The sequence below is a fragment of the Typha latifolia genome, chromosome 9, assembly GCF_019914945.1.
Source record: "Typha latifolia isolate L0001 chromosome 9, TyphaL0001v2, whole genome shotgun sequence".
Taxonomy (NCBI): domain Eukaryota; kingdom Viridiplantae; phylum Streptophyta; class Magnoliopsida; order Poales; family Typhaceae; genus Typha; species Typha latifolia.
Window position 1 is genome coordinate 7511639 of NC_133094.1, and position 72089 is coordinate 7583727.

Here is a 72089-nt window from a genome sequence, read left to right on the forward strand (position 1 = left end):
ACCGATGTAGCCTCAAGAAGTCTCCTTCAATAATGCTTCTTCAACCACCCTCAAGATAGAGCATCACAATCCTTATATATGATCTTCAAGATAGAGCCAAATCCAAGTCTTATACGTACTCACGAAAGTCCAATTTTATCAAACTTCGTTAGTGCATTCGAACGCGGCCCGGGTGCGTTCAAACGACATGACTTGAACTCAGGTGCGTTCGAACGGGCCTGAGTGCGTTCGAACGCGACAACTTAAATTCTTCAGATTGCGTTCGAACGCGTTTGTGAACGCAACTCTCGGTCTGTGTGAACGCAGTACCCGCGTTTGAACGCGTTTGTGAACGCAGTACCCGCATTCGAACGCGTTTGTGAACGCGGCTCTCTGTCTGTGTGAACGCAGTACCCACGTTCGAACGCGTTTTTGAACGCGGTGTGAACTCGACGACTTTTCTCCAATAATCTTGCAATTCTTCAGATCAGAGATATTCTAGACTTGTGTAAAGCTCATATACATGAGAAAATACACTTAGAATATTTTGTACACAATTGCCAACAAATAAAAACCTAACAATCTCATCCTCAAAGTGCCAATCTTTCTCATCGACGAAGTGCACCGGTGCCACACGCCTCTCGGGTTCCACCACCGCCGGTCTTGGGTTTTGCAACGGAGGTAGGGAATGATGTGTAGGCATAAGTAAAAGGGGATCATTGACACTCACATGACGCACCTGGACCTATTGGGTATTAAGTTCGATGAGGTCCTACCGCTAGTCTTTCTTGAAACTCCGATCGTTGTCGAGTAGATGATGAATCAAATTGGTTCATGACATATTCCTTGAAATCATTATGATCTTTTTGAAGTGAGTCAACTCTATGCATCAATGTGTGGAACATGCCCCTAAGTTCATCCATATTCACACTCATGGACGTTGGTTGACTCGGTTCTGCCATGGTTGCTCCAAAGGAATCGGCCTCATGGTTAGTGTCATCGAGGAATGAGTCTTCCCTTATCGGTGTGCTCTTCATAAGTCTCCTTGTTGATGTCATCTTCTTTGTTTCAACCATTAATGGAGGTCTAATGTTCACCTACTCTGATACCACTTGTTAAGCTCTGATATCAAATTGATAGGCTCTAATACAAATGATAAGCTCTGATACCACTTGATAAGATCTGGAACCAAAGATAGGCTACGCTACGATTCCTTCAAAATCTAAATGTATTATAAGAATCAGTCCACGCAACCGTGCGAAAATTTTTTTTAGATATTCTTCGGTAGTCAAAAAATTACGAAACCAATTAGGTTAGATCCATAATATCCTGATCTACAACTTTTGTATTTGTGCTCTTCATAGAATCGAACTATAGCAGGGACAAAAACATAGAATAACGTGGGTGATGGTGGTGGTGATGGGGGAGTGAATGTTAGGATTATGGATGAGTATGGAGATGAAGGTGGATGGTGGATGTGATTAAGCGAAGTAGACGAAGGGAACGAAGTGGTCGAGATCTCAAAAAAAGGGGTGGCTCAACAATCAAGGGAGATTAGAAGTTAGGAGAAACCTTGCCAACGGTAGAGGTGGAAAGATGGTGAAGAGGGAGGAGGGAGATTAGGGTAGATAGATGATAGAGAGGCAAGAAATTAATAATCCAATTGCATAATGAAGTTGGCTGCCATCCACATATTTATAGAGGCTAGCCAATAAGTCCTAAAACAATATGAAACCCTAATTCTAGAGGATTCCCGTCGATCGCGTTCAAATGCGCTCGATCATGTTTGAACGCACTAAAAGACGTTCTTTATATGTGCAAACGCAATGCAGACGTTTGAACGAGGGCGTTTGAACTCGCCCGACCGCGTTCGAACGCACAATATATGTTCTCTGTATTTGCGAACCTGATGCAGGCATTCGCAAGGGCATTCGAACACGATCCCTCCTGCGTTTGAACGCGATCTACAGAAATTTTATTTTAATGAAAATAAACTCCTAATGTAATAAGAAAAGATCCTAACTAAGTGTATCATACCTTAAGCAAGATGGTTCAGAGAACAACCATACGCAGATGTCGCACATGTTTTCATAGATTGGTTGATTATTAGCTTGTATGGTGAACTTCACATCATGCATATTTTTATGGTTTCCAGCATAACTCTTTGCATAGAATTAAAAAGAATTTCTTGGTGTAGATGGACATTGCAATGGAAGTTGCTATTGAGTAGATGCAAGTTACAACATTTAGTGTGACGATTGTCAGATTTGTTTCTCTTCTGCAGTTTAGAAAATGGCATCGATTGAATAAGAAACCTATTATATATCAACAAGTGGGGAGAGAAATCATATCAATAGACTATTACATAGTAGAGATGTGGTAAGCATAGATATGATTCGATTAAAGAGGTCTACCTTCTTTAACTTGTGCAGAATTTTAAGGAGATGTCTCTTGAGGGATTCTCAATTGAGAACCAGGTGTTTATATTCTTACATATTATTGGGTATAATGTTCGTAACAGGGTTATTAGGCACAATTTTATTTGATCTGGTGAAACTATAAGCAGATACTTTAATGCAGTTTTAGTTGTCATTGGTGAGCTTCATCAGGATTATGTGACACCTCTACCTCTCACAGTTTAGCCATATATTTTGCTGATCGACAAAAATATATGCCATTCTTTAAGGTATATCAAATATTTTAATGCAAATCTATATAGATATAATATTATTAGACCATTTAATCATGATGCCATATATGTATAAGGATTGCTTAGGAGAATAGATAGAACACATATACATGCATTTGTACCTACGAGCATGGTTGCACAATTTTGAGAAAGAAAGGTTTTCTTGACACAAAATATTCTTGCGGCAGTATACTTCAATTAAAATTCACTTATGTTCTTGTCGGGTGGGAAGGGTTAGCTCATAATGCATTAGTGTTACAAGATGCACTAGGCAGGCCAAATGGCTTAAAAGTACCTTTAGGTACTTTTTGAACAAAGCAACTTATTTGCTTTTGTTACAAGATGCACTAGGCAGGCCAAATGGCTTAAAAGTACCTTTAGGTACTTTTCGAACAAAGCAACATATCAAAATTCACTTATTGTTTTTCTTTTCGAACAAAGCAACTTTTCGAGTAACCCTACAGACTTGAACTCGAGGAGAGCAAAGGGAGAAAACCCATGAGTGGATTGAATTGAGAGATAAAATGGCTCAGAAGATGTGGATGAATAAAGCAAATAGAAAAGATACAAATATATAGATTGTATTTCTGAACATCTTTGATTTACTTTGATGTAAGTTGTTTGTACTTTTTTATTTCTTTCATGTGAATATTTGAGTTTTTATGACTTGGAACAATTGTACTCTTTTGTTTCTTTCATGTGAAACTTTAATTTACAATTCTCATGTTTATGTTGTTTATTAGTCTTTTTTTATCACATCTATTTGTGAGAAAACTTTGTTCTTATTAATCTATAATGGTTATCCTTCTAAATTTAGCTAGCCCATTTCTCCACTAATGTAGATTCAAATGTGATTATTTCTTTCTTTCTTTGTGTAAATGTGATTATCCACTAATGTATATGATTGGCATCTTGCAATCCTTAATTTCTTTCTTTGTATATATCATGAATTTTGATATGCAGACAAGTGATGGTTATAAGAAAGTCTCACACAATCTTCGTTGGACTTCTAGCATGAATTATTTCTTTCTTGACTTCATGGTCGGTCAAGCTAAAGATAATCTAAAATATGAGACTGGATTTAAAACTACTGCAATTATAGCTGCAGCAAGAGAAATACACTACAAATTTGATAAGCCTGTGGTAATAAGCAACATTCAATACCATTTAAGGCATTTGGTGAATGCGTGGAAATGTATTAAGAAACTTAAGGAGTTAAGTGGTGTAGGATGGGATAAGAAGGAGAAAAAAATTAGTTATGGGAAAAGAGGAGTACAAAACATATGCACAGGTATATATAACTTTAAAATTTACTTTTTTCTTTGTGATGCTTATGTTTATGTAATATCTTAATGTGCAGGCAAACAGTAACGATGAACCTTTTATCAACAAGCCTATTGAAAATTATGATTTGTTAGCTATTGTTTGCAACAATAATTATGCCACTAGCTATTTTGTTAAGCAACTAATAAATCCACTTGGTGGAGGATTGGGGAGCAGTAGTATTCCAATTAATGACAAACCTACTGGATGCCATTCAAGGCCTAGTGAAAATTATGATGAAGAATCATCTAGCATTGGAAATGAACTAATACAATCCAACTCCTTTGAAAAAGGCAAGAATTTGAAGAGATCTAGAGATGCTAAAATAGAGGTAATGGAAAATGTTGCAACTCAAATTGCAAAAGTTGCTATGGCTCTTGATAGCTAAAAATCAAGGCATTTTACTGATGATCTCTACATTGAAGTAATGAAGTGATACGATCACGCCTGTGGCTATGGAGCTCTGATACCAGCTTGATACGATCTCGCCTTTTTGGTGAAGAGTTGATCTCTTCTAATTCTTGATCTGGACTAGATCTGGCACGGAACTTTGAAATAAGATCCCGAAATATGCCACCATAGGATCGACGTGAAAATGTTGTAGCCCCAGAAAAGAGCTTTCCAACAAATCTAGTTGCAGGCGAATCGGATGTGGGGATTTCACGATATCGTCCGATTTGTGGACAAAGGTCAGATGGTCTATTTTGGATCCGTGGATGGAGGCACGTGATCGATCCTAGGAAATGGTGGTTGAAGGTGGACCGGCGTTAATGTGGTGGCATCGGTGAAAAGTGATGGTGGAAGGGTTGTGGTTGATGGAAGGATTAGGGCAAGTGTTAGATAGATTGGACGAAGGGGGAGAAGAGGGCCACCTCTAAGGGACTAGGGTGATTAGCCGGACGAGGGAGGTTAGAAGCGGCGTCGCCGGGGATTGAGAGAACGGGAGTGAAGAAGACGAAGGAGGCAAGCCAAAACTCAATCTCAATAATCAATAATCAATTTGGTTGCCTACCACATCCTTTTATAGGCTAACCAACAACTCAAATTAACCCTAAAAACACAATTTTCGTCGACCGCGTTCGAACTCGCTCGACCGCATTCGAACGCACCGAGTTCGCTCTTCTAGATTTGTGAACGCGATGCAGGCGTTCGAACGCACGATCGAACGCGCCTGTCGGTATTTGCGAACGCGATGCAGGCATTCACAGTGCGTTCGAACGCGGTGCGTTCGAATGCACAGTACATTCTCTTCACCACGTTCACAACCCCGTTCACAAACCGCGTTCGAACTCACTCCACCCGCGTTCGAACGCGACTTAAAGAAAACTTATTTTAATGGAAATTAAACACTAAAACATGAAATAAAAACACTCCTAAAGTGAATCCATGCTCGAGACGACGTTGGTGAAGTCCGAATCGTATCAATCCACCACGCTTCTGCAACCTTTTCCTCAAGGTTTGAAGTTTGGAAAGTGATCCCTGATATCTGACTCTAGCTCCCAGGTAGACTCGTCAGTAGATTTGCCCAGCCACTCAATTAGCACTTCAGTCTCTAATCTGGTCCCATGGCGTCTTCTCCTACGGCCTAATACTCGGACCGGTTCAGTGGGGCCATCCTCCTCCATTAGTTCGGGTAAGGCCGAACCCACCACATGGTTAGGCCCGATCTGGGCCTTCAATGCTGATACATGGAAGACCGGATGTATCCTGGTTCCTTCAGGTAGGTCCAACCGGTAAGCTACTGGACCGATTCGTTGTAGCACTCGGTACGGACCGTAGTACTTGTAACCCAACTTTTTGTTCAAAATTGGTCTCAATGTGGATTGCCGATACGGTTGAGCTCGAACGAACACCAATTGATCCACCTCAAATTCTCGCTCATGTCGGCCTTTGTCATGAGTTTGCTTCATGCGGTTTTGGGCTGTGGCTAGGTGAGTCTTGAGCAGTCTCAATGTTTCATCTCGATCAGCAAGCTCCAAGTCAAGCTCTGTCCTATCCGCCGCCGCAAGTCTATCATAGGCACGCAAGACAAGGGGAGTGCGCCCATAAACCGCCTCAAAGGGGGTCATGCTGATGCTAGAGTGATGAGCAGTATTGTATGACCACTCAGCCCATGGAAGGAATTTGACCCAATCCTTTGGTCGTTCCGCCACAAAGCATCGCAATTATTGCTCCAGTCCGCGATTCACCACCTCGGTTTGGCCATCCGTCTCGGGGTGATAAGCTGAACTCAGGTTGATTTGAGTCCCTTGCAATCTGAAGAACTTGGACCAAAACTCACTGATGAAGATGCGATCCCGGTCTGACACGATCGTCCTAGGCATCCCATGCAAGCGTGCCACTTCCCGAACAAAAATTTCAGCAACCCTTTTTGCTGAAAACGGGTGAGACAATGTTATGAAATGAGCATATTTGCTCAGTCTATCCACCACAACAAACACCACCGATTGTCCTCGAACCTCCGGCAGCCCCTCGATGAAGTCCATGGAGATATCCTCCCAAATACGCTCTGGTATAGGTAGTGGTTGTAGCAGCCCGTTAGGCTTGAGTGCCTCCGATTTGACTCGTTGGCAGATTTGACATTCACGCACATACTTCTTCACGTCCGTCTTCATCGCTGTCCATGTACAGTTTTGGGCCAGCCGCTTGTAGGTACGTAATACCCCTTCATGCCCTGCTATAGGAGTATCATGGAAGTGTGCCATCAATAGTCTCCGTAGCTCTTCATTTTGGGGTACCTTGATTCGCCCGCACTCTAGTACTAACCCATCGCGCTCCTCGTGCTCGGGGTGGCTTGAGGGGTTCTCTCTCAACTCCTCCATGAGTTGGACCAGCTCACTATCCTCTGCACTAGCTCTCCGTAGATCTGAAAAGAAAGGAAAGGTGGGCGCCGAGAAAGAAGCGAGCTCCCTTGCGACCCCTTAATTTGGAAGTTCAAGCAGCGGTTGGTTTCCATCTAGTAGCACTCTCTTGTCATTTCTCCAAAACATCAGTGTGAGGTTTGAGAAATCAAATGTTACGGGCCCCAAGCTTTGAAGCCATTGAGTCCCCAAAATAATGTCGGCACCTTGCAAGGCCAACGGATAAAGGTCCAATGTGAAAGTTTGGCCTTGCACCTTCAATTCCACACCTCCACAAATAAAATCTGCTCGCAATGTGGTGCCATCTCCAATCGTCACATCGAACCCTTCCGTGGGTTCCGACTCGAGCCCAATCTTCCTAAGGAGCCTCTTGTCAATGAAGTTGTGGGTGGACCCGGTGTCAATCAAGATTCTCACTGTGGTTTTCTTGACTACCCCGTTCACCCGCAAGGTCTTTGGCGCAGCTATCCCCGAATAGGCGTGGAGGGAGATTTTGGCTATCATGTCCTCCACGGGTTGCTCCTCAACTTCTTCTCCCTGATGTCCAGCCACATCTGCACCTTCAGTTACAAACTCGTCCTCCGCTTCCTCCAATCCATCGATTAGCATCACCGATCCCATCGGTTTAGCGCAGCGATGCCCGGGTACAAACTTCTCATCACAACGGAAGCATAGGCCCTTGGCTCTTCTTTCTTCTATTTGGGCTAGTGTGAGTGCTCGTCCCGGACCTCTAGGTGCATACTTCACATCTTGGGATGGCTTCAAGGGTGCTCGAGGAGGTACCACTAAAGCAGCAACCCTTGGTACTCCGATAGTATTTCCCGCCGCTATGTTTGGTTGAGCTTGATTGCGGCTTCCTTGGCTTGTCCAACTCTACTTCAGGTGTATCTTCATGGCCCTATGTTTGTCTTCCATAAGCATCGCATCTTCGAAGGCCTCCTTTAAGGTTCTAGGCCCTAAAGCCCTCACATCGGCTTGTATGTCACCCCGCAGCCCGGAGATGAAGGTCTTTGCGGTTCTTTGATCCGTCCATGGTGGATGACATCGGCTACTAATCATCTCAAATTCTTCTTGATATGACCCAACCGTGGTCTTTTGCACCGTCTTTGAGAGGAGAGCATCAAAGTCTTCATATCCCGATGCTCCAAATCGCCGTGTGATATCGGCGCAAAATTCAGCCCAAGTTTCGATAGCCTCAGTGGCATTGGCTACTCGAAACCAATGAAGTGCCGCATCCTCAAGGTGGAAGCTCGCAAGCGTCACCTTGTACTCTTCCGCCGTTCCTTGGTATGCAAAGAATTGCTCCGCCCTATACAACCAATCGATCGGGTCGCCACCTTTGAACTTGGGGAATTCGAGACGCACGACTTGTCCACGGATGCCATTGTCTCGTCCGGATCATGTCCTTGTCTAACCGGGGGAGGATGCACCATGAAGGGTTGATGATCCCTCCTTCGGTTTTGATTAACTTGCCGTGGTTCCGGATCGTATTGACCCGCCCACGGATCTTGATCTCCAAGGCGGTCTCCATAGTGGTTCACTCGTCGGATGGGTTCACCTGCAACTGGACCTGGTGTAACCATCCTTGCTTGCCTCTGCCCATAGGGTGGTGGTAGCAGGGGCTCTTGTGGTTGCAAAGGCTGAACCGGTGGCGGTGGGTTCAAGGGGGTGGACTCGCGTCGTGGGGTCGATGGTGCTTTCCCGTTCACCATTGCTTCCCTTGTCGCCCGTAGTTCCCGCATCATCTCCATCATCATCTAGTTGTTGATGGCCATTTGCTCTAAAAGAGACCCCAACATGGCTTGAACGCTAGGTTCTTCCGTATTCTGATTAGATCGGGCGGTTCCACGGGTGAAAGTCCCTGCAATCGTTTCTCCCTCCTCTATTGGGAGAATCTCTTCTTCATCATCTCGCCGTGCAGCCATGGATCTAGTTGTCATCATTGGAAGCGCTTGTATGAGGAACGGTGGCTCTGATACCAGATTGATACGATCATGCCTCTGGCTATGGAGCTCTGATACCAGCTTGATACGATCACGCCTCTGCCTATGGAGCTCTGATGCCAGCTTGATACGATCACGCCTCTGGCTATGGAGCTCTGATACCAGCTTGATACGATCTCGCCTTTTTGGTGAAGGGTCGATCTCTTCCAATTCTTGATCTGGACTAGATCTGGCATTGAACTTTGAAATAAGATCCCGAAATATGCCGCCGTCGGATCGATGTGAAACTTTGATATGTTGTAGCCCTAGGAAAGAGATTTCCAACAAATCTAGTTTCAGGTGAATCGGATGTGGGGATCTCGAGATATCGTCCGATTTGTGTAGAAAGGTCAGATAGTCTGTTTTGGATCCGTGGATGGAGGCACGTGATCCTAGGAAATGGTGGTTGAAGGTGGACCGGCGTTAATGTGGTGGCACCGGTGAAAAGTGATGGTGGAAGGGTTGTGGTTGATGGAAGGATTAGGGCAAGTGTTAGATAGATTGGAAGAAGGGGGAGAAGAGGGCCACCCCTAAGGGACTAGGGTGATTAGACGGACGAGGGATGTTAGAAGCGGCGTCGCCGGGGATTGAGAGAACGGTAGCGAAGAAGACGAAGGAGACAAGGCAAAACTCAATCTCAATAATCAATAATCAATTTGGTTGCCTACGACATCCTTTTATAGGCTAACCAACAACTCAAATTAACCCTAAAAACATAATTTTTGTCGACCGCGTTCGAACTCGCCCGATCGCATTCGAACGCACCGAGTTCGCTCTTCTGGATTTGCGAACGCGATGCAGGCGTTCGAACACGCGATCGAACGCGCATGTTGGTATTTGCGAACGCGATGCAGGCGTTTACAGTGCGTTCGAACGCACAGTACATTCTCTTCACCACGTTCACAACCCCGTTCACAAACCGCATTCGAACTCACTCCACCCGCGTTCGAACGCGACTTATAGAAAACTTATTTTAATGGAAATTAAACACTAAAACATGAAATAAAAACACTCCTAAAGTGAATCCATGCTCAAGACGACGTCGGTGAAGTCCGAATCGTTTCATGAAGCTAGAATAGGAAGGATATAACCATGACGATTTGGCATCTATCTATGACTATTTGTTTGAAAAGGATACACAAGCTAGAGGGTTTTTAACCAAGTTAGTGAAACATAGGAAGTTATGTGTAACACCCAAACCCTAAACACGTGCATGACACGAGCCTACATGGCACATGCATGGCACCTGACCATTTGGTTAGTTACTGACAATCAAATAAACATATACCAACATCATAATTTTATCCACAACATCTAAACTAAGAATAACTCAAGTCTAACTATCAACAGTATACAAATAACCCTTGTTGGGCCCCACACAGGCCACAACACATCATCAAGAGCTTTTCACAACCACATATACATAACAGTGGTATATACATAATTATAAAAGTACAAAGTCACTTGCTAAAATGTAAGACAAGGATGCATACATATTTTGGAGGATGTCCACTAATACATCAGATAAGATAACTCATCTAGCATATAACACTAACCACACTCTACTCCTCACTCACCGGTCAGGCATTTAAGAGAGTATTCTGCTCCACTCGTTCACCTGGGTTGTTGGAAAGGAGAAAATAAAGAGAGTTATAAGCTAAAGGCTCAGTGAATAGACCTTACCCCGAATCAGTGAAGCCAAACAAAGAGTAAATAATGTACTGGATAATATGAATTAGAAAGATCATCATGTTATAAATGAGAGTATGAATGTAACCTCAATAATATATAATTGAAATATAGATAACATGTTATAACTGATAAAAGTATATAATCCTCGACAATAAGTAAACAAATCTCCATGTCATAGTATCATCATAACTCTCTCAAATATGACACATGATACATGCCGTCTATGACCATATTATGATAATAAATGCAACCATATATGATGTAAATTGACCATTTGATAATAAGGTATTCAGATGAAAATAAAATCATATGTAGTTCTCAACATCTCAGTCATCAATATCATCTCTATATGTCATCATCATACTAGACCACTGTGCACAGTCAACACCTGGTACCCGTTCTCAACACCATGCTTAGAGGCTCAGAGCATACTTTGTCATCCGCAAGGAGTATCTCAAATATAATCATACCCTGCCATCCGCTAAGTGTATCAACATCCATCCAGATCGGGCACCCTTCTAGCTAATAGAAATCTCGTGAAGATAACTCGCCACATATGCCCTAGCGAACGGCATGTGTCCGAATGTCTGATGCGCATACAAACTAACGACCTCGGACGTAAGGCTAACAGGATCGCGACTATGTCGAGCAGTCAATCATCCACCAAGCGCATCCTAACCCTCGCGCCCACTTGGGTATCCTCACACTTTCTATCAACTATCCTATCAATCACATTTCATGCTTTTCTTCTAAATGACAGATCATATGCATATATCCAGTACGATAACAAGTCAAATGCATAACATGAATTTAAGTGGAGTAGGAATTAAGAGAAAAATAATGCAATATAGTCTCCGATCATGTAGTCAACACATGTATACTCATGGTAATCTATTACATGCATACTCATGCTACAGATCAACTGGACATAACATTATAATAGTATAATCATCTCTCATGATCTCTATATATCACCAATGTGCTCATATCCCAGATCAACCTAATCAGATGCATAATAAAATATGCTCGACTGTAATATCTCTAGATAAAGTCATATAATCATGTTGGAAGCCAAAACATGTATATACATAAGATATAATATATCATAATTTGATAAAGGCGTCTAAGGGATAAGACTACCCACCACCACTGCAGTTACCAAACAACCACTCGTTCACGTTGCTACGATAATGATCAAGCCTCGATAGCTAAGTCCACGGGGTCTTGAACAGGGGGGTCGGAATCTGAAATTATTTAAGTAGTATGATCTTAGTCGTTTATCTGATTAAAATCCGTTCATGTAATATATGATGATTTAGAAGGTTTTAGAATTTCTGCTTATCTTTATAACTAGTTAGATTAAGGTGCAGCTGAGGAAGAAGAAGAAGAAAGGAAGAAGGAAGAAGAAGAAGAAGAGAAGAGAAAAAGAGGAGGGAGGTGCAGACCTGGGCCGGCGGGGAGGGCACTGGCCGCTGCTGGCCAGCCACGAGCAAGAGAGAGAGAGAGAGAGAGAGAGAGAGAGAGAGAGAGAGAGAGAGAGGGGAGTGAGAGGTCTCACCGGCGGCGGTGGTGGCTCTAGGGAAGGTGTCGGTATAGAGAGAGTAGAGTGAGAGGGTGGTCGAAAGGGAGAGAGAGAGAGAGAGAGTGAGAGAGGGGTAGCAACGGCGCCAAGGCCCGCCGAATCTAGCTGGCCGCAGCCGGTTGGCTGCGGCAGCGGCCGCGGGCGCATGGCGCCCCACCACGCAAGCTGCGTGAGCAGCTTGCATGGGCACGAAGCCGACCATAGTGTGGCCGATCGCATCGTGCCCATAAATTTTGTTTTATTTTTACCTTACTTGGGTTATTACATTATGGCTTGATAAGTATCTTTTTAATATTAAGGGCACTAAAGTTGATCACTTCAGGTTGATATGACTCTGTCAGATTGGATCAATTCGCAGCATATTGTGTTCATTGGGATAAGCCTATTTATCTAGTTTGATTTCTTGCATTTTTTGGCAGCTACCCTGTTAATTGAGCAATAAACTCAAGTATCTGCTAAATATGGACTCAACTTGTTAATTGGTTAATTGAGTCTAGTTAAGTTGATTAATTGATTTAATCAAGTTTTGAGATCTATTGTGAACTCGAGTTCGACTTAGGTTAGTCTAGTGGTATTGGTTGATCGAGTCCTTATCTAGGTCAGTATAGGGTTAGCCTCTACAAATATATGGAGGAAACCCTAATTTGATCTTTATCTGATAATTGCATTAGTATTGTTGCTCTATCTCCCTCCTTGCTCTAGCTGTCGGCACCCTCTCCCACCTTTTTCCTTCCACTATTTAAGTCCTTAGTCGGCCTCCTCTAACTCCTAAACCCCCTCTTCTGCAGTAACTTCTCCCCTTTCACTCTAAAAGATGAGTTCTCTTGGCACCTAACTATCCATTAAAGGGCTAACAAGCCAAGATTCATCCCGAACTTTGGCTACTATTTAGTCAATATCTCGAGATCTAGTCATCCAAAATTGAGATCTTGGATCCATTAAAAAGCTCTCTTTAAGCGTGACAACATATCCAAATTTCAGTAGGATCCAACGGTTAGATCGACCATAATAACATTTAAAAGTTCCGTACAAAACTCTATCTAAAACCGTTACGAATTGGATTAGAGCGGTTCGTAACAATGTAAAATAGACTTTTGAGTTATTTTCAAGTGTTATACTTTGTTCTTGAGACTATGAATCTTTATTTTAATACTTATCATATTATATTAGTTTGTAATGTACTTTATTCAACACAAGGCATGAGTTGTAAGAATCTATTTTCTTCAACTATGACGAGATTTTGTTTTCTTTTTTTTATTAGGACATTGCTTATTTTAAGATAGTTTTATTTGAATTCAGTGTTCTGCTATGTTCGTAATGACAATTTTATTTGAATTTTAGTGTTTTGTTATGTTTGTAATGACATATTTTTATTTGAATTTCATTGTTTTGCTATGTCTGTAATAACTCATATTAGTAGAGTTTTAAATCTCCAAAAGAATTTAAAGCTATTTTATTTTGCACTCTTATTTATTTTTAGAGTATAATGTTACTGCATTCTTACACAATAGAAAATTCTCAAAAAATTATATAATTATAATGTCAAAATAGTATTATGAAATATGACCAACCAAACACTTGATTATCAAATACATTATTATAAAATATAATAAACTAAACATGTGTTTAACAAATACAGTATTATAAAATATAATCAACAAAATGGTTTCTCTAAATGTAACATCTAGAGAAACATATATTACTTAATATATATGTATTTCTAAATACAAGAAACCAAACAGCCCCCTAATCTGTTTCCAATGAGACTAGATGCTATTAGGCTGAGACCAGCAATGTTCCTTATAGATACCACCAATATAGATAGAATTTTGATTAACTACAATGGCCACAACAAAAATCAGCGCCAAAATCAGAAGCTCCTATCCCTATCCTATCCCCAATCCTTTTCTCTTCCCAGACCAACTTCCACAGAACTACCACCTGCTTATAAAATGTAGAACTTGGGACACGGTTCCGTAATGTAAGAAGGCAACTGTAAATATAGCAATTCCAACAATTTTGTCTTGCTTGAAATAAGATAATACAGAGTTTAACCATCAATTTCACAGTTTACTTGTAAACAAGTACTAAGAGCAAAGAGATGAATTTAAAGAGAATATGAACATTATGCCCAATTATATTATTGGGTACATAATTTTGATATCCCAAAAATTGCTCTCAGCTGGAACATGTGAAAGATTAAAGGCTAAGAATCCATTGTTGCCATCATAATTGAATTCTTCCTCCTTGGTACCCACCACACAATGTTTTGGGCTCAAGCTAGAATATGCTCCAAACTGGCCAGGACCTCTACATTTGATCTTTATCATACATCCAGAAGAATCAAAATCGCTACTAAGATCATCAATAGCTCCGCCGGAATTGAACATATTAATTAGTCCAATTGGTGCGAACTGAATGTTTTGATTGTAGTCCTGACAAGCCATTAGTTACTCTACTAAGAAAAGTACATTCTGAAGATATTATAAATGAGTAGCCAATTGGTGAACAAATTTGATAAAATTTGCAGGAAGAAATGTTAACCTTGATTGGTGATATGGTGTAGACTTCAAATTGCAAAGTGTACAACGAAATAGCTAGACTCCCAAACTTCGATATTCTTGTAAGAGATCCTGCAGTTAATGACAGTAAACAGACTTATAAGCTGAGTTTGCTAGTGATTAGTCACCATAGTTATACTTGAATTTATATTAAAAATTATGATGTTTGCGAGCACTATGGTTCTATTCATGGGCTTTGTAGGTAGTACATACCAGATAGATGCACTGAAACTAGCTACTTATGATGAATTTTAACGCTAGTAATTGAAATTTGACAAAATAGACAATAAGTTTGAACGACAATTCTCACATTATAGTTTAAGAACCAAGAAAATCGAGAGAGATCTCCAAGACTATGTTTTACACTGAAGTACATAAGATCTTGGTTGTTAATTACCTGAATTAAAAGCATATACTGCACAATCCCCATTCCAGTTCTCACCAGCAAGGTTCCCAAGATATTCAATATTTGATGGAGACACATGACCTGAGATGCACAATGAACTAGAAGCAGAAACAGGAACGTCTTTCAATGGCCAGCCAACTCCCACTTGGTTAAATTCTTCTCTTGGTGGCCAAAAACCAGATCCTTGGCAGTTGAATATACAGATTACTCCACAAATCTTGTTCAAGTTCCATATCTTCAGAAGGCTGAAGAGTAGATTATTAGAACTTATGTGAAAGTTCAAACGTATTGTGCGAAATGAAGTCGGGGTCCTTACCTTCTTCCATCCATTACTGGATCATCAAACAAACAGTCCCGAGTTGGACGGCCGGCAAACCTTGCTCTTAAAATTGATCCGTCAGGGAGTACGATCCGTTTGAGGATCTCAAAGTTATGTTGCCCTGGTTTGTCACTATCTCAAAAATAAAGGAGAAGTTTGTTACTATCAGAATGTCAAATGTTTTCTTTTTCTTTTTAACTATAGATTACCTTACATAGACACCAGATCCTCCAACTGCTCTAGCTGCAGCATGGAAGTTGGCAGTGTCATGGTCACTCTAAAATTAAGCAAAAAACCAAAGATTATTTCATAATACAGTATAGAAAATAGATAAATGAACTACTCCTTGGTAGGAGTCTCACATGGAACATATCCCAGTCAGGTATTGCTATCTCGCCTAGTAGCAAGCTATTGAATGAGACTGAAGCAACATGTAAAGTCTGCAATCCTGGTTCTTTGGGCATAAAATCCTCTGAGGCTCTCACTACTGCACTTTTCTTGGAGCTGCAATTAACCAAATTTTTTAGAAGCACCAATGCATTTGTCTTCTCATCTAACATGACATTCACTGTGATTTTAATGAGAAAATTACCTGTAAATTGAGTCTGAGTTGTGACACATGCAGCAAATTAAGTTATTATCTCCAAAGTTCTTACTGATTGATTCTTCAAGTGCTTGTTGGTATTTCCTAGTCAATGAGACCCTTCCACCATGGCTAGCTCCAAGGGTTTCAAGTAGGGTCTGCACATCTACCTTAGCTCCATCTACACCGCTGGTGGAAAGATATTTATGCAAGTCATTGTAGAACTCGTCTATTTTGGCTGGACCTATTAAACCAACTCCATACTTTTCCAAGCTATCCATAGCTATATCCCAAAGATTTCTCCTCATACTGGGAGATACAACTGGATACTTGAGCTTCGGATCATACTTCTTCATTGCTTCTGATGTTGGAAGGACGCCCCCCCAATAACCAGCTAAAGCATGCCACATAAGGACATATCTGCAGCATGAAGTCATCTTTAAGTACAAATCTTCATCAAGGATGACTTTGAATTTACAACGAGGGATTCTTACTTCACTCCATATCGCTCTTTGATGAATTTGATCAACTCTCCAAGATACTTGCATGTATCTTTCTCCTTAAATTTGCAGTTCTCCTTAACATCAGTTAATCTGATGGCAAATCTGTAAATTGAACAAGACGTAGCAAGAAAAATTGCTCTCACATAATGATTAAAAGCATATGGATAATATAGAATTACCTGGTGGCATTGCATTGCAGAAAATAGAGAACTGTTTTATGGTAGAATCACTCACTGAGTTCCTTCAGTTAATGGTTGACCTTCCTTTTGAAACTCATTCTGTGTTTCCTGCCAACCATCATCAATAATCAAAAATTTTGCTGGTGTTCCTCCCTCTGCCAAGCTGTGACAAAGAGAAAACAAGGGAATCCACATTGATTTTCTTCAATTAATAAATTAGCACCTCTACAAAGGATGCATCTGCATAATTGCTTCCATGTAGACTGACAGATTACGTACCTATGAAGGCCTTTCTTGATTCCTTCAGGGTTGACATTAGTATAAAATGCATCCCAAGTGGACCATCCAAACCAGTTTAAAAAATCTGGGATCTATCATAGGAATAAACAACATAACAAAATCTTCAGAAGCTATACTAATTCGAAGGACAAGAAGGGGAAAATTTTAGCAACGCTAGTAAACTAGTTAATACCTTCTTGTTCTCAACATGACTGAAAGTTCCTTTCTGTTTGGCTAAAATCCTGTGCGAGAATTACAAAAAGGCTATGTTAAGAACATGAAAGAAGTACTATAAATGATAATGTTCATCCAAAATTATGAATTACACTAACTTGATAGATTCTCTAATAAGCTCGTATGGATTATCGCCTGAATTGATAAAAATAGCCTCAAGAACTTGTGAAGTTTGGACTTCTGGATCACCTGGATTTGTCAAAAAAAAAAAAAATAATACAGAGAAAGAACAAGTTATATAATCTACTGAAAGTCTTATTTTTATGGCAACCATCTGACTTTATCTTACCACTCTCCAAACTAAATTGGAGCTCGTTGGTGGAGCGCCCATGAAGGCTTGCACGAAAATCACCATCCAGGACTGGCAGTATTAGTATGTAAAAGATACTACTGTTATTAGCTGAATCTACTGTCTCATCCTCTACTATTGCATTTTCTTTTGCTTCCAGTAATAGCATCTGGGTTTCATATGGAATTTCACTGGTTGACTTTCCCCATCGTGGAATCATCCACCAGATCTTAAATCGATACAAACAGAGCCATCTGAATCCCCTGCAGAATAACCCAAGATAAAAGAAAAGAGGACCTTAATATCTTTGTTTCCTTGTATTCAAATAAAACAGTAGTTAATCATCAGAATTCAAATGCTAGTGTAGATACTTGAAAAGCGTAAAAGGATTCAAATATTTCATCCAATTTAAAGCCAATGAAAAGATATTATAATTCAAAAGAAATAGTAATGTAAACTAAGACAATCAAAATCGAAGACACAGATTATCCACCTTTGCTTATATAACTTTTTTGCCTGATTGATTCTCTTAGTAAAGAAAAGATCGTTATCAATAGTAGTGTATTTTCTGTTCTTGTCTTCGTTCAGAACAGATACATAATGTAAGAGACTCTTTTAACCCTTAATTAATCGGCAGATCACTGAAAAGACTAATGATGGAACAAAAGGTTACGCTCCTATCTTACTACATGGAAGAGTTCCCACTTTTGGTAATCTTGCATGTAGACTTCATCAATTAGAAAACATTGGAGACTCTGAAAGTGCTTCAATCAGTTACACTTCCACCTAGAGATTAAGAAAATTAATACTAAACCAACATTTTTCTGGCTAATAATTGTTAAACCATCCCTGTTCTCTGACTCCGTAAAGCATGAAAAAAAAAATCACTGATTCCTGAGCTCTAGGAATTCCATCAAGGCAAAAGGGCATCTGGCAATTAATTGGCATACGATATTATATCAATTGCCGCATTATTATCCAACAATCCAATGTTGGCTACTTGCATCAATTTGATTAAAATGTAGAGAACTCTAGAAGAGGGGATTTTAGGCGTGTCTAGGTTTTCCTCCGCCTGACCTTTAGCATGCCAACAAAATGTTATCGCACTAATGAATCAAAACAATTGAAACAGTTGATACTCGGCATTCAAACAAAACTACCAACTAAGATACTTAATTTACCTCATCAAACAACATTAATCTAACGGAGTTAAAAGAGGGGAATAAACAAACTTACTCCAAGACTCCAAGTGTGAATTCATGGTAGGAGCTCCGTGTCGCTGAGGAGGCGCCGACGAAGGCCGAGGCCGACACCAAGGGCTCCAGCGTAATGTTCGGCGGAACACTGGTGAGCACCGTCCGGTCCCGGATGACGAGTCTCCCGTCGTTAATGCACGGCGTGGCGTGGTCCGTCATTTCGATCCACCTTCTCTTTCTATTCTCTGTGCTAATTCTTGATGCCGGAGTCTGTATGTTATCCGACCATGGACGTAGAGTACATAAGTAGATTATCATGCGCGAGAAAACGGAATAGGGAAGAGACAAGTAGTCACAAGTCTGGAAGCAATACAATTGGGTCAAACATTGAATGCGCGAATCCCTATATTGCTGTCGAATAGGCGAGACAAGTCGGACGGAAAAAAAATAGCAGAGCATGTCAGGAAAATGCTTTCTCGCACATGGTCAGAGTATTATGCACGTAACAATGGATAGGGAAGAGAAAAGTAATCTTATGTTTGGAAGCAAGACAATCAGGTCAAACATTGAATCCCTGATGTTACTGTTGAATATTGACAAACTGTCATGTGCTAATTAAATTACATAGCACTTCTAGATTGTTTGTTCTTTTAAAAGGGAATTATCATTCATACATATCCAAATCAGACAAACTTATATAGGAAAGATTAGAATGAGAAATAGAGTCCTAACCCTTTATAAGCCATAGCACTTACGCACAAACACCAGCCCAGCAAACAAAACGCAAATATCAAAAGTAAAGAGAATACAAGCAGTTGTTCTGTTTGCTAAAACCACGCACATCTTAAAAAAACCTTCATCCTCGTATAGAATCATCAGAAAGCTCCACCCACTGTAGACATAGGTGTAGACATGATCAAATGGCCCAGCCCGCCCATGCTCGGCCCGACCCGGCCCGGTTTGGACCGGGCTAAGCCCGGCCCGGACCCGGTTTAGGCCCGACTCGGCCCGAGCCCGAACTACCCATGGGCGGCACGGGCCAGCCCTTTGCCCGCCCGACCTGGCCCGAAAGCCCGCCCGTTTAGCCCACAACTAAGCCCGCCCGTCTGCTACAGTGCTTTGCCCGTTTGCTACAGTATTTTACTATTGCTACAGTAAAAAATATTTTAGTATTATACCATTTTGCATTATTTTAAGCAGACTTTTAAAAAATTTTAATTTTTTTTAATTTTTTTTAAATAGAGGAATATAAATATTTAAAAAAAATAAACTAATAGTTAAAAAAATTCTAAAAATAGCTGAAATATGGGTTGGGCCGAGTGATTGGTGGGTTGGGCTGGCCCGGCCCGATCTCTCACGGGCCAACGGGCGGTAACGGGGCTAGACTATTCTAGCCCGGCCCGAACCCGGCCCGGCCCGAGTGATTAATGGGTCGGGCCGTGAACAAAGACTTAAGCCCGCTTGGCCCGAAAAGCCCGGCCCGAACCTGGCCCGGCCCGCCCGATTATCATGTCTACATAGGTGGCACAACAACGTTGATGACAAGCTCTCATCCCAAAAAAGAAAAAAAACTGAGACATCACAACATGAAAAGGATAGCCCATCTGACTCACTGGTGAGTTGGCAATGCGTCATCACCAAAGAATCATGACAGGGATGTTCAGATCATGACAGGCATTTATCTTGTTGCAAAGCTGTTACGATCACAATCGTCCGAACGTAGCGATTTTTAATTGTTACGAGTCTTTAGACCTGTGGTGACTAGTTGCTTTTAGAAAATGAGACTAAAAATAGAAAGAGATAGAGGGTAGCTTCGTTAGAGAGAAACTGGATCTCCAAGTTGACTAAAAAAGTCTTTTCGTAATATTTTTCATGCCCATAATTACATAAAATGACTCTTTTTGTAAAGATGGTTGGTTAGGTGCATGATCCTATTATAAAGGATATGGACGTTACACCACATATGGACTACTAGCACCACTCTCCTATTCCTATTATCAAGGAAGGAGTTACACATGATCTAAACACATGAACTAGAGTAATAAAATTTAGTAAGCAAGCTACTAAAAATAAGTTAGATATGGAACATGTAGTGGGCTCCACGATTTTGACTTAATAGCAGCCTTTGGCGAATCACTTGTAACATCTCATCTCTAGTTTGAAGAGCTTGATCAACGGCCTCATTCTTAGTTGTGCCAGGGACATATGCTAACAGATTTGGAAGGGTCATGCCATAGACAACTTCAAATGATGTGGATTGAATAGCACTGTGGAAGGAGGTGTTGTAAGTGTACTCGACCCAAGGCAGCCAAGTTGTCCATTCCTTAGGCTTATCTGAAGTAATACAATGGAGATACATCTCAAGGGTGCGGTTGACCACTTTCGTCTGCCCACTGATTTGAGGGTGATAGGCGGAACTAAAGTTAAAATCAGTGCCCTGCATGTGAAAAAGATTAGTCCAAAAAACACTTTTGAATGTAGAATCACGATCGCATACAATGCTCTCAGGCATGCTATGTAGCTTGAAGACATTCTCAAAAAAAATTTGCGTCATTCGGACAGCTATGTAAGGATACGATAATGGCATGAAATGAGCATACTTGGATAGTCTATCAACCACCGCGAAAATAACTATTTTTCCTTTTTGACTGTGGCAGACCATCCACAAAGTTCATTGTAGTATGGGCCCAAATGCTAGTAGGAATTGGGATTGGATGGAAAAGTCCCATAGGGGCAAGTGTTTGAGATTTATGACGTTGACAAATATCACACTCTCGAAAACTCTCGCATAGTGTTGCGCATCCCCTTCCAATAAAAAGTTGAGCAAACTCGTTGTAGGGTTTTTGGAAGCCTTCATGTGTGCTATCATGGAACTCCTTCACAATATGAGGAATGAGATCGGATGTAGGAAGCAAGTAAATCTAATCTTTAAAAAATATAATCCCATAAGCATGTCGCCAAGGACCCATGACTTCACCAGCATTGATAAGCTTGATCAAATTTTGCAATGTTGCATTAGAGGCGACCTCTTCTCATATTGGTTTTAACCAGCGAGGAACTGGTTGAGATATTGCATAGAGATCACCATGACCTTTTCTGTAACAACCTATCCCCAAAAAAAACAATAATAAAATATAAAAATATAAAAATATATTTATATATTTATATATATACATATATTGGGCACGACACGACCGGCCACGTTGTGGCCTACCTCGTGCCCAAGCTAAAGCCCAGAAGGTGAGAAAATTTTCTCACCTGCCATGGCAGGCTTTGGAGGCGTGCCAACTGGCCTCCCTCCCCACCGTCTCTCTCTCTCTCTCTCTCTCTCTCCATCCCCATCCTTAGACCGCTAGCCTGCTGCTTTCGCCGCCACCTCCATCGACGTCGGTGAGCGTCCTCCCTCCTCTCTCTCTTTCCCTTTCCCTCTCTCTTTCCATCTCTCTCTCTCTCCCTTTCTTCCTCTTTCTCTCTCGGGTTCGTCGGAATTGAGTTGTCGGACGGCCATTGGCTAGCCAGCAGCGGTCGAGCCCCTCCATGTCGTCCCAGCTCCTCCTCCCCTCAACCTTATCTTCTTCTTCCTCTCCTCCTTCTCTTCTTCTCTCGAGCAACCTTGGCTATAGTGGTGCTAGGCCCGACCCAGCACCCTAAGGCATTAAGGTGCTGGGCTCGAGCCTAGCACTATGGCAATGGAGTTTTTATTTTATTTTATTTATTTATTTCCTTTTAATCTATTTATTTATTTATAGTTAATATAACTAGATTATTTTAGACATTAATTACTTTAATTAATATATATATATATATATATTCGTTAACATGATTATTCTTAATAAACTAGTATAATTAATGATTATTTATGTTGTAAATTGTTGCATATAAATATTAGTGTTACTTAATATATATATGTTTTGTTAGATTAATAAATTGTTTCCTTAATTATAATCATGAGACTTATAGATATATACAAATATTCATAATGTATACATTTTAAGTCATTTTAATAATTTATTATATACTATTGTGTATAGAATAAGATACTAGTCTTTTTAGTAATTAATTAATTAATTAATTAATTTGTATAATTAAGTAAATACTATATAGTTTCTAATTGATCAAGATAGAGTAAGAATTATAAAATTAATTACAAATAGATCCTGTCTATACTTATATCTTATTTATAGTTATTTAGCTATTTATTTTATTTTATAATTATATATTTAGAATATTTTTAGATAAAAAGAAACAAACCTCTTCTCCTTATATTATAACGAGCATTTTATGATAATAGTATAATTATAGTATTTGAATCGTATTTATATTGTAGATCTAGTTATATAATCAAAAATAAAAGAAGTGATTCTAAACCTAATAAACCTTTATATTTTACTTGAATTAATTCTAGTTGGATAAATGATACAACTCGATCCATATTGGCTCCACTTGCGACATTGGGTTCATTAGGATGTGTCTATTTATCTAGTTGAGTTTTGTTAAAAGCAATCGTTCGCAAAAACAAAGAATGCAAATTGTGCGTTCGAATGCGGTCGTTTGAACGCCTATATACGTTTGCATCGAGAGAGAACTGAAATTCCGCGTTCGAATACGATCGAGCGCATTCGAACGCACTGCGACGAAAGTTGTGGGTTTGTTAGAGTTGTTTAACTTAGTTGATGAGTCCCTAGGGTGAGCCTTTATAAATATGTGGAGGAAACCCTAATTAGAGTTTATCTTGGATAATTAAAATTGGCTTTGGCCTTTATCTCCTTCTCAACTTTTCTCTAGCTATTGGCGTTCTCTCCCACCTCCTTTTTTCCACCGCCCAAGTCTTTGGTCTGCCTCTGATACGATTCGGACTTCACCGACGTCGTCTCGAGCATGGATTCACTTTAGGAGTGTTTTTATTTCATGTTTTAGTGTTTAATTTCCATTAAAATAAGTTTTCTGTAAGTCGCGTTCGAACGCGGGTGGAGTGAGTTCGAACGCGGTTTGTGAACGGGGTTGTGAACGTGGTGAAGAGAATGTATTGTGCATTCGAACGCGGTGCGTTCGAACGCACTGTGAACGCTTGCATCGCGTTCGCAAATACCGACAAGCGCGTTCGATTGCGCGTTCGAACGCCTGCATCGCGTTCGCAAATCCAGAAGGGCGAACTCGGTGCGTTCGAACACGGTTGGGCAAGTTCGAACGCGGTCGACGAAAAATTGTGTTTTTAGGGTTAATTTGAGTTGTTGGTTAGCCTATAAAAGGATGTGGTAGGCAACCAAATTATGATTGATTATTGAGATTGAGTTTTGCCTTGCCTCCTTCGTCTTCTTCGCTCCCGTTCTCTCAATCCCCGGCGACGCCGCTTCTAACCTCCCTCGTCCGGCTAATCACCCTAGTCCCTTAGGGGTGGCCATCTTCTCCCCTTTCGTCCAATCTATCCAACACTTGCCCTAATCCTTCCATCAACCACAACCCTTCCACCATCACTTTTCACCGGTGCCACCACATTAACGCCGGTCCACCTTCAACCACCACTACCTAGGATCACGTGCCTCCATCCACGGATCCAAAATAGACCATCTGATCTTTGTCTACAAATCGGACGATATCTCGAGATCCCCACATCCGATTCGCCTGCAACTAGATTTGTTGGAAAGCTCTTTTCTGGGGCTACAACATATCAAAGTTTCACGTCGATCCGACGGCGGCCTATTTCGGGATCTTATTTCAAAGTTCCGTGCCAGATCTATTCTAGATCAAGAATTGGAAGAGATCGATCCTTTACCAAAACGGCGAGATCGTATCAAGCTGGTATCAGAGCTCCATAGGCAGAGGCGTGATCGTATCAAGCTTGGTATCAGAGCTCCATAGCCAGAGGTGTGATCGTATCAAGCTGGTATCAGAGCCACTATTCCTCGGGAGAAACGATTGCAGGGACTTCCACCCGTGGAACCTCCCGATCTAATCAGAATACGGAAGAACCTAGCTTTCAAGCCGTGTTGGGGTCTCTTTCAGAGCAAATGGCTATCAACAACCAGATGATAATGGAGATGATGCGGGAACTACGGGCAACAAGGGAAGCAATGGTGAACGGGAAAGCACCATCGACCCCACGACGCGAGTCCACCCCCTTGAACCCACCGCCACCGGTTCAGCCTTTGCAACCACAAGAGCCGCTGCTACCACCACCCTATAGGCAGAGGCAAGCAAGGATGGTTACACCAGGTCCAGTTGCAGGTGAACCCATCCGACGGGTGAACCACTATGGAGACCGCTTTGGAGATCAAGATCCGTGGGCAGGTCAATACGATCCGGAACCACGGCAAGTTAATCAAAACTGAGGAGGGATCATCAACCCTTCATGGTGCATCCTCCCCCGGTTAGACAAGGACATGATCCGGAACGAGACAATGGCATCCGTGGACAAGTCGTGCGTCTCGAATTCCCCAAGTTCAAAGGTGGTGACCCGATCGATTGGTTATATAGGGCGGAGCAATTCTTTGCATATCAAGGAACGGCAGAAGAGTACAAGGTGACGCTTGCGAGCTTCCACCTTGAGGATGCGGCGCTTCATTGGTTTCGAGCAGTCAATGCCACTGAGGCTATCGAAACTTGGGCTGAATTTTGTGCCGATATCACATGGCGATTTGGAGCATCAGGATATGAAGACTTTGATGCTCTCCTCTCAAAGACGGTGCAAAAGACCATGGTTGGGTCATACCAAGAAGAATTTGAGAGTATTAGTAGCCGATGTCATCCACCATGGACGGATCAGCAACCTCGCAGCACCTTCATCTCCGGGCTGCGGGGTGACATACAAGCCGATGTGAGGGCTTTAAGGCCTAGAACCTTAAAGGAGGCCTTTGAAGATGCGGTGCTTATGGAAGACAAACATAGGGCCATGAAGATACACTGGAAATAGAGTTGGATGAGCCAAGGAAGCCGCAATCAAGCTCAACCAAACATAGCGGCGGGAAATACTATCGGAGTACCAAGGGTTGCTGCTACAGTGGTACCTCCTCAGCACCCTTGAAGCCATCCCAAGATGTGAAGTATGCACCTAGAGGTCCGGGACGAGCACTCACACCAGCCCAAGTAGAAGAAAGAAGAGCCAAGGGCCTATGCTTCCGTTGTTGTGATGAGAAGTTTGTACCCGGGCATCGCTGTGCTAAACTCATGGGATCGGTGATGCTAATCGATGGATTGGAGGAAGCGGAGGACGAGTTTGCAGCTGAAGGTGCAGATGTGGCTGGACATCAAGGAGAAGAAATTGAGGAGCAACCCGTGGAGGACATGATAGCCGAAATCTCCCTCCACGCCTATTCGGGGACAGCTACGCCAAAAACCTTACGGGTAAACGGGGTAGTCAAGAAAACCACAGTGAGAATCTTGATTGACACCAGGTCCACCCACAACTTCATTGACAATAGGCTCCTTAGGAAGATTGGGCTCGAGTCGGAACCCATGGAAGGGTTCGATGTGACGATCGGAGATGGCACCACATTGCGAGCAGATTTTATTTGTGGAGGTGTGGAATTGAAGGTGCAAGGCCAAACTTTCACATTGGACCTTTATCCGTTGGCCTTGCAAGGTGCCGATATTGTTTTGGGGACTCAATGGCTTCAAAGCTTGGGGCCCGTAACATTTGATTTCTCAAACCTCACACTGACATTTCGGAGGAATGGAAGAAGGGTGCTTTTGGATGGAAATCAACCGCGGCAAGGGCCAACATTGCAACCACTTGTGGGTTTTCCTTGTGCAGGGGACCGAGCTCTACTATTGCAAATGGCTGTTGTTGAACCAGAACATCCACCACCAAGGGAAGTAGCCTTTGACATGGAAGAGCTGCTGCAGGAGTTTCAGGATCTCTTCAAGGAACCCCGAGGACTACCGCCGAACCGTCGTCATGACCATCGCATCCAAATCATTCCAGGGGCTGAACCTGCGAATGTCCGACCCTATCGGTACCCGCATGTCCAGAAGGAAGAGATCAGTAAATTGGTGGAGGAAATGCTCGAGCAAGGGATTATTCAACCGAGTAGAAGTGCCTACTCATCGTCGGTGCTGCTGGTTCGGAAGAAAGACCGGAGTTGGCGGTTTTGCGTCGACTACCGAGCCTTGAATGCAATTACTGTCAAGGACCGATATCCAATACCGGTGATCGAGGAGTTGCTGGATGAGCTCACAGGGTCGGTCGGCCTACTTTAGCAAACTTGACTTAGGAGCGGGATACCATTAGATCCGAGTCGACCCTGAAGATGTACACAAAACGGCGTTTCGAACTCACGATGGCCACTATGAGTTCCGAGTCATACCGTTTGGGCTCACCAATGCACCGGCCACCTTCCAAGGGCTGATGAATGACCTCTTCCGCCCACTCTTGCGTTGGTACGTGCTCATCTTCTTTGATGATATTCTAGTATACAGCAGGAATTGGAGTGAGCACTTGCGGCACGTGCGGGAGGTATTAAATATCTTGCGACAAAACCAGCTAAAAGTTAAGATGAGCAAGTGTCTTTGGGGAGAGTCAAGAGTGGAGTACTTGGGGCATATAATCTCTGTAAAAGGAGTGGAAGCCGACCCAAGCAAGATCAAGAATATGGTGGATTGGCCGATTCCTACTAATCAGAGGGAATTGAGGGGATTCCTTGGATTGACAGGGTACTACCGGCGATTTGTTGCCAACTATGGCAAAATTGCTGCCCCGCTGACCTCCTTACTCAGAAAAGGTGGGTTTCAATGGACGGGCAAAGCAACGGAGGCCTTCGAAGCCTTGAAGACAGCTATGTCTACAGCTCTGGTTCTAGCACTACCAGATTTCGGCAAGCCCTTTGTGGTGGAGTGCGACGCTTCGGGTGAGGGCATTGGAGCAGTTTTGATGCAAGAGGGAAGACCCGTGGCATATATGAGCAAAGCATTGTCAAGTCGATCGCGACGCCTATCTACCTACGAGCGAAATGCTAGCGATTCTACACGCCGTCACCAAATGGCGACCCTACTTGATTGGCCAACGATTTACTATCCGCACGGACCAGCGTAGCTTAACCTACTTCATGGAGCAACGTGTGCACACCCCATCCCAACAATGGTGGGTCACGAAACTCCTTGGGTATGACTACAAATTAGTCTACAAAAAGGGGCTTGAAAATCGAGCCGCCGATGCTCTTTCGCGCCAACCGGACACAAGTGAGCTTGCCGCTCTTTCAGCACCAGCATTTCCTATATCTTCAGATATGTGGGGAACCAATGCAGAAGATCATACCATGGAGGAACTTAAGCCAGAGTTCAAAGATTGCTTCACAAACTTCAAACCTTGAGGACAAGGTTGCGAAAGCGTGGTGGATTGATACGATTCGGACTTCACCGACGTCGTCTCGAGCATGGATTCACTTTAGGAGTGTTTTTATTTCATGTTTTAGTGTTTAATTTCCATTAAAATAAGTTTTCTGTAAGTCGCGTTCGAACGCGGGTGGAGTGAGTTCGAACACGGTTTGTGAATGGGGTTGTGAACGTGGTGAAGAGAATGTACTTTGCATTCGAACGCGGTGCGTTCGAACGCACTGTGAACGCTTGCATCGCGTTCGCAAATACCGACAGGCGCGTTCAATTGCGCGTTCGAACGCCTGCATCGCGTTCGCAAATCCAGAAGAGCGAACTCGGTCGGGTGAGTTCGAACGCGGTCGACGAAAAATTGTGTTTTTAGGGTTAATTTGAGTTGTTGGTTAGCCTATAAAAGGATGTGGTAGGCAACCAAATTATGATTGATTATTGAGATTGAGTTTTGCCTTGCCTCCTTCGTCTTCTTCGCTCCCGTTCTCTCAATCCCCGGCGACGCTGCTTCTAACCTCCCTCGTCCGGCTAATCACCCTAGTCCCTTAGGGGTGGCCCTCTTCTCCCCCTTCGTCCAATCTATCAAACACTTGCCCTAATCCTTCCATCAACCACAACCCTTCCACCATCACTTTTCACCGGTGCCACCACATTAACGCCGGTCCACCTTCAACCACCACTACCTAGGATCACGTGCCTCCATCCACGGATCCAAAACAGACCATCTGACCTTTGTCTACAAATCGGATGATATCTCGAGATCCCCACATCCGATTCGCCTGCAACTAGATTTGTTGGAAAACTCTTTTCTGGGGCTACAACATATCAAAGTTTCACGTCGATCTGATGGCGGTCTATTTCGGGATCTTATTTCAAAGTTCCGTGCCAGATCTAGTCCAGATCAAGAATTGGAAGAGATCGATCCTTTACCAAAACGGTGAGATCGTATTAAGCTGGTATCAGAGCTCCATAGGCAGAGGCGTGATCGTATCAAGCTTGGTATCAAAGCTCCATAGCCAGAGGTGTGATCGTATCAGCCTCCTCCAGCTTCTAACCCCCCTCTTCTACAACAACTTCTCCCCTTTCACACCAAGGAGTTACCATAGTATCTATATAGCCATTGGAGGGCTATCAAGCTAGGATATAATTAACCTTCGACCACTATTTGATTGATATATTGAGATCTAACCGTCCAAATTTTATGATCTTGGATTCGTCGGAAAGTTCTCTCTAAGAGCGACAATATATCCAAAATTTAGGAGGATCCATTGGTTAAATTGTTCGCATATACCTTTGAAATTTATGAGCCTAACCGAGTCCAGAACCGTTGCGAATCGGATTAGGCCGGTTTGTAATAATAAACAACTATTTTCATGCTACTTAAATATTTTTAGATCCCGAACCCCTTATTTGAGATCCCGTGGACTTTACTAGTGATGATTGGCGGTAGATCGATGGAGGTGAGGGATATGTGTATTGGGTCTTCTAATTAGATGCGAGTAGTCTTATCTCTTAGACGTCTTTCTCAAAATAGGATATACTATATAATTATATCTATGCATATTTTGGCCTCCAGCATGATTATATGATCTTATCTAAAGATGATTTCGGTCGAGCATATTTTTATCATGCATTTGATTAGATTGATCTTGGATATGAGTATGCTGGTGATATGTAGATATGTCTAGTGATGAGTGTACTATTATGACTATATGTCAAAATGATAGACTAGCATGAGTATGCATATGATAGATGTATGATTGGAGATTGCATTGCGTCATATATTTCTTTTGACTTCCCTACCACCTATATTCCTAATATACATGACTTGTTTTGGTATTAGATAAAAATACATATGATATGTAATTTAGAAGAAAATGCATGAGTTCTCATAGATAGGATAGTTGGTAAAAAGCATGAGGATATTCAAGTAGGCGCGAGGGTTAGGGCGTGCCTAGAGATGATTAATCGCTTGACATAGCCACGATCCATGGCCTTATGTCCGAGGTCAGTAGTTTGTGTGCGCAGTAGATATTCAGACACATGTCATTTGCTAGGGTATATGTGGTGAGTTATCCTCATGTAGTTTCTATTAGCTAGTTGGGTACCTAGGTCTAGATGATGATGTACAACAGGAATGAAATAGAGCATTGGCGACATTTGAAGGATATGCTGAATTTGTTGAAGCAAAACCAGTTGAAGATTAAGAAGTCCAAGTTCCTATGGGAGTACCACAAGTGGAGTATTTAGGCCACATCATCACAGTGGAAGGAGTGGCAGCGGATCCTCAAAAGGTGGCATGTATGACAGCTTGGCCAATCGCTACTTCCACCACGGGATTGTGAGGATTTTTGGGGCTGACCAAGTATTATTGTCGCTTCATCGCCGAGTATGGCAAGATCGCTGCTCCTCTCACTTCTTTGCTGAGGAAGGACTCTTTTAGATGGACGAAGGAAGCCACTATAGCCTTTGAAAAATTGAAAACAACAATGACAACAACATCCATTCTAGTTCTACTAGACTTCACCAAAAATTTCATTGTGGAATGCGATGCATCCAGAGTTCCCAAAGTCTTTCTCAGCAAGGCTTTATCACAGAAATCTTTGTAATTATCGACCTACGAGAGAGATGTTGGCAATCCTACATGCGGTAGACGATTCATCATTCTAACCGATCAAATGAGCTTTCCTTACTTTGTGGGACAGCGCATTCACACTCCGACATAGCAAAGATGCATCACAAAATTGCTCGGGTATCATTATAAAATTTAGTACAAGAATGAAACGAAAAATAGAGCGGCGGATGCACTATCCCGCCAACCTGATACCGTCGAGCTCACAACTTTTTTTTCACCCACTTTTCCCTTCCTTGATGAGCTGATACGATTCGGACTTCACCGACGTTGTCTCGAGTTTGGATTTACCTTAGGATAAGATTGAGTTTTAGGATAAGATTGAGTTTTAGGATAAGATTGTGTTTTAGGATAAGATTGAGTTTTAGGATAAGATTGTGTTTTAGGATAAGATTGAGTTGTTGGTTAGCCTATAAAAGTATGTGTAGGGCAACCAAAATTAGGAATTGAAGTTTGAGTTTGCCTCCTTCCTCCTTCATCTTCTTCGCTCCCGTTCCCTCAATCTCCCCGGCGACGCCGCTTCTAATCTCCTCGACGGGCCAATCACCCTAGTCCCTTAGGAGTGGCCCTCTTCTCCCCCTTCTTCCAATTTATCCATCGCTATCCCTAACTTTTCCATCATCCATAACCCTTCCACCATCACGTTTACACCGGTGCCACCCCATCAACACCGGCCCTCCACAATCCACCATTACCCAGGATTTCGTGCCTTCATCCACGGAATCCAAAAATAGAGTATCCTGACGTTCGTCTACTAAACGAACGATATCTCGAGATCCCCAACTCCGATTCGCCTGAAACTAGATCCGTTGGAAAGCTCTTTTCCGGGCCTACAACATATCAAAATTTCACAGTGATCCAACGGCGGGATATTTCGGGATCTTATCTTAAAGTTCCGTGCAAGATCGTAACAATCTGGTATCAGAGCCATAGCACCAAAAGAGGGTTCGTATCAAGCTGGTATCAGAGCCTATAGCCGAGGAAGGATCGTACCATGAGCTAAGGTATGCATGTACATCTGACCAAGATATTATGAGGTTATTATAGAATATATTGGATGATCAGGAGTGCCACACAGAGTTGGAGAATCGAGGCGGTTTGCTGCTGGACCGCGGGTGCATTCGGGTGCCCGCAAATGACGGATTGCGATAGAATTTGTTGGAGCACTTCCACCAAACTCCAGAGGCTGGTCATGAGGGTGTCTTAAGGACTTATATGATGATATCACAGAGCTGCACGTGGCCAGGACTAAGGCGAGATGTGAGGAGGTTTGTTTGTGCTTGCGAAGTCTGTCAAATGGTGAAGGCAACCACATTAAAACCGGCCGAATTATTTCAGCCTCTATTGATACCGAACCGTGTTTGGGAAGACATTCCTATGGATTTCATAGAAGGTCTTTCGCTGGTACGTGGCTATTTCGTTATTTTGTGATGGTTGACAGATTGAGCAAGTTTGCACACTTTTTTGCATTGTTACATCCATTTTGAGCTAAGTTAGTGGTTAAAATTTTTGTAAGAGATGTTGCTCGGTTGCATGGCTTGCCACGCACGATTGTCTTGATCGTGATCGTGTATTTGTGAGCAACTTTTGGATGAAGTTTTTCATATTGCAGGGGACTCGATTGAACTTCAGTTTGGCCTATCATCCATAGACAGACAGCCAAACCAAGGTGGTCAATCAAGGCATTGAGCAGTATTTGCGGTGCTTTGTGGGAGAGATGCCTAGATGATGGTTAGAGTTCTTACCATGGGCGTTGTGGTCTTATAACACTGCCCACCATAGCAATATTGGCATGACTCCATTCGAGATGGTGTATGGGCAGACGGCTCCAACATTATACGCCTTTCACCCTATGACATCTGCAGATCGAACGGAGTGATACACCTTGTTAGAGTCTTTTCTTATTGCATTAGTTATTTATTTTTATTAAAATAAATTTTCTGTAGGTCGCATTCGAACGCGGAAGGGGCCCCGTGTTCGAACGCCTGCATCAAGTTCGTAAAAATAGAGAATGCCTTTTGTGCATTTGAACACGAGTCCACTAGAATTAGGGTTAAGAATTATTATTTTGGCTTGTTGGTTAGCCTCTATAATGGTGTGGATAGCACGCAAAATTATTATGTTATTGGAATATTGGTTTCTTGCCTCTCTATCTTCTCTCTAGTCTCTCTACCCTAATCTCTCTCCTCCCTCTTTACCAACTAGCCACCTCTACCATTGGCATGGTCTCTCCTAACTTCTAATCTCCCTTGTTTGTCGAGTCCTGCCACTTCTTTGGGATCTCGACCACTTCTTCCCCTTCGTCTTTATCCCTTAAACAACATCACCCATCCATCCTCATCTCCATTATCATCCATAACCCTAACATCCACTCCACCCGTCACCACCAATATCATCCGCACTATATCATATTTTCATCTCAATTTCAATCAGAATCTGCGAATGGAATAAATACAAAAGACGTAACCGGGAAGCTATGGATCGATCCAACTTGGTTTCGTAATTTTCTGACTACGAGAGAATATTTGGCAAATAGTTTCCGTTAGTTGTGCACAGTGCTTCCTGCAATAAATCCAGATATTGAAGAGATCGTTCCGTAGCCTATCATTGGTATCAGAGCATCATAAACCCTATTATTGATATCAGAGCCTATCTTTTGGTATCATAACTCTATCATTGGTTTTAGAGCCAAACGAACCTCAAACCTCCATTAATGGTGGAAATAAGGAAGATGGCATTGACAAAAAAGATCAATGGAGAACACACCGACAAGGGAAGACTCAATCCACGATAACCCTAACCGTGAGGCCGATTCCTTTGGGGTGGCCATAGTAGGACCGAGTCAACCAACGTCAATTGGTGTGAACATGGGCTTGGCGGAAGAACTTAGGGGCATGTTCCAAACATTGCTACATAGGGTTAACACAATACAGAATGATCATAATGCTTTAAAGGAATATGTCATGAACCGATCGGTTTTGTCATCTCCTCGACGAAGATCGGTGCCTCAAGAAGGACCAGCGATGGGACCACACCGATCTGATACCCCATAGGTCTAGGTATGATATGTTAATGTCAATGATCCTCTTTTACCTATTCCTACAAATCATCCCCCACCTCCAATACACAACCCAAGACCAGCGGTGGTGGAACCTAAGAGGCGTGCAGCATCGATACACTTCATCGATGAAGAGGATTAACACTTAGATGATGATGTTGATCCCTTCGGAGATGGTGATGGGCGTGCTCGAGGATTCGGAGAAGGAGATCAACAAGCACAAAGGTTCAGACCTGAACCAACGATCTTTCGCGAACCCGACAATGCTATCCGAGGGAGAACTACATGCTTGGACTTTCCAAAATTCAAAGGTAGTGATTCGACAGATTGGGTGTTTCAAGTGGAATAATACTTTGATTGTCTAGGGCCAGCGGAGGACGCAAAGGTCTAGATGGCAAGCTTTCACCTTCAAGGAACGGTATTGCATTGGTATCGATCGGCTATTCGTGGTGGAGGATTTATCAATCGGGTTGACTTTTGTAGGATGGTTACACGCAGATTTGGGATCGTAGCATATGAGGATTTTCTGCCAAATTAAGCAAGATGGTTCAAAAAACGACTGTATTGGAGTACCAAGTAGAATTTGAAAGAGTTAGTAGTCATTGCGAGCCACCTTGGCCCGAACCGACATTGATGAGCACAATCCCCAGTATATATGGATTCATTGACTCTATTAGGGAAGGCTCAATAGAAGGGGATCCTCACATCTACAACGGAGCTACCCATTGAGATGACCCAAGAATTTCGCTATTTAAAGAAAAAAGTGGAAAAGCAAAAGCCAAGGACATGGATTTGTTTGAGAGCATCCATTTCACAAAAACCTACGAGTCCGCCCCCTCCCCCCTCCAGCCACTTCAGCACCTTGTGATCTTTGAGAAGATCATAAGCAAGAAAGAAAAGGCCAGGGCCAGAGGAACTATTTAAAGCAGGGGATGAAACTACTCCAGTCAAGTTGAGATTTCTTAGAGCAACAAGCTTGATTTCAGGACTACAAGAGGAGATACAGGTAGATGTTCGTGCTCTTTGTCGTACCACTCTTGAGGAGGCCTTTGAGAAGGCTGTCTGAGCAAAAGCACAAGGCCATTAAGATGGCAACGAAAACAAGTTGGGGCAATCGAGATGGGCAATTTGCACCAAGAACGCCGGCTGGAAATTCCATGTGTTCAATGATAGCGGCTGATACACTTAGTTAGGATCTTTTCTTATTGCATTAGGTGTTTATTTTTATTAAAATAAAAATTCCTGTAGGTCGCGTTCGAACGCAGGTGGAGTCGCGTTCGAACACTTGTGAACGCTTGTGAACGCCTTGTGAACGCCCGCGTTTATGAACGCCTTGTGAACGCGTTTGTGAACGCTCGCATTTGAACAACTTGTGAATGCCTTTGTCGCGTTCGCAAATCCAAAGAAGGGGCTTTTTGAGTGCGTTTGAACGCGATCGGGCGCGTTCGAACGCGATCGACGGGAATCCTCTAGAATTAGGGTTTCATATTGTTTTAGGACTTGTTTGTTAGCCTGTATAAATATGTGGATGGCAACCAACTTCATATTAGAATTGGATTCTTGATTTCTTGTCTCCTATCTTCTCTCTAGACTCCTCCCTCCTCCCTCTTCACCATCCTTCCACCTCTATCATTGGCAAGGTTTCTCCTTGAAGGGTGTAAATATGAAAGTTGTAGATTAGGAAGTTACAGATCCAACCCAATTGGTTTCGTAATTTTTTGACTACTAGAGAATATCTGACAAATATTTTTTCTTGATTGCGCGGACTGATTTCTTTAATAAATTCAGATCCTTAAGGAATCTTAGCGTAGCCTATCTTTGGTTCCAGATCGTATCAAATTGGTATCAGAGCCTAACAATTGGTATCAGAGCAGGCGAACCTCAGACCTCCGTTAATGGTTGAAACAAGGAAGATGATATCAATAAGGAGACCTATGGAGAGCACACCGACAAGGGAGGACTCAATGCACGATGATCCTAACTGTGAGACCGATTCCTTTGGAGCGACCATGGCAGGACCGTGTCAACCAATGTCCATGGGTTCGAATATGGATGAACTAAGGGGCATGCTCCAAACATTGTTGCATAGAGTTGACAACATACAAAAGGATCACCCTGAATTCAAGGAATATGTCGTGAATCGATTAGGTTCGTCATCTCCTCAACAACGAACAAAGTTTCAAGGACCAACGATGGGACTCCATAGAACCGATACACCACAAGTCCAGGTGCGTCATATGAGTGTTAATGATCCCCTCCTACCTATGCCTTAACATCATCCCCCACCTCCGTTACAAAACCCAAGACTGGCGGTGGTGGAACCCGAGAGGCGTGCGGCACTGGTGCACTTTGTCGATGAGGAGGATTGGCACTATAATGATGAGGTTGATCCCTATGGAGATGGTGATGGACGTGCTTGAGGATTTAGAGAAGGTGATCAACATGCACAAAGGTTTAGACCTAACCCTAGGATCTTTTGCGAACCCGACAATGCTATTCGGGGGAGAACAACAGGTTTGGACTTTCCAAAATTCTAAGGCAGTGATCCAACGGATTGGATGTTTCAAGTTGAATAATATTTGATTGTCAAGGTACAGCGAAAGATGCAAAAGTTCAGATGGCAAGCATTGGTATAGGTCGGTTATTCGTGGTGGTGGATTTACTACATGGGCTGATTTTTGTAGGAGGATTACATGTAGATTTAGGACAGCGACATATAAAGATTTTGCTGCCACATTAAGCAAGATGGTTCAAAGGACTACCATATTGGAGTACCAAGCTGAGTTTGAAAGAGTTAGTAGTCGTTGTGAGACACCGTGGCCCAAACGTACATTAATGAGTACATTTATTTCAGGGCTGTGACAGGAGATATAAGCGGATGTTTGTGCTCTATGTCCTACTCTTGAGGAGGCCATTGAGAAGGCCGTGAGGATGGAGGAAATTCTTCGGTTTCGAAAACAGCGGCTGTGACAACTAGACCACGACCACATTTGAGACCTTCTTCTGACGTTAGAGGAGGCACAAGACCCCCCGTTCGAACTCTCACACCTGCCTAGGTGCTGGAGTGAAGAGCGAAAGGCTTTTGCTTTCGATGTGATGAGCGTTTCACCCCCAATCATCGATGGTCTAAACTGATCGGGAGCGTGATGCTTATCGATGGTCCTGAGGAGGATGATGAGATAGTTGATGATGGAGAGTGTCTAGAGGAGACCCATGAGGAGACTGTGGAGGAGGGTATCCAAGCTGAAATATTTTAATTATTGCATTAGTTAGGATCTTTTCTTATTGCATTAGGTGTTTATTTTTATTAAAATAAAAATTCCTTATGAACGCAGGTGGAGTCGCGTTCGAACGCTTGTGAACCCTTGTGAACACCTTGTGAACGCCTTGTGAACACTTGTGAATGCCTTGTGAACGCTCGCGTTTATGAATGCCTTATGAACGCGTTTGTGAACGCCCGCGTTCGAATGACTTGTCGACGGGAATCCTCTAGAATTAGAGTTTCATATTGTTTTAGGACTTGTTGGCTAGCCTCAACTTCATATTGGAATTGGATTCTTAATTTCTTGTCTGCTATCTTCTCTCTAGACTCCTCCCTCTTCACCATCTTTCCACCTCTACCGTTGGCAAGGTTTCTCCTCGCTTCTAATCTCTCTTGTCTATCGAATCACCCCTCTTCTTTGGGATCTCGACCACTTCATTCCCTTCGTCAACTTTCCTTAATCACTTCCACAATCCACCCTCATATCCATACCCATCCATAACCTAACATCCACTCCATCCGTCACCACCACCATCACCCACGTTATTCCGTATTTTTGTCTCTACTACAGTTCGAATCTATGAAGGGTGTAAATACAAAAGTTGTAGATTAGGAAGTTACATATCCAACCCAATTGGTTTCGTAATTGTCTGACTACCAGAAAATATCTGACAAAACTTTTTCCTCGATTGCGCAGACTGATTTCTGTAATAAATTCAGATCTTGAAGGAATCTTAGCGTAGCCTATCTTTGGTTCCAGATCTTATCAAATTGGTATCAGAGCCTAACAATTGGTATTAGAGCCTAACAGCGGTTGATAGTATTAGATCACGACCACCTTTGAGACCATCTTTTTTGATGTTAGAGGAGGCACAAGACTCCCCCGTTCGAACTCTCGCACCTGCCCAGGTGGAGGAGCAAAGAGTGAAGAGCAAAGGGTCTTTGCTTTCGATGCGATGAAAATTTCACCCTTGGTCATCGGTGTTCCAAACGAATCGGGAGTGTGATGCTCATCGACGGTCTTGAGGAGGACAATGAGGTTCATGGTGATGGAGAGTGTTCAGAGGAGGTCCATGAGGAGGCCGTGGAGGAGGGCGCAGAGGAAGATATCCAAGAAGAAATATCAATGTATGCATATTCGAGTACTTCTGTCCTAATCCTTCCATCACCCATAACCCTTCCACCACCACTTACTCATCAGTGCCACCCGATTAACGCTGGTCCTCCACCATCCACCATCATCTAGGATCTCGTGCCTCCATCCACGGATCCTAAGATAGACTACCCGATGTTCGTCCACTAATAGGATGATATCTCCAGATCCCTATATCTGATTCACTTGAAACTTTATTTGTTGGAAAGATCTTTTCAGGCGCTAAAACATATCAAAATCTCACATTGATATGATGACGGCATCTTTCAGGATCTATTTCCAAAATTCTGTATCAGATCCTATCCAGAATTGAAAATCGAGATAGATCGAACCTTGGTCAAAAAGGGGAGATCGTATCAAGCTGGTATCAGAGCCACCATTCCTCGAACACACACTTCGTATGACGACAACCAGAGCCATGGCTGCACGATGAGATGATGAAGAAAAGATTCTCCTAATAGAGGAGGGGGAAACGATTGCGGGGACTTCCACCCGCGAAACCGTCTGATCAAATCGGAATATGGAAGAACCTAGTGTTTAAGCCGTGTTGGGGTCTCTTTCCAAATAAATGGCCATCAACAACTAGATGATGATGGAGAAGATGCGGGAATTACGGGCGACAAGGGAAGCCATGGCGAACGGGAATGCACCATCGACCCCACGACGCAACTTCACCCCCATGAACTCACCGCCACCGGTTCAGAATTTGCAACCACAAGAGCCGCTGCTGCCTTTACCCTATGGGCAGAGACAAGCAAGGATGGTTCCACCAGGCCTAGTTGTAGGTGAGCCTATCCGACGAGCGAACCACTATAGAGATCACCTTGGAGATCAAGATCCGTGGGCAGGGCAATATGAATCGGAACCACAGCGAGTTAATCAAAATCGAAGGAGAGATCATCAACCATTCATGGTGCATCCTCCTCCGGTTATAAGGACTTGGACATGATCCGGATCGAGACAACGACATTCGTGGGCAAATCGTGCGTCTTGAATTCCCCAAGTTCAAAGGTGGTGATCTGATCGATTGGTTGTAGAGAGCGGAGCAATTCTTCGCATACTAGGGTACGATGGAAGAATACAAGGTGACGCTTGCAAGCTTCCACTTTGAAGATGCAGCGCTTTATTAGTTTTGAGCGGCCAATGCCAATGAGGCTATCGAAACTTGGGCTGACTTCTGCGATGGTATCACACGGCAATTTGGAGTATCAGGGTATGAAGACTTCAATGCTCTCCTCTCAAAGACGGTGCAAAAGACCATGGTTGGGGCATATCAAGAAGAATTTGAGAGGATAAGTAGCCGATGCAACCCCATGGACGAATAAGCAACTTCACAGCACCTTCATCTTCGGGCTGCGAGGAGACATACAAGCCGATGTGAGAGCTTTAAGGCCTAGAACTTTAAAGGAGGCCTTCGAGGACAATCGGTGGTGTTCGTTGTGGTGGATAGGTTGAGCAAATATGCTCATTTCATAGCATTATTGCACCCGTTTTCAATGAGAAATGTTGCTGAAATTTTTGTTTGGAAGTGGCGCGCTTGCATGGGATGCCTAGGACGATCGTGATAGACCGGGATCGCATCTTCATCAGCGAGTTTTGGTCCGAGTTCTTCAGATTGCAATGGATTCGAATCAACCTTAGTTCAGCTTATCACCTCGAGACGGATGGCCAAACCGAGGTGGTGAATCGCGGAATGGAGCAATACTTGCGATGCTTTGTGGCGGACCGACCAAAGGATTGGGTCAAATTCCTTGCATAGGCCGAGTGATCATACAATACCACCCATCACTCTAGCATCGGCATGACACCCTTTGAGGCAGTTTATTGGCGCACTACTCCTATCTTGCATACCTATAATAGACTCGCGGCGGTAGATAGAACCGAGCTCGACTTGGAACTTGCTGATCGAGATGAAACCTTGAGACAGCTCAAGATTCACCTAGTAATAGCCCAAAACCGCATGAAGCAGACTCATGACAAAGGGCGGCGTGAGTGAGAGTTTGAGGTGGACCAATGGGTGTTCATTTAAGCTCAACCGTACCGACAATCCACATTGAGGCCAATTTTGAACCCAAAGTTGGGTCACAAGTACTGTGGTCCGTACCGAGTGCTACAACGAATCAGTCTAGTAGCTTACCGGTTGGACTACCTAAGGGGACCAAGATCCATCCGGTCTTCCATGTATCAGCATTGAAGGCCCAGATCGGGCCTAACCATGTGGTGGGTTCGGCCTTACCTGAACCAATGGAGGAAGACGGCCCAACTGAACTGGTCAGAGTCTTAGACCGCAGGAGAAGATGCCATGGATCTAGATTGAAGATCGAAGTGCTGATCGAGTGGCTAGGCAAGCCCAGTGACGAGTCTACCTGGGAGCTAGAGTCAGATATCATGAATCGTTTCCCCAATTTCAAACCTTGAGGACAAGGTTGCGGAAGCATGGCGGATTGATACGATTCGGACTTCACTTGTGACACCCACACTCTGAACACGTGCATAGCACGAGCCCACACGACACGTGCATAGCACCTGACCAATCGGTTTGTTACTGACAATCAAATAAACACGTAGTAACATCATAATTTTCTCCACAATATCTAAACTAAGAATAACCCAAGTCTAACTGTCAACAGCATACAGATAACCTTACTTGGGCCCCACACAGGCCACAACACATCATCAAGAGCTCTTCACAACTACATATACACAACAGAGGTATATACATAATTATACAAGTACAAAGTCACCTGCTAAGGTATAAGACAAGGATACAGATACACTTTGGAGGATGTCTACCATTACATCAGATAAGATAACTCAACTGGCATACAACACTAACCACACCCTACTCCTCACGAACTAGCAAGACCTCTAAGGGAGTATCCTGTTCTTCTCGATCACCTGGGTTTTTGGAAAGTAGAAAACAAGAGAGTCATGAGATAAATGCTCAGTGAATAGACCTTACACCGAATCAGTGATGCTAAGCAGAGAGTAAATCAAGTACTGGATAATATGAATCAGAAAGAGTATCATGTCATGAATGAGTAAATGAATGTGTCCTCAATACTACATAAATAAAATATAGATAACATGTCATGTCATAAATGATAAAAATACATAATCCTCGACAATGAATAAACAGATCACCACGTCATATGATCATCATAACTCTCTCTCAAATATGACACACGATGCATGCCGACCCTGACAATGCTATGATATCAGATAAAATTATATATGATGTATATTGACCACTCAATAATCAGGTATGTCAGATAAAAATGAAATCATATGCATTTCTTAACATCACGATCATTACCGACATCTCGGTATAATATCGTCGTACTAGACCACTGTGCACAGTCAATACCCGGTACCCGGTCTCAACATCATGCCCGAAGGCTCAGAGCATACTCTGCCATCCGCAAGGAGTATCTCAAATATAATCATACCCCGCCACCTGCTAGGGTATCAACATCCATCCAGATCGGGCACACACATAGTTGATAGAAACCTCGTGAGGATAACTCGCCACATATGCCCTGGCGAACGGCATGTGTCCGAATGTCTGCTGCGCATACAGACTAACGACCTCAGACGTAAGGCCAACAGGATCGCGACCATGTCGAGCGATCAATCATCCACTAAGCGCGTCCTAACCCTCGTGCCCACTCGGGTATCCTCACGCTTTCTATCAACTATCCTATCAATCGCATTTCATGCTTTCCTTCTAAATGAGAAATCATATGCATATATCCAGTACGATAACAAGTCAATGCATAACAGGAATTTAGGTGGAATAGGAATCAAGAGAAAATGATGCAATGTAGTCTCCAACTGTATCGTTAACATATGCATACTCATGCTAATCTATTACATGCATACTCATGCTACAGATCAACTCGGTAAACAATCATAACAGTAGAATCATCTCTGATTATCTCTATATATATATCACCAATGTACTCTTATTCCAAATCAGCATAATCGAATGCATGATAAAATATGCCCGACTATAATCATCTCTAGATAAAATCATATAATCATGCTAGAGGTCAAAACATGCATATACACAAATATATAATATAACCTAATTTGAGAAAGACGTCTAAGGGATAAGACTACTCACACCACTGCAAATACCAAACCACCACTCGTTCACGCTATTACGATATCGATCACGCCTCGATAGCTAAGTCCACGGAATCTTGAACAGGAGGGTCGGGATCTGAAATTATTTATAGCAAATATGTCAATCTTTCTATTAATTTAAAATTAACCAGACAAAAGAATAGTTTCTTATTGTAATTATGTACTCTTCAAATATTTGTTTTTGTTATTTATCAATCATAATTATATTATTTATTTGTGTATTTAGAGTATATTTTATCTGTCTATTATTCTCTTTGATAATTAAGAAAATAAGAATTAAGTTACTGCAATTAATTACGTAAAAATATACGTACATAACCCTAAAATTCCTTAGGATTAAAATAGTAATTTATATTACAGGCATTTTGTTAAACATGGTATAATTAGAACTATATACTAGCTATGATATAATTATATTTAATTTGTATAACTTAATTACATTAAATTAACTAAGCTAACCTAATTGTGCATATATATATATATATATATATATATATAGAAAGAGAGGAGAGAGAAAACAAAAAAAACAGAAAATAGAATTGCATTTAGTCTTTGGGCTCAACCCAAAGACACCATGCACAAGAAGGCGCGGGCCGAGCCCGGCGCCACTTGCAGAGTGCGAGACGAGAGAGGAGGAGGAGGAAAGAGGAGGAGGAGAGGAAGAAGGAAGAGAAGAAGAAGGAGAAGAAGAAAGAAAAAGAAGAAAAAAGAGGGTTGGGCCATGGGGGAGGGGTGCGGCCGCTGGTGGCCACTCAGCGGCCGGCCTCTCGCCGACGGCTCAATACTCCAGTGGTTCCGAGAGGAAGCCGACAAGGAGAAAAAGAGAAAGAGAGAGAGAGAGAGAGAGAGAGAGAGAGAGAGAGAGAGAGAGAGAGAGAGAGAGAGAGAGAGAGAGATAGATAGAGGAAGAGAGGGAGGGAGAGAGAGAGAGGGAGGGAGGCTCACCAGAGCTAGAGGAGGTGGCGGCGGCAGTGGGTAAAGAGAGAGGGTGTTTGGGAGAGAGAGAGGAAGAGAGAAAGGTCAGCGAGAGCTCGAAAGAGAAAGAGAGAGAGAGAGAGAGAGAGAGAGAGAGAGAGAAGGGGAAGAGAGGCGGTGGGGAGGGAGGGCGGGCGGCGGCGGCGGGGGCCCACCGCGCCAGTGGCTCGGCCGGGTTAGTTGGGGCCAGCGCTTGGGGTGCGTGGCGCCCACCTCGGCTGCCACTACATGGCACGAGCTGTCGTGCCATGCAGTGCAGAAATAAATTTTTTTTTATTTTTTTTATTTTTTTATTTTTTTTATTTTTAAATTTGGGTTATTACATTTTCCTTCCCCCCTTATAAAATTTCGACCTCGAAATTTACATACCTCTAAATAATTCTGGATATTTGGATCGTATCTCATCTTCACGTTCCCAAGAAGTCTCTTCTACTGCATGGCTCCTCCACAGGATTTTTACTAAGGGTATAACTTTTGTTCTTAATACTTTATCTCTTCTAGCAAGGACCTTCACAGGCTGCTCTTCATATGATAAATTTTGCTGTAGCTGAACTGGTTCATAATGAATCACATGTGAAGGATCTGATATATATTTCCTTAGTACTGACACGTGGAACACATTATGAATTTGTGCTAAATCAGGGGGTAAAGCTACTCTATAAGCTACAGGTCCCACTCGTCCAAGAATCTCATAAGGTCCTATATACCTAGGACTCAACTTTCCTTTCTTTCCAAAGCGAAACACACCCTTCCAAGGTGAAACTCTTAAGAACACTTTATCTCCAACCTGAAACTCCAAATCACGCGTTCTATTATCAGCATAACTTTTCTGTCTACTTTGTGCCACCTTCATATGTTCTCTAATTATCTTTATCTTCTCAACTGTAGCTTGCACTAGTATTGAGTTTTCAACCTTCTTTTCTCCAACTTCTTCCTAATCGATTGGTGACCTGCATTTCCTGCCATATAATGCTTCATAGGGAGGCATACCAATACTAGCATGATAGCTGTTATTATAAGCAAACTCTATCAAGGGTAAGTATTTGTCCCAGCCCAAACCAAAATCAATTACACAAGCTCTCAACATATCCTCTAATGATTGAATAGTATGCTCAGATTGACCGTCTATCTGAGGATGATAGGCTGTACTAAACTGTAGTTTTGTTCCAAAAGACTGATGAAACTGCTTCCAAAATCTAGACATAAAACGAGGATCTCTATCTGAAGTGATACTAATAGGAATTCCATGGTGAGCAAAAATTTCATCTCTAAACAATATAGCTAACTTTTCCATTGAATCAGTAGTACTAACTGGTAAAAAATGTGCTGACTTGGTTAATCTATCAATAATCACCCAGATCGCATTCTTCCCTTTCTGTGTCTTTGGTAATCCTGTCACAAAATCCATATTAATGTGTTCCCATTTCCATTCAGGAATCTGCAAAGGTTGTAGTGCGCCTGCAGGCCTTTGATGCTCAATCTTGACTTGCTGACACGTCAAACACTTAGCTACAAATTCCCCAATATTTCTTTTCATTCCTTCCCACCAGAATTTCTTCTTCAACTCATGATACATTTTTGTTCCCCCGGGGTGCATAGCATAAGCAGAAGCATGAGTTTCATTTAAAATTTCATTTCTAAGTCCTTCACAATTAGGAACATATAATCTGCCTCTAAAACGTAGTATCCCGGTAGAGTCTATAGAGAAATCTGGTTTACTGGAATTCTGCACTTGTTTCACAATTTGCATAGCCTTAATATCAGTCTTCTGAGATGCACTAATTCTATCTATCAATGTAGGTTTGACAGTAAATTGTGCAAGTAAACCAACTCCACCACCCTTGGCCACAATTGGAACTTCTAGCCTTTGCAGATCCTTAAGTATCATAGTTTGTTGGGTAATTAAAAATGCTAGACTCCCAGCTGACTTCCTACTTAAGGCATCTGCAACAACATTTGCTTTACCAGGATGATAATTTATAGTACAATCATAATCCTTCACTAATTCCAACCATCTCCTTTGCCGCAAATTAAGTTCTTTCCGAGTAAACAAAAATTTAAGACTTTTCTGATCTGTAAAAATTTCGCATTTTTCCCCATATAGATAGTGTCGCCAAATCTTTAAAGCAAACACTACAGCAGCCAATTCCAAATCATGAGTAGGATAATTCTGTTCATAATCTTTTAACTGCCTAGATGCATAAGCCACTACATTACCATTTTGCATTAAAACACAACCTAATCCTTTACGTGAGGCATCACAATACACTTGAAATCCTATTCCACTGGAAGGAATAATCAGAATTGGTGCACGAGTCAATCTTCTTTTTAATTCTTGAAAACTATTTTCACACTCTTCATTCCACTCAAACCTTTGATTCTTCCGAGTCAACCTGGTAAGGGGCATAGCTATCTTTGCATACCCTTCTACAAACCTCCTATAATATCCAGCCAGACCAAGAAAACTACACACTTCCGTGATATTAGTTGGTTGACTCCATTTCAATACAGCATCTATTTTGGACTGATCTACACTGATCCCTTCCTGTGATACAACATGTCCTAGGAAGACTACCTGATCTAGCCAGAACTCACATTTTGAAAATTTGGCAAATAACTTCTTTTCCCTCAAGATCTGGAGAATTACCCTCAAGTGATACTCATGTTCTTCCTCACTAGCTGAATATATTAGTATATCATCAATGAAAACTATTACAAACTGTTCCAAATAAGGTTGAAAAACTCTATTCATCAAATCCATGAAGATAGCTGGAGCATTGGTCAATCCAAATGGCATGACCAAAAACTCATAATGTCCATACCTAGTGCGAAAGGCAGTTTTAGAAATATCCTCCTCACGAACTTTTAACTGATGGTAACCAGTCCTCAAGTCTATTTTAGAGAATACTCTAGCTCCCTTTAACTGATCAAACAAATCATCAATGCGAGGTAAAGGATATTTACTTTTTATTATCACTTGGTTCAGTTGTCTACAGTCTATACACAGCCTGAATGTCCCATCCTTCTTCTTAACAAAAAGAACAGGTGCTCCCCAAGGAGAGACACTAGGTCTTATGAAGCCTTTCAGTAGTAGTTCTTCCATCTGTACTTTAAGTTCCTTCAATTCTATTGGTGCCATTCTATAGGGAGCTTTAGAAATAGGTGAGGTATCAGGAGCTAGATCAATTGAAAAGTTTACTTCCCTGTTCGGGGTAATCCGGGGAGATCATCTGGGAAAACATCAGGAAAATCTTTAACAACTTGAACATCTTCTAATTTAATCTGTTTATCAGTATCCCCTGACAGACAAGCTAAAACACCTGCACATCCTTTCTTTAGTAACCTATAGGCTTCAAATGCAGAGATTATCTTCATAGGGTTGCTGGACTTATTGCCCTTAATTCTATATTCTGCTCCATCAGCTAAATTCATTACAATTTCCTTTCTATAGCAATCTATGTTGGCATGATATGCAGCTAGCCAATCCATCCCCAAGATAACATCAAAATCTGTCAGCTCTAGTGGCAAAAGATCTATTTTGAACTCTCTATCACCATAACTAATTGTGCAAGATTTATAAGCCGAATTAATAACAACTGTCTCTCCCACTGGTGTGGCAATCAACAGAATATCCTCTAAAGGTTCCATTTGAATATCAGAATGGCAAGCAAAAGAACTAGAAATAAAAGAATGTGTGGCACCCGGATCAAACAAAACTCTTGCTGTACGAGAGAGAGAGGGAGGGAGAGAGAGAGGGAGGGAGGCTCACCGGAGCTAGAGGAGGTGGCGGCGGCAGTGGGTAAAGAGAGAGGGTGTTTGGGAGAGAGAGAGGAAGAGAGAAAGGTCAGCGAGAGCTCGAAAGAGAAAGAGAGAGAGAGAGAGAGAGAGAGAGAGAGAGAGAGAAAAGGGGAAGAGAGGCGGTGGGGAGGGAGGCTGCGGCGGCGGCAGCGGCAGCGGCGGCGGGGGCCCACCGCGCCAGCTGGCTCGGCCAGGTTGGCCGGGCCAGCGCTTGGGGCGCGTGGCGCCCACCTCGGCTGCCACTGCATGGCACGAGCTGTCGTGCCATGCAGTGCAGAAATAATTTTTATTTTATTTTTATTTTTTTTATTTTTATTTTTATTTTTTAAATTTGGGTTATTACATCATTGATGTCATCTCAAGCATGGGTACACTTTAGAGGTGTCTTTGTTTCTTATTTTAGTGTTTAATTCTTAAAAAAATAAGTTTTTTGTATATCGCGTTCGAACGCGGGTGGAGTGCGTTCGAACGCGGTTGTGAACGTCTGCATTAGGTTCACACATCCAAAGAGTGTGAATTGTGCATTTGAACGCTACAATCGAACGCGCCTGTGAATGCTTGCATTGCATTCTCAAATCCAGAGAAGTGCAAAAAATGTGAGTTCGAATGCGATCGGGCGCGTTCGAACGTGGTCGACGAAAATGCACTATTTAGGGTTATTTTTGAATTGTTTGGTTAGCCTCTAAAGCTGTGGATGGCAACCATGGAGTCATTATTGATGAATTGAGTTTTTGCCCTACCTCCTTCGTCTTCTTCTCTCTCGTTCTCTCGTTCCCCGGCAACGCCGCTTCTAACCTCCCTCGACCGGCAAATCACCCTAGTCCCTTAGGGGTGGCCCTCTCCTCCCCCTTCTTCCAATCTATCCATCACTTGCTCTAATCCTTCCATCACCCATAACCCTTCCACCACCACTTACTCATCAGTGCCACCCCATTAACGTCAGTCATCCACCATCCACCATCATCTAGGATCTCGTGCCTCTATCCACGAATCCTAAGACAGACTACCCGATGTTTGTCCACTAATTGGACAATACCTCTAGATCTGAAATCCAATTCACCTACAACTTGATTTGTTGGAAAGAACTTTTCCGAGGCTACAACATATCAAAATCTCACATCGATCTGACGATGGCATTTTTCGGGATCTATTTCCAAAATTCCGTGTCAGATCCTGTCTAGATCTGAAAATCAGGATAGATTGAACCTTGGTCAAAAAGGGGAGATCATATCACAATCGTCACGTCAAACCCTTCCGTGGGTTCCGACTCGAGCCCAATCTTCCTAAGGAGCCTCTTGTTAGTGAAGTTGTGGGTGGACCCAGTGTCAATCAAGATTCCCATGGTGGATTTCTTGACTACACCGTTGACCCGCAATGTCTTCGGCGTGGCTGTCCCTGGATAGGCGTGGAGGGAGATTTCAGTTATCATGTCCTCCAAGGGTTGCTCCTCAGCTACTCCTCCTTGTTGTCCAGCCACCCCTTCATCTTCATCTACCATCTCATCCTCAGCCTCCTCCAATTCGTCGAGTAGCATAACCGATCCCATCAGTTTAGCACAGCGATGCCCGGGTACAAACTTCTCATCACAATGAAAGCATAGGCCTCTGGATCTTTGTTCCTCCACTTGAGCAGGTGTGAGTGCTCGTCCCGGACCTCTAGGCGCGTACTTCACATCTTGGGATGGCTTCAGAGGCGCTCGATGAGGCACCATTGCAACAATTGTTCTTGGTACGCCGATAACATTTCCTGCCGCTATGGTTGGTTGAACCGGATTGCGGCTTTCTTGGCTCGTCCAATTCTATTTTAGGTGTAACTTCATGGCCCAATATTTGTCTTCTATGAGCACCGCATCTTCGAAGGCCTCCTATAAGGTTCTAGGCCTTAAAGCCCTCACGTCAGCTTGTATGTCTCCTCTCAAATTCTTCTTGGTATGCCCCAACCGTGGTCGTTTGCATCGTCTTTAAGAGGAGAGCATCGAAATCTTCATACACCGATGCTCCAAAATACCGCGTGATATCGGCTTAAAACTTAGCCCAAGTTTCAATAGCCTCATGGGCATTGGCTGCTCGAAACCAATGAAGCGCCGCATATTCAAGGTGCAAGCTCACAAGCGTCACCTTATATTCTTCTGCTATACTCTAGTATGAGAAGAATTGCTCCGCCCATACAACCAATCGATTGGATCACCACCTTTGAACTTGGAAAATTTGAGACGGACGATTTGCCCATGGATATCGTTGTCTCGATCCGGATCTTATCAAAGCCCTTGTCTAACCGGAGGAGGATGCACCATGAATGGTTGATGATCCCTCCTTCGATTTTGATTTACTCGACGCAGTTTCGGTTCGTATTGCCCTGCCCACAAATCTAGATCTCCAAGACGATCTCCATAGTGGTTCACTCGTTGGATGGGCTCACCTGCAACTAGGCCTAGTGGAAACATCTTTGCTTGTCTCTGCCCATAGGGTGGTGGCAGCAAAGGCTCTTATGGTTATAAATTCTGAACCGGTGGCGGCGGGTTTATGGGAGTGGACTCGTGTCGTGGGGTCGATGGTGCATTCTCGTTTGCCATGGCTTCCCTTGTCGCCCATAATTTCCACATCATCTCCATCATCATCTGGTTGTTAATGGCCATTTGTTCGGTAAGAGACCCAAACATGGCTTGAAAGCTAGGCTCTTCCGTATTCTGATTTTGTCGAGCAGTTCCGCAGGTGGAAGTCCCCGCAACTGTTTCCCCCTCCTGTATTGGGAGAAGCTCTTCTTCCTCATCTCCCCGTGCAGCCATGGCTCTAGTTGTCATCATAAGAAGCACGTGTCCGATAAACAATGGCTCTAATACCAGCTTGATACGATATGACAAAAAAACTTTGGAAATAGACCTTGAAGGATGCCGTTGTTGGATCAATGCGAGACCTTATGAAATAGCCCCGGAAAGGAGCTTTCCAACAAATCAAGTTTCATGAGAATCGGATGTTGGCATCCTGAGATATCGTCTGATTAGTGGACAAATATTAGGGAGTCTATCTTATGATCCATGGATGAAGGCACGAAATCCTTGGTGATGGTGGAGGTTGGTGGACTGGCATTAGTGGGGTTGGCATCGGTGAATAAGTGGTGGTGGAAGGGTTATGGGTTATGGAAGGGTTAGAGCAAAGTGATAGATAGATTGGAAGAAGGGGGAGGAGTAGGCTGCCCTAAGGAACTAGGGTGATTGATTGGACAATCGAGGGAGGCTAGACACGGCGACGCCGGGGATCGACAGAACGGGAGAGAAGAAGACGAAGGAGACAAGGCAAAATTCAATTCATTCAATAATGATTCCATAGTTGCCATCCACACCTTTAGAGGCTAACCAAACAATTCAAAAATGGCAATTATTAATCTTAAAATAGTTGATTATCGTCGACCGCATTCAAATGCGCCCGTTCGTGTTTGAACGCATATTTTGCGTTCTCTGTATGTGCGAACACGATGCAGGCATTCGCAGGCGTGTTCGAACACACACTTTGCACTCTCTAGATGCGAACCTGATGCAGGCGTTCACAAGCTCGTTCGAACGCACTCCACCTGCGTTGGAACATGACATACAGAAAACTTATTTTTTTTAAGAATTAAATACTAAAACAAGAAACAAAGACACCCCTAAAGTATATCCATGCTCGAGACGACATCGGTGAAGTCCGATTAGTGTACGAACGTCAGGGAATCTATCTTAGGATGCGTGGATAGAGGCACGAGATCCTAGATGATAGTGGATAGTGGTGGACCGGCGTTAATGGGGTGGCACCGGTGAATAAGCGGTGGTGGAAGGGTTATGGGTGATGGAAGGATTAGGACAAGTGTTGGATAGATTGGAAGAAGGGGGAGGAGAGGGCCGCCCCTAAGGGACTAGGGTGATTGGCTGATCGAGGGAGGTTCGAAGTGGCATCGCCGAGAATCGAGAGAACGAGATCGAAGAAGACGAAGGAGACAAGGCAGAAACTCAATTCATCAATCATGACTCCATGGTTGCCATCCACATCTATTAGAGGCTAACCAAACAATTCAAAAATAACCCTAAATAGTACATTTTCGCCGATCGTGTTCGAATGCACCCGATCGTGTTTGAACGCACATATTTCTTAGTTCTCTGGATTTGCGAACGCGATGCAGGCGTTCGTAGGCACGTTCAAATGCACAATTCGCACTCTCTAGATGTGCGAACCTGATGTAGGCGTTCACAACCGCGTTCGAACACACTCCACCCGCGTTCGAACGCGACATACAAAAAATTAATTTTTTAGAATTTAAACACTAAAATAAGAAACAAAGATACCCCTAAGTGAATTCATGCTCGAGACGGCATCAGTGAAGTCCGAATCGTATCAATCGACCACACTTCTGCAACCTTGTCCTCAAGGTTTGAAATTAGGGAAGCGATCTTTGAACTCTGACTCAAGCTCCATGATTTGATCCTCTGCATTGGTTTCCCACATATCTGAAAATAGAGGAAAGGTTGGTGCTGAAAAAGAGGCGAGCTCACTTGTGTTCGGTTGGCGCGAAAGGCCATCGGCCGCTCGTTTCTCGATCCCGTTTTTGTAGACTAGTTTGTAGTCATACCCAAGGAGTTCCGTGACCCATCGTTGCTGTGCTGGGGTGTGCACACATTGCTCCATGAAGTAGGGTAAGCTACGTAGGTCCATGCGGATAGTAAACCGTTGGCCAATCAAGTAGGGTCGCCATTTGGTGACGACGTATAGAATTGCTAGCATTTTGCGCTCATAGGTATCCATAGCTGTTGCTACTAGTTTGACAATGCCTTGCTCATATATGCCACGGGTCTGCCCTCTTGCATCAAAACTATTCCAATGCCCTCACCCGAAGCATTGCATTCCACCACAAAGGGCTTGCTAAAATCCGGTAGTGCTAGAACTGGAGCGGAAGACATAGCTGTCTTCAAGGCTTCGAAGGCCTCCGTCGCTTTGCCCGTCGATTGAAACCCACCTTTTCTGAGTAAGGAGGTCAGCGGGGCAGCAATTTTGCTGTAGTTGGCAACGATTCGCCAGTAATACCCCGTCAACCCAAGGAATCCCCTTAATACCCACTGATTAGTGGGAAACGACCAGTCCACCATATTCTTGATCTTGCTTGGATCGGCTTCCACTCCTCTCGCTGAGATTATATGTCCCAAGTACTCCACCCGTGGCTCTCCCAAAAAGCACTTGCTCATCTTGACTTTTAACTGGTTTTGTCGCAAGATACTCAACACCTCACGCACATGCCGCAAGTGCTCGCTCCAATTCCTGCTATACATTAGAATATCGTCAAAGAAGACGAGCACGTACCAATGCAAGAGTGGGCAGAAAAGGTCATTCATCAGCCTTTGGAAGGTGGCCGGTGCACTGGTGAGCCAAAACGGCATGACTCGAAACTCATAGTGGCCATCGTTAGTTCGGAACGCCGTCTTGTGCACATCTTCCGGGTCGACGCGGATTTGATGGTACCCCGCTCTTAAGTCAAGTTTGCTGAAGTAAGCCGACCCTGTGAGTTTATCCAGCAACTCTTCGATCACCGGTATTGGATACCGGTCTTTGACGGTAATCGCATTCAAGGCTCGGTAGTCGATGCAAAATCGCCAACTCCCGTTTTTCTTCTGAACCAGCAGCACTGATGATGAGTAGGCACTTCTACTTGGTTGAATAATCCCTTGCTCGAGTATTTCCACCACCAATTTGCTGATCTCTTCTTTCTGGACATGCGGGTACTAATAGGGTCGGACATTTGTTGGTTCAGCCCCTAGAATGATTTGGATGCGATGGTGGTCGTGCCGACGAGTCGGCAACAGTCCTTAGGGTTCCTCGAAGAGATCATTGAATTCCTGTAGCAGCTCTTGCATGTCAGTGACTATTTCCCTTGGTGGTGGATGTTCTGGTTCAAGACAGCCATTTGCAATAGTAGAGTTTGGTCCCCTGCACAAGGAAAGCCCAAAAGAGGTTGCAATATCGGCCCTTGCCACGGTTGATTTCCATCCAGCAGCACCCTTCGACCATTCCTCTAAATGTTAGCGTGAGGTTTGAAAAATCAAATGTTACGAGCCCCAAGCTTTGAAACCATTGGGTCCCTAAGACAACGTTGGCACCTCGCAAGGCCAACAGATAAAGATCCAATGTGAAAGTTTGGCCTTGCACCTTCAATTCCACACCCCCACAAATAAAATCCGCTCGCAATGTGGTGCCATCTCCAATAGTCACATCGAACCCTTCTGTGGGTTCCGACTCGAGCCCAATCTTCCTAAGGAGCCTCTTGTCAATGAAGTTGTGGGTGGACCCAGCATCGATCAAGATTCTCACCGTGGTTTTCTTGACTACCGGTGTAGTCAAGAAAACCACGTGTTGTTCCTCGTAAAGTCTTTGGCGCGGTTGTTCCTGAATAGGCATGGAGGGAGATTTCGGCTATCATGTCCTCCACGGGTTGCTCCTCAGTTAATTCCCCTTGGAAGAAGGGGGAGAAGAGGAGAAGATGAGAGTTTGAACGGGGGAGGGGGTCTTGTGCCTCCTCTAACATCGGAAGAATGTATCAAAGATGGTCATGGTCTAGTACTAGCAATCGCTGTCTTTGAACTTATAGAATTTCCAACTTACATTCTAGGCGCAAACCGCCCATCTCAATTGCCCCAACTTGTTTTTGCTGCCATCTTAAGGCCTGCTCAAGAGTGGTAGAACAAAGAGCATGAACATCCGCTTGTATCTCATCTCATAGCCTTGAAATGAATGTGCTCATCAATGTCAGTTCGAGCCAAGGTGGCTCACAACAACTACCAACTCTTTCAAATTCTGCTTGGTATTCCAATACGGTCATCCTCTGAACTATCTTGCTTAATGTGGCAGCAAAATTTTCATATGCCACTATCCCAAATCTGCGTGTAATCCCCCTACAAAAGTCAGCCCAACCGGTAAATCCTCCACCGCGAATAACCGATCGATACCAATGCAATGCCACTCCTTGGATGTGAAAGTTTGCCATCTAGACCTTTGTGTCTTCCGCTATCCCTTGGCAATCAAAGTATTGCTCCATGTGAAACACCCAATCCGTTGGAACACCGCCTTGGAATTTTAGAAAGTCTAAACGTGCGGTTCTCCCCCAAATAGCATTATCGGGTTCGCGAAAGATCCTTGGTTCATGTCTGAACCATTGTGCATGTTGATCTACTTCTCTAAATCCTTGAGCTCGCCTATTACCATCTCCGAAGGGACCAACTGGTACGATCCTTCCTCGGCTATAGGCTCTGATACCAGCTTGATACGAACCCTCTTTTGGTGCTATGGCTCTGATACCAGATTGTTACGATCTTGCACGGAACTTTAAGATAAGATCTCGAAATATCCCGCCGTTGGATCACTGTGAAATTTTGATATGTTGTAGGCCCGGAAAAGAGCTTTCCAACGGATCTAGTTTCAGGCGAATCGGAGTTGGGGATCTCGAGATATCGTTCGTTTAGTAGACGAACGTCAGGATACTCTGTTTTTGGATTCCGTGGATGAAGGCACGAAATCCTGGGTAATGTTGGATTGTGGAGGGCCGGTGTTGATGGGGTGGCACCGGTGTAAAAGTGATGGTGGAAGGGTTATGGATGATGGAAAAGTTAGGGATAGCGATGGATAAATTGGAAGAAGGGGGAGAAGAGGGCCACTCCTAAGGGACTAGGGTGATTGGCCTGTCGAGGGAGATTAGAAGCGGCGTCGCCGGGGAGATTGAGGGAACGGGAGCGAAGAAGATGAAGGAGGCAAGGCAAACTCAATTCTCAATATTCAATTCCTCATTTTGGTTGCCCTACACATACTTTTATAGGCTAACCAACAACTCAATCTTATCCTAAAACACAATCTTATCCTAAAACTCAATCTTATCCTAAAACACAATCTTATCCTAAAACTCAATCTTATCCTAAGGTAAATCCAAACTCGAGACGACGTCGGTGAAGTCCGAATCGTATCACCAACATCATCCTTAAAGTGTCAATCCTCCTCATTAACGAAGCACATCAGTGTCGCATGCCTCTCGGGTTCCACAACCGCTGGTTTTGGGTTTTGTATCAGAGGTAGGAGATGATGTGTAGGCATAGGTAAAAGAGGATCATTGACACTAACATGTCGGACCTGGACCTGTGGGGTATCTGAAACACCCAAACCTCCAAATACATGTGTAAACCGCGTGGGTAAATCCCCCCACGCGGTGTATCACATGACCTGTCAGTACAAGAATTTCACAAGGCACACAACAGCACAATTTCACCATAAATAAACTCAATTATAAGAGTCCGGAGACAAGTCCACAGGCCACAACAAGCCTTCCAAATATACATCCAAAATACAATGCTAAAGTCCAAGAAAATACAACGTCATCATCACACCCTCGCAGGGGCTTAATACACTAATATACGTACGGAAAGAAAAGCGGCTACTCCTCGCTACCCGCACTCGCGTCCCCTAGCTCTGAAATAATACCGCCACGAGGGTGAGCTTACGCCCGAGTAGGATTCATACAATCTAAATTAATGACATCGCATGTATATATCCAATGTATGCCCATATTTGCTAACGATAACGATATGCTTATTTAAATGACTTACCACAATTTACTAAGTCAATGCAATTGATAAAGATTACCAGTCACTATCCTGGAACATGCTAGATCCTAAACGTATTATGATAAGTTCACATAGATATAAAGCTTGAGACAATCTCTTTTCATACACATCTCAATCATAGGTTTTACATATTATGCATAGCAATAAAATAGCAGTTTAGTCATCTCATGTCTACCAAGGCAATAATCATACTTATCATCGCTCACCGAGCTATTCACCACACAGGGTAAATACTCTTAAGAAACAATCATCCATCATCTCATACATCGAGGGGGGATATATACACATCTAGCGGTAATGTCACCTACACGTGTATGGCGACACTACATGTGACCGGTTGTCTGTGGCCATCAGACTCAGGACCCCGGTCGTAAGCCCATATCTCACTCTCTCTAAATCATCACCGCCCTCGGCGGGAGAATCGGGAGCCCTCGGCTCATCAACAGACGCCCTAACCCTGCGTCGTCGGGTACCGCTAGAGATATATCCCCGCCTCACAATCATGTTCTTCTATCATCATAATCTAGTCCTAACTATGCAGTATAACTACCTGAATGCCACACAGGCTTCCCGACCTCAGGTGTAGGCCGCTAATAGTATAGTCATATAAGATACACTCTACCCTTAACCCTGGGCTGAGTGAGTAGGGGTACTGCCTAGTCAGAATTCGACTACTAATGATAGGTGGAAGTGGTGCAGTGTTTATGAGTGCATAAAGCATGTTATAGTCATCATGATCATTACATTCTACGTTCACAGCAATCATACATCTATGCAATGGTATACCATACCGGACACATGTAAAGCATTATCATACTAATGTTGATATCACATTAACATTCTCATAATACTATGATGAACATGTTATAAATAACTACGTATGCAAAAGATATAATAGGGAGTACCAACTGCATGCATTAATACCGACATTTCCTACGGTATAATGACCGTAATTATGTTATGCTAGATTTGTATAACTCTACTCGCCTCGGGGGTCTCCACGGTATGGTAAAACTCGTCAGCTAGTCCGGGATCCCAAAATCTTCCTCACGCGGTGTCAATCCTATTAATTCACGCAAGTAAAGTCATTAGCGAACTAATAGAATTACTTATCTTATTAGCACATTTATGTTTGGTACGAGTCAAGGGTATCCTAGGAATCTTATGTTATCCCAAAATTAAGGATTAGGCTAATCAAAACATGTGAAAATGATAAACAGGGTTATAGGGTCCAAATGGCCCCAAAATGGCTAGGCTAGAGGCAAAGGGTAGGCCCAAACCCAACCCACAAGCAAAAGGGCCTTGGTGGGCTGGGGGCCCAGCCACAGCCCACCAAGGTTGGAATAGTGGGCTGCAGACTGCAGCCCACTCCACAATGGGCTAATGGGCTGCAGCCTGCAGCCCACCCGGATCTAAGGCTAGGTGGGCTGCAGCCTGCAGCCCACCCGAGTCTTGGTGGGCTGCGGCCCGCAGCCCACCCCAACAGATTAGTGGGCCGCAAAGTGGTGCGGCCCCACTAAGAGGGGGGAAATGGGTGGGGGTTTAACCCCCACCCATCCACCTCATCTCCTTCCACTACCGATGGAAGGAGGGTGAGGCGGAGGGAAGCGCCCACGAGGCCGCGGGGCGCGGCTGGGCGGCGGCGGCGCGGCACGGGCGGCGGCGCAGCGCAGGGACGGCGGCGGCATGGGTCCGGCACAGCACGAGGCCGAGGAGGGGAAGGAGAAAGGGGAGAAAGGAAGGAGGGGGAGGAGCTTAGGAGGGGGGGTCGGCGAGCTCGGCGGCTTCGGCGGCTGGCGGCAACCACGAGGGAGAGAGAGGAGAACGGAGAGGCTGCGGTGAGGGAAAGAAGAGATGAGGGAGATGGGTGGCGTGCACGGCAAAGGAAGGGAAGAAGAAGAAGAAAGGGAAGGGCGGGGGTGGTGGGGGCGACGGACGACGGCACGTGCGTCGATTTTTTTTTTTTTTTTTTTTTTTTTTTTAAATGGGGTGTTACAGTATCGGTTCGGTGTGGTCCCACCACTGGTCCTTCTTGAGGCACCGATCTTTGTCGAGGAGATGACGAAGTCAATCAGTTCATGACATTTCCTTTAAAGCATTATCATCATTCTGCATGCCCCTAAGTTCTTCCAGCAAGCCCATATTCACACCTATAGACGTTGATTGACTCGGTCTTGCCGTGGTCGTGATACGATTCGAACTTCATCGATGTCGTCTCGAGCATGGATTCACTTTAGGGTGTTTTTGTTTCTTATTTTAATGTTTAATTCCTAAGAAAATAAGTTTTCTATAAGTCGCGTTCGAATGCGGGGGGAGTGCGTTTGAACGCGGTTTTGAACGCAGTTATTAATGCAGTTGTGAACGCCTGCATCATGTCCAGAGAGTGTGAATTGTGCATTTGAACACCGTGTTCGAATGCGCTGTGAACGTCGGTTCGAACGCACTGTGAACGCCTATATCACGTTCGCAAATCCAGAGAAGTGGGAAATAGGTGTGTTTGGCCGCCCGTTCGAACACCTGCATTGCGTTCGCAAATCTAGAGAACAGCGAACTAGGTGCGTTCGAATGCGAGTGGGCGCGTTTGAACGCGGTCGGTGACAATGTACTATTTAGGGTTAATTTTGAATTGTTTGGTTAGCTTCTAAAGGATGTGGATGGCAACCATAGAGTCATTATTGAATAATTGAGTTTTGCTTTGCCTCCTTTGTCTTCTTCTCTCTCGTTCTCTCGATCCCCGGCGATGCCGCTTCTAACCTCCCTCGACCGGCCAATCACCCAATTCCCTTAGGGGTGGCCCTCTTCTCCCCTTCTTCCCATCTATCCAACACTTGCCCTAACCTTTCCATCAACCATAACCCTTCTACCGCCACTTTTCACCGGTGCCACCCCATTAGCGCCAGTCCACCCCCAACCACCATCATCTAGGATCTCGTGCCTCCATCCACGGATCCTGATCAGACCTCCCCCGATGTTCATCCACTAATAGGACGATACCTCAAGATTCTCACATCCGATTCGCCTGAAACTTGATTGGAAATCTCTTTTCTGGGGCTACAACATACGAAAATTTCACGTCAATATCAAGCTAGTATCAGAGCCACCGTTCCTCGGACACGCGCTTCCTATGATGACAACTAGAGCCATGGCTGCACGGTGAGATGATGAAGAAGAGATTCTCCCAATAGAGGAGGAGGAAATGGTTGCGAGGACTTTCACCCGCAGAATCGCTCGATCTAATCGGAATACGGAAGAACCTAGTGTTCAAGCCGTGTTGGGGTCTCTTTCTGAACAAATAGCAATCAACAACCAGATGATGAAGGAGATGATGCGGGAATTACGGGCAACAAGGAAAGCCATGGCCAATAGGAATGCACCATCGACCCCACGACGAGAGTTCACTCCCATGAACCCACCGCCACCAATTTAGAATTTGCAGCCACAAGAGCCACTGCTGCCACCACCCTATGGGCAGAGGCAAGCAAGGATGGTTCCACCAAGGCTAGTTGCAGGTGAACCCATCCGACTAGTGAACTACTATGGAGATCACCTTGGAGATCAAGATCCGTGGGTGGGTCAATACGATCTGGAACCACAGCGAGTTAATCATCAACATGGTGCATCCTCCTTTGGCTAGACAAGGACTTGGACATGATCCGAAACGAGACAACGACATTCGTGGACAAATCGTGCATCTCAAATTCCCCAAGTTCAAAGGTGACGATCCAATCGATTGGTTGTATAGGGTAGAGCAATTCTTCGCATACCAAGGTACGGCGGAAGAATACAAGGTGACGCTTGTGAGCTTCCACCTTGAAGATGCGGCGCTTCATTGGTTTCGAGCAGCCAATGCCAATGAGGCTATCGAAACTTGGGTTGAATTTTGTGCCGATATCATGCGGCGATTTGGAGCATCAAGGTATGAAGACTTTGATGCTCTCCTCTCAAAGATGCTGCAAAAGACTACGCTTGGGGCATACCAAGAAGAGTTTAAGAGGATAAGTAGCCGATGTCAACCCCCATGGACGGATTAGCAACTTTGCAGCACCTTCATCTCCGGGTTGCGAGGTGACATACAAGCCGATGTGAGGGCTTTAAGGCATAGAACTTTAAAGGAGACTTTTGAAGATGCGATTCTCATGGAAGACAAACATAGGGCCATGAAGTTACACCTAAAACAGAATTGGACGAGCCAAGGAAGTCGCAATCAAGCTCAACCAACCATAGCGGTGGGAAATATTACAGGCGTACCAAGGACCGCTGCTGCAATGGTGCCTCCTCAGGCACTCCTGAAGCCATCCCAAGATGTGAAGTACGCACCTAGAGGTCCGGGACGAGCACTCACACCTACTCAAGTGGAGGAACTAACAGATGGATTGGAGGATGTGGAGGATGAGTTTGCAGCTGAAGATGAAGGTGTGGCTGGACATCAAGGAGAAGTAGCTGAGGAGCAACCCATAGAGGACATGATAGCCGAAATCTCCCTCCACGCCTATTCGGGGATAGCTGCGCCAAAGACTTTGCGAGTGAACGGTGTAGTCAAGAAGACCACAGTGCGAATCTTGATCGACATCGGGTCCACCCACAACTTCATTGACCTTACGAGGTGTCGACATTGTTTTGGGGACCCAATGACTTCAAAGCTTTGGGCCTGCAACATTTGATTTCTTAAACCTCACACTGACATTTCTAAGGAATGGTCGAAGGGTGCTGCTGGATGGAAATCAACCGTGGCAAGGGCCGACATTGCAACCACTTGTGGGCTTTCCTTGTGTAGGGGACCGAGCTCTACTATTGCAAATGGTTGTTGCTGAGCCATAACATCCACCACCAAAGGAAATAGCCACTGACCTGCAAGAGCTGCTGCAGGAGTTCAAGGATCTCTTTGAGGAACCTCGAGGACTGCCACCGACCCGTCGGCACGACCATCGCATCTAGATCATTCCTAGGGCATGCTATGTCTACCGCTCTGGTTTTAGCACTACCGGATTTCAGCAAGCCCTTTGTGGTGGAATGCGACTCTTCGGGTGAGGGCATTGGAGCACTTTTGATGCAAGAGGGCAGACCCGTGGCATATATGATCAAGGCATTGTCAAACCAGCCACGACAGCTATCCACCTACAAGTGCAAAATGCTAGCGATTCTACACGACGTCATCGAAGGGTGATCCTATTTGATCGGCCAATAATTTACTAGTAGCACGGACTAGCGTAGCTGTAACGCCCCTGCCCGGCACGGGCATGTGCACGCCCACGCACCCACACGGCACGCGCAGCGTACGCAACAAGTCAAGCGGGGCCCGTCACGCACAGATACTCTACTGTGCACATATAATCATAACATCATCAAATAAAACCTACTAATCTATCTATGATCACATAATCCATCACCAGATAAATCATACTATTAACCAAATAAACATGTTAGGTTTATTTGTTGGCAATTGTTGGCAATTCTAAGTGTACTTTCTCATGTATATGAGCTTTACACAAGTCTAGAATATCTCTGGTTTCATAAACGGTTTTTATTTGTTGGCAATTGTGTACAAAATATTCTAAGTGTACTTTCTCATGTATATGAGCTTTACACAAGTCTAGAATATCTCTAGTTTGAAGAATTGCAAGATTATTGGAGAAAAGCCGTTGAGTTCACACTGCGTTCATAAACGGGTTCGAATGCGGAATCTGCGTTCACAAACGCGTTCGAACGCGGGTATTGCGTTCACACAGACCGAGAGCTGCGTTCACAATTACGTTCTAATGCAACCTGAAGAATTCAAGTTGTCGCGTTCGAACGCACTCGGGCCCGTTCGAACGCACCTGAGATCAAGTCATGTCGTTCGAACGCACTCGGGCCGCGTTCGAACACACCAACGAAGTTTGATAAAATTGGACTTTCGTGAGTACGGATAAGACTTGGATTTGGCTCTATCTTGGAGATCATATATAAGGATTGTGATGCCCTATCTCTAGGGTGGTTGAAGAAGCATTATTGAAGGAGACTTCTTGAGGCTACATCGGTTCTTCTACTAACAAGGTTCCACTCATCATTAAAAAGTTAATCTTTCTTCTTAAGGGTTATCTAGACGAAAGATCAATCTCGAGGGTTACTGAGGTTGGACTTCAATCACGAGAAGCAGTGAATCGTGGGTTCTAGCGAGCAAGACTGAGAAGAATAATGTCATTTGGATTGACGGGTTATTTTGTGAGCTAGTCTTGTAACTGCTACTATTCTAGTGATTGGTTTTGATCCGAGTTTGGATTCGTGGTTTTTTCCCGTTTGGGTTTTTCACGTTAAAATCTTGGCGTTCATCTCTGCTTTCGTTCTTAATATTTCTATGGATTTTTACTTAAGTGAACGAGTGTTATCATTGCCTAGTATTTAGATACATACTTGTGTGTAGGGGTTTTTTCAATTGGTATCAAAGCAGGTTCTCTCACTCTTTGAGAGAGATCAAATAGGCATGGATTTTCATAGAGATGGACCATCATCTATTAGACCTCCTATCCTAGATGGATCAAATTATTGATATTGGAAAGCTAGGATGAGAACTTACTTGAAGTCTATAGATGAACGAGTATGGTTTGCTGTAGTGTATGATTGGAGTCCACCAATGTACATGGTGGATGATAAACTTGTTGATAAACCGATATAGTCATGAGATAGATTAGACTATGAAAAAGTTGGATGGAATAGCAATGCAATAAATACAATTTTTAGTTGTGTTTCGAATTTTGAAGAATTTCTACTTGTGAGATAGCAAAAGAAGCTTGGACGATCTTAGAAACTACTCATGAAGGAACTATGCCTGTAAAACTTTCTAAACTTCAGAGGTTGACTACTAGTTTTGAAACTCTACGTATGGAGGAGAATGAGACATTTGATGAGTTTTATGCAAAGCTGAGTGATATAGTCAACTTCAGTTTCAACCTAGGAGAGAAAATTCCTGAAAACAGAATTGTCTGTAAGATCCTTAGGTCTCTTCCAGAGAGGTTTCAGGCGAAAGTTACAGCTATTGAGGAAAGTAAGGACATCGATTCTATGAAAGTTGAACAATTGGTAGGAAATCTACAAATATTTGAGTCCAGCCTTTCAAAACCGAGGAAATCCAAAGAGATTGCCCTATCCACAATTGAACAAAGTATAGAGGAGTATGATGATGAAGGTGATTTAGATGTTGAGATGTTGGCCATGTTCGTCAAAAAGTTTAATAAATTCTTTGGAAGCCAAACAAGTTGAATGCTGAAAAACTTGAGAAAAGCAAAGCATTTGTGAAAAAGAAGAATACTGCGAGTTCAAACACAAGTGTGAGCAACAACGGTGTCCAACAGAAAAATAAGAATTCTGAAAAAGACGAAGAAAACTTTGTTGCTTTTGCCTCTTCTCTACTCAATATTGATTCCGTTCTATGCAAAGCTGAGTGATATAGTGAACTCCAGTTTCAACTTAGGAGAGAAAATTCCTGAAAACAGAATTGTTCGTAAGATCCTTAGGTCTCTTCCAGAGAGGTTTTAGGCGAAAGTTACAGCTATTGAGGAAAGTAAGGACATCAATTCTATGAAAATTGAACAATTGGTAGGAAATCTACAAATATTTGAGTCAGTTTTTCAAAACCGAGGAAGTCCAAAGGGATTGCTCTATCCACAGTTGAAGAAATTATAAAAGAGTCTGATGATGAAGGTGATATAGATGTTGAGATGTTGGCCATTTTCGTCAAAAAGTTTAATAAATTATTTCGGAAGCGAAATAAGTTGAATGTTGAAAAACTTGAAAAAAGCAAAGCCTTTGTGAAAAAGAAGAATACTGCGAGTTCGAATATAGGTGTGAGCAACAACAGTGTCAAACAGAAAAATAAGAATTCTGAGAATAAAGTTCGATGTTTTGAATGTTCTGATTTTGGACACATAGCACAAGAATGCCCTAATCACCTTAAGAAGAAGGGTAAAGCTATGAAAGTTACTTGAGATGACTCAGATGAATCTAATGATGATTCTAGAAAAGACGAAGAAAACTTTGTTGATTTTGCCTCTTCTCTACTTAATATCGATTCTGTTGTTGATACTGATAGTAAGATGATCAGGATATGTTACCAGCTAAGGAAGATGAATCTGAAATTCAAAAGGCATGTAATGACCTGCAGCTGGAGTCGTTTAAACTCAAGAAAAGCAATCTTATACTACTTCAACGACTCAAGGTAATCGAACTAGAAAGAATTCAATTTGAGGAGAAGTACAAATTGGAATTTTAACGTGTCAAAGACCTTTCTGAACAACTTGACAATGCAAAAAATAAAATGAAGGCTGATGAAATTGAACTAGAATGACTGAATAAGGAAGTGACATTTCTAAAAGGGAAGAACAAACTTGACGAGATTCTAAAGGCTCAGATCTCTGGAAAAGACAGGTATTGTGTTGGATACACTATTAATTCAAATAATAATAAAACTATCTTTGTTTCTGCAGGTATACAAAAGGAAGAATATATGTAGTCATCAACCGCATTTACAAAGCAATCCTGGATGAATGCTTCTAAACTGAAGGTCAATCTACAAATTGGTGAATCGTCAACAACACCAAAGGTAAACTTGAGTCACACTCCTCGACAAAAGGTGGGTAGAAAAGGGTTTGTTCTGACATGCTATCATTGCGGCATTCTAGGGCATATTCGATCTCATTGCAAATTTTTGCAAAAACCTAGAACTGCTTTCATTTATGGGATAAAAACAAAGGCCATATGAGTCAAAAAAAAGTGATTTGAATTGTTATGTTGTGCATACAACCTTGAAAGCTTTAAATTCTGATTTATGGTATTTAGACAGTGGCTGTTCAAGACATATGTCGGGTGACAAGTCGTTATTTTCTAATCTTGAAAAACATGAAGGGGGAGTTGTGACATTCGGAGATGGTAATTCATCCAAGGTAATAGGTAAAGGAAAGGTAAGTTCTCCGGGGGTTCCTATTCTTGAAAATGTTCTTTATGTTAAGGGCTTGAAAGCAAATCTTCTGAGTATCAGTCAATTTTGTGATGAAGATTATGAGGTAAAATTCTCCAAAAATAATTGTACTATTCTAGATCATGGTGGTAATGTTATATGTTATGGATCTAGAATATCTGATAATTGCTATGTTGTTGGAACGTCACATAAACTGAAATGAAACAGTGCCTTTTTCAACATTGCAGATCTTTGGCATCAATGTCTTGGACATGTGAATCACAAGGAATTATTTACTTTGTCCAAACAAGAAGTGGTAAGAGCAATACCTAAGATGAAAGAAATGTCAAAAAGAGTGTGCGGTTCGTGTCAAATTGGAAAACAAATTCGGATCTCACACAAGAAGTTAAATGCAGCTTCCACTGACCGTGTGCTTCAATTAGTTCACGTGGACTTGATGGGTCCAACAAAAACGAAAAGTCTTGGAGGTAAGCGCTATATATTCTTAATGGTCGATGATTACTCCAGATATACCAGGGTTGCCTTTCTACGTGAGAAGTCTAAAACCTTTGAAGTTTTTAAATCACTATGCTTAAAATTGCAGAATGAAAAATCTACAACCCTAGTTAGGATTCGTTCTGATCATGGTAGATAATTTGAAAATGAAAATTTTTCTATATTTTGCGATTCTCTTGGTATTCAACATGAGTTTTCAGCTCTTATAACTCCACAACGAAATGGGATTGTTGAAAGAAAGAACCGAGTTGTGCAGGAAATGGCTAGGGTTATGCTTCACGCTAAACAGGTTACTAAAAGGTTTTAGGCGGAGGCGGTCAATACAGCGGTACATGTGATAAATCATATTTATCTAAGACCAGGTACAAAAATGACTGCTTATGAAATCAAGTTTTTGGTAGTAAATGTTATATCTTGCGTGATCGAGAATATTTGACTAAATTTGACACTAGAAGTAGCGAATGAATCTTCATGGGGTATTCGAATAATAGTAGAGCCTACATAGTATTTAATCTTGACACTTCTATTGTTATGGAATCTACTAATGTTATGTAGATGAATCCACGACTGATTTAACTGAAGCTACTCCTCTTTCTGTTTCTACAGATACATATGACGAAGAAATAGGAAAGGAGCTTGATCTGGAAATTGAGAATCTGCTAGATTATAATCTATTCTTATACTGCTTGCTATTGCTTGTCACTTAAAATTTAAATTGTTTCAAATGGATGTGAAAAGTGCTTTCTTGAATGGTACTCTGAATGAAGATGTTTATGTAGAACAACCAAAATGGTTCGAAGATCAAAAATTTTCTTCTCATGTGTTTAAACTATAAAAGGCCGTCTACGGGCTAAAACAAGCTCCAAGAGCTTGGTATGAGAAGTTGACCACTTTTTTAGTGGATGCGGGGTTCACTCGAGGGGGAGTGGACAAGACATTGTTCATTAGACGGTCGATCAAGAGTTTAGTTGTGGCACAAATATATGTGGATGACATTGATTTCGGGGCAACGAGTCGATCATTAGCTAAGAAGTTTGCAGATCTTATGCATAGTCATTTTGAAATGAGCATGATGGGTGAGTTAAAGTTATTTTTGGGACTTCAAATTACTTAGTTGGAAAGAGGGATATTTATCGCTCAAACCAAGTACGCTAAGGATCTTGTGACTAAATTCGGTTTAGAAAATGCAAAACATGCTAGAACTCCTAGGTAAGGATATTTTAGGAAAAAGTGTTGCTCAAACACTGTATAGGAGCATGATTGGTAGTCTTTTGTACTTAATTGCTAGTAGACCAGATATTGCATTTAGTGTCGGGTGTGTGCTAGGTTTTAGTCTGAACCTAAGCAGACACATTTGTTTGTTGTGAAACGTATTATAAAATATGTCGGTGGCACAGTTGACTTAGGTATCTTGTTTACGTATGACTCGGGAGCTATCATATCTGGATACACGGATTCTGATTGGGCATGTTCATGTCATGATAAAAAAAATACCTCAGGTGGATATTTTTACATTGGAAATAATCTGGTTGCTTGGCATAGTAAGAAATAAAACTCGATATCTTTATCTACTACGGAGGCCGAGTACATTACAGCGGGAAGTTGTTGTTCTCAATTACTATAGATGAAACAGATGGTCAAAGATTACGGCATTGAACAAGATACTATGGTGCTTTATTGTGACAACATGAGTGCTATTAATATATCGAAAAATCTTGTTCAACACTCGCGTACAAAACATATTGATATCCGACATCATTTTATACACGAGTTAGTTGAAGACAAAACAATAGCACTAGAACATGTTGAGACGGAGAAACAGTTGGGTGATCTATTTACAAAACCTTTGAATTTACAGAGATTTGAGTATCTTCGTACTTCTTTAGGGATTTGTGCTTTGGATTGATTTTGTTTTAGTTTGGTTTGCGTGTTTCTTTTTTATTATTTCTTTTCGTTTCTTTTTAGGTTTTCTTTACTCTAAACTTTTCTTTAGTTTTAGTTTCAGATTTGTCAAGAGTTTTTGTCATAAAAAAATTTTGATGCACTCCTAGATTCAATAATATACTCTTGACATATAAATATGATTTTTCTCTTGATTATGAGTTATGATAGTCAATTTTGTCATCTTGTAGTATATTGTATCATTTCTGATTTGTTCACTCTCTCGACTTCTATGATAATTAAACTAAATGTAATGCACTCATAACGTGTGTATATTCTTAAGTAAGCATGACATCATGAAATTTTTTTTAAATAGCTCACTATTGACGTTGATTTGCACAGTTTGACTTCATGCTTAGTCATCACAAATGTGTTCATAAAAGATCAATGAAAATGGCTACAATGAGTTTGTGTGAAAGCCATCTTGTTTAGAGTCCAGTTTGACTCAGTACATTGCTTACAAATTAAATAAAATTTTTGATGTTTGTGAATATCTTCTTGCACATTGTTTGATTTGTCATACAAGAAAAGGGCTACCTACTCATGTGTGAAAGCTATCGTTGCACCTATATGGTTTATGTATAAAAAATATTACAGGAAAAATTCCTGTTCGGTTATGGAGAATAAGTCGAAAAGTGCAAATTTAAATACTAAGTCGGTTTGACTACTGTGTTGTATCATTGTTTAAATAGGAAAGTTTATTTAAGAAGAATGTTTCATGTTATCTATGCTCACCTTGCAGATGTATATTGTTATGATCAATCAAGATTAATTTAATTTTGAGTGATGCATTAGAATTGATTAAAATATGCTTTTCATGATTTAATTGATCTGTGTATGACTTATTTCATTCGATTGTCATATTCTATGTCTTGAATCTATTTTCAATTTTTAGAGGTGCATCTCCAAAAAGATTTTTTGATTTTTTCTTAGATTTTTTATTTTAAAAAAAGGGCGTTCGAACGCAAATTTTTGAGTTTGAATGCGGTGACTGGTGCATTCGAACGCGCAGACTGGTGCGTTAGAACGCACTCGAGGATTCTTTATATAGCGCGTCCGAACCGAAGGGTTTTCATCTTCCATCTTCTAAACCCTAGAAACCCTTCATTTTCGCCTTCTCAAATCTTTAAGATCTTGATATTTTTCATCAAATTTCTCACCACAAACCCTGTAAAAGGGTAGTTCTCCTCCGGATCTAGCATTTTTCGGCCGAATTTCTTAGTTTTTCTTCACTTTTGCGAGGTATGATCATCCATCAATTTTCCTATTTTTTATTCAATTAAGTCTCTTGATCTTGATTGATTTCGTACGTTTTCGAGTTTTGATCACGTTAAAGTTACTATCTTGATGTTTCTTGTGTGATTGAATGTGATATCTTAGCATTTTCAAGTGGATGATGGATTTCATTTAGGGCCTTCATGGTTTCTTGGATTTTTTTTATTTCTTGCTATCTTTTTGTTTGCTTTGGGCATGTATTGAATCTTGCATCTTTTTTGTTTCTCAAGAATGCCTAGAAAAACTCCAGTTTCCAAGAAACCTAGGCTGCCTTCCTCATCTACTTCGGCTCCCAAGTTTTCGACATCTATGGCTGTGGGGCATTACAAACATAATTTTGGCACCCATCCTGTTATCTGTGAACGACCCGTGGTCATTTCCGATTTTTCTTCTTTGGGGATAGAACATATATTTACTGTGCGAGGATGGTTATCGGTGTGTGGGATGAGCGGGACTGCTTATGTGGAAGTTGTTCGGGAATTTTTTAATAATGCCACGGTCTTAGACCGCTGTATAAGTTCTACTGTTCGTGGGGTGTCTGTATACTTGGACTCAGATGTTATTCGCACTGAACTTCGTCTTCCTGATGGTGAGTTCCAGTATCCAACGTGTACTCCACTTCCAGATGTTGATGAATATGCTAGCACTGTACTGATCAAAGGGGAACGTTGGAAGGGAAACACGATGCCGCATGCGAAGCTGACGTCCGTGGCTCACATGCTTCACCTGTTTTGTCTGTACAACGTCACCCCCAAGACTCGGCATTCAAGTATTAGTCTGGATCGTGCATTCCTTCTTCATGCAATGTTATTTGGAGTCTCGGTTGATTTGGCTGTAGTGATCTATGATTCAATACTCACAGCTGCACAGAAAGAAGCACCTCGTGAGGGGTTACTGTTTGGCATCTTTATTACAAATTTGTGCACTCAGAGTGGGGTGCGTGTGGATGCTTCAAAACCTTCCCTTACTTTGCACAAACCGTTGGGTCGGATTACTCTTAAGCGGAGTCAAGCTCACGACCAGTCATCTCCTCTCAAGCCGTCATCTTCCGCCGCTGGTCATTCATCGCACGTCGACAGTTCTGATGATAGCTCTGACGCTGACACATCTCACACTGAGGGGGAGTTACCATAGTACTCGGACCGTTTCGATCAGCTTAGTACTCAAGTGCAGGATCTCCATTCGGCATTAAATGATTTACGAGCTGAACAAGCTCGTCAGGGGACTGTACTTGACTCAGTGTTGACGATTCTTCATCGTCAGTTTCCTCCGAGTTCCTAGTCTTTGGCATTTGTGTCAAAAAGGGGGAGAGTGTCTAGGTGTCTAGGTGTGTAGGGGGAGCATGGTAATAGGGGGAGTTTATTAGAGTCTTTCTTTCTTTCTAACCTTGCTTATAACTTTGCTTGGAGAAATTGTGAACTTTGTCTGTTTAAGTACTTTTGAACTTATGCTCCATTGATAACTTGTGTTTGGATTGTTTATTCATTTCAAGTTATTTACACTTGATCTTGGATTGGTATATGTTTATTTGCACGGATTGATGTGCAAAATATTATAGACTTGTTGATTGCTCAATTTGAAGTCTTTATAATATCTTGTAACCTAGCCTAGGTGTTTTGTCACAAATTGCCAAAGAGAGAGATTGTTAGGTTTTTATTTGTTGGCAATTGTGTACAAAATATTCTAAGTGTATTTTTTCATGTATATGAGCTCTACACAAGTCTAGAATATCTCTGGTTTGAAGAATTGCAAGATTATTGGAGAAAAGCCGTTGAGTTCACACTGCGTTCACAAACGCGTTCGAATGCGGAATCTACATTCACACAGACAGAGAGCCGCGTTCACAAACGCATTCGAACGCGGGTACTTGTGTTCACACAGACCGAGAGCTGTGTTCACAAATATGTTCGAACGTGGGTACTGCGTTCACAAATGTGTTTGAACGCAGGTACTACGTTCACACAGACCATGAGCTGCGTGATCGAGATTACTCCAGATATACCTGGGTTGCCTTTCTACGTGAGAAGTCTGAAACCTTTGAAGTTTTTAAATCACTATGTTTAAAATTGCAGAATGAAAAATCTACAACCCTAGTTAGGATTCATTCTAATCATGGTAGATAATTTGAAAATGAAAATTTTTCTATATTTTGCGATTCTCTTGGTATTCAACATGAGTTTTCAGCTCTTATAACTCCACAACAGAACGGGATTGTTGAAAGAAAGAACCGAGTTGTGCAGGAAATGGCTAGGGTTATGCTTCACGCTAAACAGGTTACTAAAAGGTTTTAGGCGGAGGCGGTCAATACAGCGGTACATATGATAAATCGTGTTTATCTAAGACTAGGTACAAAAATGACTGCTTATGAAATCTGGAAAGGTAAGAAACCTAGTGTTAAATATTTTTGATTTTTTGGTAGTAAATGTTATATCTTGCGTGATCGAGAATATTTGACTAAATTTGACACTAGAAGTAGCGAAGACATCTTTTTAGGGTATTCGAATAATAGTAGAGCCTATAGAGTATTTAATCTTGACACTTCTACTGTTATGAAATCTGCTAATGTTATGATAGATGAATCCACAATTGATTTAAGTGAAGCTACTCCTATTTCTGTTTCTACAGATACATATGACGAAGAAATAGGAAAGGAGCTTGATCTGGAAATTGAGAATCAGGACGAGGACAAAGTTGAAATGAACAAAGATGACTGCAACATACCGGAACCATCTGCTAGAGTGAAATCAAATCATCCACTGTCACAAGTGATCGGAGACGTGAATGAACCAATTAAAACAAGACGACAAATCCAAAGTGAGGTATCATTTACTTGTTATACATCTTTTTTGGAACCTAAAAATGTGAAGGAAGCATTGTTAGACGATTCTTGGGTTAATGCTATGCATGAGGAATTAGAGCAATTTTCTAGGAATGATGTTTGGTATTTAGTTCATAGACCTAAGAATGTGAACGTCATTGGAACAAAATGGATTTACAAGAATAAAAGTGATGAACATGGCAATATAGTTCGAAATAAAACTAGACTCGTAGCATAGGGATATACTCAAGTTGAGGGTATAGATTTTGATATGACATTTGCTCCTATTGCTAGATTACAATCTATTCGTATATTGTTTTCTATTTCTTGTCACTTAAAATTTAAATTATTTCAAATGGATGTTAAAAGTGCTTTCTTAAATGGTACTCTGAATGAAGTTGTTTATGTGGAACAACCGAAAGGGTTCAAAGATCAAAAATTTTCTTCTCATGTGTTTAAACTATAAAATGCCCTTTACGGGCTAAAACAAGCTCCAAGAGCTTGGTATGAGAAGTTGACCACTTTTTTAGTGGATGCGGGGTTCACTCGAGGGGGAGTGGACAAGACATTATTCATTAGACGGTCGAACAAGAGTTTAGTTGTGGCACAAATATATGTGGATGACATTGTCTTCGGGGCAACGAATCAATCATTAGCTAAGAAGTTTGCAGATCTTATGCATAGTCATTTTGAGATGAGCATGATGGGTGAGTTAAAGTTATTTTTGGGACTTCAAATTACTCAGATGGAAAGAGGGATATTTATCGCTCAAACCAATTATGCTAAGGATCTAGTGACTAAATTCGGTTTAGAAAATGCAAAACATGCTAGAACTCCTATGAGTACAACTACCAAACTAGGTAAGAATATTTCAGGAAGAAGTGTTGATCAGACACTGTATAGGAGCATAATTGGTAGTCTTTTGTACTTAACTGCTAGTAGACCAGACATTGCATTTAGTGTCGGTGTGTGTGCTAGGTTT

The 72089-nt window shown here is 42.6% G+C and overlaps 1 protein-coding gene and 1 long non-coding RNA gene across 4 annotated transcripts; one reads left to right on the plus strand and one right to left on the minus strand.

Moving 5' to 3' along the window:
- Positions 1 to 14110: 14110 nt before the first annotated feature.
- LOC140794712 (probable galactinol--sucrose galactosyltransferase 2) lies at positions 14111 to 19122 on the minus strand. 3 transcript variants are annotated; one of them, XM_073146849.1, is made up of 15 exons: positions 19031 to 19122; positions 18698 to 18927; positions 17462 to 17724; positions 17271 to 17361; positions 17132 to 17180; positions 16939 to 17030; positions 16715 to 16822; positions 16472 to 16582; positions 15987 to 16397; positions 15757 to 15898; positions 15604 to 15671; positions 15392 to 15526; positions 15067 to 15320; positions 14653 to 14741; positions 14111 to 14543 (listed from the first exon to the last, which is right to left on the minus strand). In XM_073146849.1, the coding sequence occupies exons 1-15, from the start codon at positions 19043 to 19045 to the stop codon at positions 14244 to 14246; spliced, it is 2358 nt and encodes a 785-aa protein (XP_073002950.1). In that variant the 5' UTR covers positions 19046 to 19122; the 3' UTR covers positions 14111 to 14243. The 3 variants fall into 3 exon arrangements, with proteins under 3 accessions (XP_073002950.1, XP_073002949.1, XP_073002948.1); XM_073146848.1 differs by lacking the exon at positions 19031 to 19122 and having other exon boundaries at positions 14111 to 14522; positions 18698 to 19010; XM_073146847.1 differs by lacking the exon at positions 19031 to 19122 and having other exon boundaries at positions 18698 to 19010.
- Positions 19123 to 31510: 12388 nt separating this feature from the next.
- Positions 31511 to 32757, plus strand: LOC140795693 (uncharacterized). The gene is made up of 2 exons (XR_012110342.1): positions 31511 to 31611; positions 31686 to 32757. It is a non-coding gene; the product is annotated as an uncharacterized lncRNA (long non-coding RNA).
- Positions 32758 to 72089: the final 39332 nt, after the last annotated feature.

Coding starts and splice junctions, on each gene's coding strand:
- LOC140794712 (XM_073146847.1), bottom strand. CDS start 18,975: ATGATAATCTACTTATGTACTCTACGTCCATGGTCGGATAACATACAG. Junction 17,725..18,697: donor TTCACACTTGGAGTCTTGGA/GTAAGTTTGTTT, acceptor GTTATTCTGCAG/GGGATTCAGATGGCTCTGTT. Junction 17,181..17,270: donor CTTATTAGAGAATCTATCAA/GTTAGTGTAATT, acceptor ATTCTCGCACAG/GATTTTAGCCAAACAGAAAG.